Source organism: Rattus rattus, chromosome 3 (genome assembly GCF_011064425.1).
Source record: "Rattus rattus isolate New Zealand chromosome 3, Rrattus_CSIRO_v1, whole genome shotgun sequence".
NCBI lineage: Eukaryota > Metazoa > Chordata > Mammalia > Rodentia > Muridae > Rattus > Rattus rattus.
The window spans coordinates 218,361,473-218,426,063 of NC_046156.1; the positions used below are offsets into that span (position 1 = coordinate 218,361,473).

Consider the following 64,591-nt stretch of genomic DNA (forward strand, 5'->3'; position numbering starts at 1 on the left):
TGGAAGAATTGAAATTAGTAGTGCCCTGTCAGATATAATTCAAAATCTTGTTCCAGAGGTTTATATTGCTTCCTACAGAGGGAAAAGAGTTTCATCTTCTACTGTATAATCAGTGATAGCATTTGTGTATTGCAATGCTGGGTCCCAAGACAGTGGCACTTCTCTCACACTGCAAGAGGAAACACTCGAGTGTGAGGAAATTGCTCCTCCTCTCTCACAAGGTCACTTTTGACAGAAAATTCAAGGAAAACAAATTAGAGAATTATATACATATAAATGAAATTAATTTTCAACTCCAGCATTTATGCAGTGTATTAACAATCTCCAGCACATTTTTACCTAAATAGAAAATGGACTTCAGAAAGCCTGTCCCTTCATAGAGAGAGACTTTTCCATATTCAAACAGGCAGCAACAATACCAGGTACTGGTACAGCTAGGAGAGGACACAGCCGCACAGAGCCTGCACGCCACCTGTCTTCATTTTCAGTCAGCTTCGGGTCAGAAGGAAACTGTTAGATTCTCGGCAACATGCTAAAGTGGCAGCAGGTGCGTATCGGCCCAGCGTGCGTAGAAATGCAGACAAGAAAGAGCAGGGAGGAAATGATGGGAGGAGGCGACCAAAAACAGTCTCTTAGGCATGGGAAGCCTCCAGCAGGGAAGAAACAAGGGGAGATCCAAGTGGTATTGGGACTCACCCAGGATGACGTCTGAGATAACCCTGCTGTGAGGAGAAAATCACAAGAAAAATGGCACTAGAAATGCTCCTCACTCTCAAGAAAATCAGTCCCACACAGCCAGAATACAGCAAACACGCGGCGACTAGCAGCAAACCACTGAATCTGAGAACGGGAACTGCTGAAGGAATCAGAGAAAGAACTGAAGAGCTTGAAGGCTCGAGATCTCCCTTATGAACAACAATGCCAACCCAACCAGAGCTTTCTCTGGTGGACTAAGCCACTCACCTAAAGACTATACATGCACTGATCGACTCTGGACCCCACAGGCAGCAATGAATATCCTAGTAAGAGCACTCAGGTGGAAGGGGAAGCCCTGGGCTCGTGAAGACTGGACCCCCAGTGACTGGACTGTTGGGGGAGTGGGCAATGGGGGAGGGTTGGGAGGAACAACTGCTAGGGAAGGGGGAGATTTGCCTCGAAACCGAAAGGGAATACACTCAAATGTATATAAGAAACACTCAAGTTAACAGAAAAGAAAGACACACGTGTACCACGCATATTGAAACAGAGACCAGTCCTAAGCACATGTACTTACTAGCAACACTGTGTGTGTGTCTTTGTGTGTGTGTGTGTGTCCCTGTGTGTGTGTGTGTCCCTGTGTCTGTGTGTGTGCGTGCATGTGTGTGTGGTGTGTGTAAAACAATAAAGTTGTGAATCTGAGAGAGAGTTGGGGAGGGCACACGGGAGGAGCTGGAGGGAAGAGGGGTAGTAGAAATGTAAACAAAGAAAGCACAATAGGAAAATAGTCTACAGGTTAAAATAAGTTTGTGGTTAAGAAAGAGAAAAATAGCGGTTCACATGCCCTAGAAGTTATTTGACCAGAATGTACATCTCTAATGCCATGCATGGTCACTAACATGAGCTGCATACACGATCAAACCTCGCCAACCCCGGCCAGTGCAAGCTCCACTGAAGAATGCAGATCAGCCACTCCAGTGTAGGACGTTTGCCAGTAGCACCCATGGAAACTTTCCAGATGCCTCTCGAATCTTGATAACACATTATCTAGAGATGCTCAGCAAGGTAAGGTACTGTTGCTCTTCCAGAGAGCACAGGCTCATTTCCCAGCACCCACAATGTGGCTCACAGCCATCTGTAAGTCCAGTGCCCAGGGATGCAACACTTTTCTCACTCTGCAGGCACATGTGGTGCACGTACATCCCTCAGGCAAAACAGGCAGAGATCAATCTAATATGCTTAAAAAAGTAATTCATAATTTAATACTGCCTATGAGGAAATCTATTTAAGATACTTTTTTAAATGATTATGTATCTTTTATGTATTCTCTAGTCTACCCAACTTCAAATGTGATTTTTCTTTAAAAATCACTCATAATACTTTATCCACCAGGTATGAACACCCATTCCTACATATTAATTTTATCCACTACTGCCATGGCAGCGGTGTGCCAATTTACTGCTATGCTACCATTGCCTGAAAACAGTACCCTTGCTTATCTTGTCTCCTGTATCATAGGTATAGTGTGAGAGTGTGTGTGTGTGTGTGTGTGTGTGTGTGTGTGTGTCTTGATTATCTTACACATGTGGGCTATAGTTTAATTATTTTAGTATATTTTATATATAATTAGAATATATTATTACACAAACTCAAACCCATTTTGCTGATCCTTACATCCATTCATCTTTTACAAGTTATCTCTTACAAGAAAAGCGGGTATCAATCAACACATTGCTCCTGATTTGGTAGTGGCTGGAGGGAGGCTACATGGCGCGCACAGACAACCCTTTGAGGAATAGGTTTCCACTACACCCAGCCTCAGGCTACAACCCTGCCAAAATCACCAGGCTTATGAGGTCAGAGCTCTTACTCTGCAGTTTCTCTGGCCACACTACAGTGGTTTTGCATTGCCTTTTAAATCGTGTGTTTCCTTCCACAGTTGACAAAGAAACATAAGCACAGCGTACAGTTAGACAGTGAGACCAGCTGGCACAGCTTGACAAAACCTGGATGACATCATGCATTCTCGCTACCTGCTACTTGGTACCCGACTGCCCCTTTCAAGCCATCACTGAGGACACTCAGCCTGCCTTCTCCAACAGTAATAAGAATCACCATGAAAGGTACAAAAGTAGAACATGAATTTACTTATCATTTGCTAAAGAGTATAGTAAGTATTCTGAGATAAATTGACTTAACCTTTTAAAATGCTTTCTTTGAAGGACAATGGTGTTGAGGCTTTTCATCTAGCAAAAATACTCTTTTGCTGCTGTGAGTGCAAGCAGAGTTCCTCGGCTGGTCGAATTCCTGTCACTGGGTCTCACAGCCGAAGAAGAACACTCTGTTGTTGCTGTTGTTGTTGTTACAGTCGCTTGGTTTTGTTTGTTTGTTTTGTGGGGAGAGTTGCAACAATGTTTCTCTGTGCAGTGCCTCTTGGCTGTCCGACCTCACCTCAGGACCTTGAACTGCCAGAGATCTTCCTCCTGCCTCTCGCCTCTGCCTCAAGCTTAAAGATGTGTACCAACAGCGGCCCATAGCGTATACATGCCAACAAAACTAGGTAAGATTGATGAAGCAAAAATGCATGCTGAGACCGGATAGGATCTCTCCTGAGCAGACACATCCAGAGTCACAACCAGACAGAGGTCAATGCTAGCAGCAAACCAGCGAACTGAGAACAGTGACTTCTCTTTGCGAATTAGAAGAAAGGATTGAAAGAAGTTGCAACCCATAAGAACAACAATGCTAACCAACCAGAGCTCTAGGACTGAAACCACCTAGGCACTCAGGACGGATTCTGACCTAGGGCTCCAACTGCATATGTAGCAGAAACTAGCCTTGTTGGGGCACCAGTGAAGAAGCCCTCGGTCCGCTAAAGCTGGACCCCTCAGTGCAGGGGAATGCAGTAAGAGGGATGTATGGGGGAACACCCATATGGGGGAGAGGGGAGGGATAGGCTGGTGGATAGCAACTGAAGGAAATAACATTTGAAATGTATGGAAGAACATATCTAATAAAAATTTTTCAGATTTGTACTGTCGTGGATACTTAGAAGCAAGTTACACTAATTTTAACCTTGAAAACACTACACAAAACAATGGCTAAGTAGATAAGAGATGGTAGAAAGAAGCAAACAGGAAGTGTCAAGCTTTAAAGAAGACATATTTAAAAGGATTAAAAAGAAAATTCATCATATGAAAAGTCACAAAATAATTACATGCAAAAACCTGTTATCACAGGATGGTGATGTATGCGATTTGTTCCCAAGAGCTGCTAAGACTTAAATCCCAGACTCTTGGTGGTTCTTTCCAGTCTGCAACAGACCCAGCTCTGACCTTTTGTACCTATCACTGGCTAGGGCTGGTAAAATGGGTATATTAATATTAATTTGGTAGTGATTTCTTTTTCTTTTGGTGAAATGGTTTTCAGGATAAGTGTTGTTCATTTTCGTGTTTCTGTAAATGATTATGGCAATATGTGTTTTTCATTTTTGATAAATATTAAATGTTGAACCAAGGAGCTCCGAAGTTTGGGAAAATGCAGCTGATGCATTTTTCCAGGTATGAAAGGTGTGTTCCTGGTTTTTAGGAGCAAGACTATTGACTTTACATTGTCACCTGGGCATCTTTGTGTAATCTTTCATCAGGGTTGTATTCCGCTTGTTTTGTAAGATACTCCCTGTTTGGAGTGGATAAAGCACTCGTTGTTGCTGGTAGCCTGTTTCAATAATTAAACATTCCTCTCTAACTTTTGTATGCCATTTTTATCAGGCACTCTTACCACAGCTTCTTCTTTGCTGACCCGCCATTTCCCAGCAAACTACTGCTTCACGTGTATGATTTCTAGTGAGACAAGCTTGGGCTGGCTGCCTTTTCTCTCAAGCTTCAGAGAAAAGGAATGTCTCTGGTGCCTGTGCTGTAGGAAAGTTGATTCATGTGTAAATTATCATTTGGCCTTTTATTGAATGGGCCTGTGGAGAGTACACATGCAGATAAAAGGCTGTATAGGTCACAGCTCAGTGCATGCAGGTTTCTCCAGTGGCCATTACTCGGGACAGTGGTGGAAATCTGTCACCACAGATTATCAGACATGCTATGAAGGTTTATCATTATTTATTTGCAGTTTTCAGTGTAAACTCTTAACATGAGAAATGCTTCTGTGTTAATCCAGTACTGTGTGCCTGCTCCCTGCTTTCCTTGCTCACACTGCATTCTCAAAGCTGCCATGCTGTCTTGGCTTTCTGATGTCTGCAAGCATCCATCTCGTGGTTCCATCTCCAGTCTGCCTTCTCCTCCTTAGTCTTTTATCTTCTTTCTTCTTATATAATATTTCTTCAGATCTCGATTGTCCACATGAGACTTGGGTCCTCATCTTTGACTGACATATATTTATTAACCAAGATAGATATAAGTGCTGCTCAGAGTATGAGAAACAACTCCAGAGAAACCATGAGAGTGGAGATTGGGCATCATATATGCTATGAGTGTCTGTTCTCACTCAACTTGTTCTCTGTGTGGGAATCCACCATGTGCACTTCATTTTTCCCTTCACTAACTGAAAGAGAGTAAAGAGTGGCCTTACATTGTTCTAATGCATTATAGTAGTTCCTAGCTGATCGTAGCTAAATTCCAATTATTTCCTATATATGTGCATGAAATCTCCAAACATATTGGATAAAGCTCTCTTCAGATTCTGGTTCCTTTCCTAAGAAGGCTCTATAATAGCTGTACTAAGGGTAATATGTCTCCTTGTACAACTTTGTTTGTTTTATAGAAATCTTAAGGTTCATTTGTTATCATACTTGAGCTAATGCTATTCTTAAAAATATATCAAAACTAAGGAATATATTTGTGTCTTTGTTTTATTTAGAATATCTTTCATACAATCCTTTATTTTGATAAGTTTCACCTATATAACAGCAAAATTAATTTTTTGCTTTTAGATTTATTTATCTTTTATTTTCTATGTATACTGTCTTGCTTAATCGGTCTATGTATACCACATCCACTGCTGATGCTCAGAATGTCCAGTGGAGGGGTCAGATCCCCTGAACTGGTGTGTGCACATGACTCTGATACCACAAGTCCCCTGGAAGAGGCATGAGCTCCTGGGCCATCTTCAGCCCCCTTCCAAGAGCTTGTTGTTGTTTTATTTTGTTTTTCCTAATCAACAGTTTCCCTGCCTGCCCTGAACTCACTCTCAGACCAGGGCTGGCCTTTGAACTCAGACCCTTCTTACCTCTGCCACTGGGGTTAAAGTCTGGCAAATGAGTTTTAAACAAATGCAGTTAGTATGATAAAATTTACCTTCACTTAAATAATCCAGTAAAAACCAAACAATACTCTTTAACTATTAAAATGTCTAGAAACAAATACCTTCACTTGCACCAGAGATTAAATTCTCATTGTAATTTGTGATATACTGAAGAAAAAATACACCCTTCATTTAGCAAATATTTGCAATTACTATGAAAATGGCGTTGGTGTGGAAGGGTGTTCCTTGCCTGCGTTTCTCCCTTCCCACTCTAACGCCCCAGCTGCACAGTGGAAGCAATAGCTCCACCTGGTTTTTGTTTGTTTTGTTTGTATTTGTTTGTATTTGTTTTTATTATTATATATTTCTTTACTTTGTTTCAAAGGTTATTCCCCTTCCCAGTTTTCTGTCCATAAGAGCCCCCATTCCCTCCTCCCTCTCCCCATACGGGTATTCCCCCTACATCCCCCTATTTGAGACACATCTCCCCTGTGTAGTCCATACACACATATGAAAATAAATGTTCTTTTAACTTACCTTCTCAAGGATTATTTGTAGGAACACACCATAAAACAGTGTGGTAAAACATAAGAAATGACTTACCTCGCTGTGAGAGAGAGTTTGACAGACAGGCATGGTAACCATAGTTTGATGCCCTGAATCAATATGAAAAGCTACACATGGTGGTGTAGGCTTGTAATCTCAGCTTGGCGATGTCATGGTAGCATTTGTTTGTTTGTACTCCCAGCACTGGAGAGGCTAAGACAAATAGAATCCTGTTCTCTGGCCAGCTAAGCCTAGCCTCATCAGCAAACCTCAGGTCCAAATGAGAGACCCCTATCTCAAAATCAAAATATACTGCTGCTGTGAAATAACACCTGAGATTAACTTCTGACCTCCACTGTCAGGGACAGAGACACACACTACACATGCATGCAAGTGTACACACACACACACTCACACACACACACACACACACTCACACTCACACACACACACACACACACACTCACACTCACACACACACACACACACACCACACACACCCACTCACACACACGCACTACACACACACACACACACTCCACACACACACACACACTCCACACACACACCCTCACACACACACTCCACACACACACACACACACACACACACACCCACACACACACTCCACACACACAAACCACAAACACAACCACCACAAACACACAAAAACAAACCCACCACACACCACACACACACACCCACACACCACACACCTCACACACACACCTCCCACACACCCACCACACCCACACCCCACACCCACCCACACACACACACCCCACACATCCACCCCCAAACACCCCCCCATACACATACACACTCACCCACACACACACTCACACACACACACACTCACCTCCCTCACACACACACAATAACAGAGCAGGGAGAGAGGAAGAGAGTGAAGTTATCAAGGAACAGACATGCCACCATCATTTAGTGATCAGCACTAAAGAACTGGAGGGAAGAAGTCCAGTGGTGACAATGGGGGGTCACTATCTCAGGCTGCTTACATGGAAGATATGTGAAGGGGTTCCATTGCTCGAGCCACTGCTCTCATCGTCAATTCTGTTTATTGGCTTTTTTGTTTGTTGATATAATTGGTATCTTACTAAAGACATTTGAATTAGGTGTGTAGGTGTATTTGAATATATTTATCTGTAAGGTGTCTGGTATGTAACGTACAAATATAACATTTGAGTGTAAAAGTATCGCAGTTGTGCAATTTTCCTAAGAATGTATCCTATGCATCTGTGTTGAGATAAGCATGCTATAATTATGACAATTAAAAGACTTTAAAAAGGGTAACAGATTTGTTTTTTCTATGTAGTAATTTATTTACCTGGTAGCTGAACTCAATACAGTTACTCCTTTTTTTGATTACTTTCATTCAATATGGGATGACCTGTTTTAATTGAGACTTTCCCAAAAAGAATAGAAATTTTCAGAGCTAGCTCAACTCTTCGTTCTCATAATGAACATAAATTTATCCCTAAAGAAATTCTTTGCAACAAGTGCTAAAACTGGATTCTACATTGAACTTGTAATTGAAGACCTTTAGATTTCCCTAATACTGTTCTAATGTGAAATGTGCCTGTTATCAAGAGTGTAGTCATCATCTTGTGATTGGAAAAAGTCATAGAAAATTAATATTGTTCTACAAAAGGTAAAAAGCTCTTCTTGTTCGCTGAATACATCGCTGGCATCTTTTGCCTAAAGGTCTGTTTTCTCTTCCATGCACTCCTGGCTGGCACCTTCTCTGTCCTCATTCTCTTTCTGGTAGCAACTTTTGGCAAATGCATGGCTTCTGAGTGTTTTAATTCTAACTTCACTCATGATAATTCAGCTTCAATGCCACAAGAATTTCTTGGTTTCTTCCTCAAACTCTTGAGAATATAATTTATTTTCATAAGACCATATGTGGCAGGCCAGTGGATTAGCTATATCAGCTCAGTCCCTGTCCTAGATTTAATCAGCCATGAGTGAGGATGACCCCTTATTGTCCTGAAATATGTCTGGCAGTAGGGTAGCCTCCCAAGAAGGAGCAGATGGTGAGAAAGCATTGTGATTGACACTCTCTCAACATGCTCTCCGTGGTTCGGGGCTCCCAATTACTAACAAGACCATTATTTAAGTGTTATTTCCTCAAATACGTCCCAAACTCTACTCTGTGTGTGTTCCCAACATATGTCCCATTATACTCTAGGGCTCCATCACAAATGTATTATGTCTCTGTCTTGCTATCAAACCCTCCCCCATATTATTATAGCTGCTTTGTTGTCTCATAATCTCTTAAGCCTGTGACAACAGGAGCAGCATTTGCCCTAGTCATCCTTCTGTCCTCTGTGGTCTAATGTCAGGTTTATTATCAATATCCCATCATATATTAAGTCAGTTCTTATAGTCATTACTACTTTTTATTTTTATTAAACTGTGACTATCACTGTTAGTGATATTATAAGGATCTGTCACGCAGACCCCTCTCTCCAACCTGTCAATTGTTCTGCGCCCTTTGGTTTGTAATGTCTTCTTTATTCTCAGGGCCACCTTCTTACTGTCACTGGTTTCACTTTTCCCTATCTCGTCTCCCAGTCTGCTGCTATATCCTACATAACTCTCTAGAAAACGGCTCTTCATAGCTTTCTCTGTATAAAAAATAACTTGTTTCCCTCTTAGTGCTAAAGAAGAATTGAAACCCAAATTTTGTCTCCTTTATATCTTCTTCCTACCATCCTAATAGTGTCTACTAATAAATATACAGGGGCACTACTAAGTACAGGACTTAAAATAAAGATGTCTGACAGCAAGACATGACCTTGTTCCTCTGTACCACTTAAACATAAGACCTTTGTGTTCTTTTCCTTCATACATATTTATTGAAAATCTCCTATCTTCGATACCCGATGCAATGTATGTGGAATTACAAACAGGTAAAAGGAACTTGAGGTAGTTTGGAAAGAAAAGAAGTTTTTAGTATTAAGGAAATGAGAAGTTAAATTGGGGGGATTGCTTATATTTGGAGAAAAGAGCTAGACTCCATGCTCAGAATCAGGTCTTTCAGGACCATTATAACTTACAAACCCCTGTCATTGTGTTTTGCACATAAAAGAGCTCAAGAACTCCATACATTTATTGGCATGAATGAACGAACAGGGTAGTGATGATGAAGACTTCACAATACAAGTTCCAGCTTCTCCTTGGAGCTGTTAACTTTATTTGGCATCTTAGTTTTTTTCCTTTTCTAATGAATGAATGCCAGCAAGTCTTTTTCAATTTTTTCCATCTGAACAAGACTTAGATAATGTGTGCTTCTTTGGTACTAGCATCCCACAGACTCAGCTTCATGCTTCAGTGAGAAGATATTATGGTATTGCCAATGGAAACCACTTCACATTTGGGCAACATCATCATGTCTAAATGGCTCAGATTCAAGTTTCAGGATAGATACTGGTTCCTACACATTTTCTGTCAGAAAAACCACTTTGTAAGAGCCAAACAGTGGAATTCTTCCAAGTGTTAAGCACTATTAGAAGTACCATTAAAGTACTGCAGAATTTGAAAGATGATAACTTTTTTATGTTTTTAACATAGCATGTTCTGTGGTATTTCTATGAAATGTTAATCAGTTCTTGTTTCTGTTGTGGGCCTGAAGGCAATAGAAACTGACTATGACAGGCTTTAAAGATAACTCAAAGTAGGAACTTGTATAAACAATTTTGTTGATTTCTATAAAAGTGAGTATGTAGAACAATTCAAGTGTTACAATGCAAATTTCAGAAGACATTGTGGGGGTGAAAAGATGGCTCAGTAGTTAAGAGCACTGACTGTTCTTCCTGAAGTCCTAAGTTCAATTCCCAGCAACCACATAGTGGCTCACAACCATCTGTAATGGGATCCAATGCCCTCTTCTGGTGTGTCTGAAGACAGCAGGTGTACTCACACACATGAAATAAATCTTAAAAAAAAAAAAAGACAGTGGTAGTAGTGACTACACCTAGAATCCTCTCTCTATGGTCTTTTCTTTCTATTAAATTAGAAACTAGTTCAAGGTAAAAGTATTTAGCCATCACCATATAAAGAAAAACAATCACATTACATCATAAAATTTAACTCTGAGTTTCCTTATAGTCAAGACCAAAAAAAGAAAAAGAAAAAAAAAAAAAGAAAGGAAATGATGGCTGTCCAGCTTGACCTCATTCCAAAAGCAAAAGCATGCACACTTATCTGGAAAGCTCTATTGTGTATACTAAATGCCAAGAAAGTATCCCATGCTGTTTTCTCAGAAATAAGTTGTTATTTATTAAATTCTTTGCCTGATGCCTCGCTTCTCCATAAAACTACAAACGCCTTGAAGTCAGTAATCTCATCTTTTTTGTTAACCTCATACCTTCAGCTCTCTAGAGTAAATGTTTCTAGAAGAAAAAAGGAAAGCAAAATTACATGAATTATTTATTATCCAAGAAACAGAATCTAACACATTGGGAGATGTCTTTCACCAAAGCACTATAAAATAGTCAGCCTTCCTTACGTTGTTAGTGTTTTATATCAATGATCAGTAACAGCACACAGTATAACATTGGATTATGACTAAATTTTAGGATTCAGGGTATACTGGCTGGTTTTGTGTGTCAACTTGACACAAGCTGGAGTTATCACAGAAAAAGAAGCCACAGTTAAGGAAATGCATCCATGAGATCCAGCTGTAAGGCATTTTATCGATTAGTGATCAAAGGTGGGAGGACCCAGCCCATTGTGGGTGGTGCCATCGTTGGGCTGGTAGTGCTGGGTTCTATAAGAGAGCAAGCTGAGCAAGTCAGGGGAAGCAAGCCAGTAAGTAACATCCCTCCATGGCCTCTGCATCAGCTCCTGCTTCCTGACCTGCTTGATTTCCAGTTTTCACTTCCTTTGGAGATGAACAGAAATATAGAAGTCTGAGCTGAATAAACCCTATCCTCCCCAACTTGCTTCTTGGTCATGATGTTTTGTGCAGGAACCCTGACTAAAAACACAGGAGAGACTACACTGGTGTTTATCATAAGTCACTATTTAATGGAAGAACCTAAAAAATATGTAATGCATGTACTTTAATCTCAACTCTTCAATGTCTTTGTTACAGTATTTTTGGTGGGAAGTGAATGCATAAGAATAAGACTTCCAATGAGAACCTAAGTAAGCATCTCTTGAGCTTTTAGTAACAAGGGTCCTAGAAAAACTGAGAGTACAGTTGCTGTTGTGTCAGAAATAATAGAAGCCCAAATTTTTCTTTTTTTTTCTCCATCTTTATTAAATTGGGTATTTCTTATTTACATTTCGATTCTTCCCCGTTTCCAGGCCAACATCCGCCTAACTCCTCTCCCTCCCCTTCTATATGGGTGTTGCCCTCTCCATCCTCCCCTCATTACCACACTCCCCCAACAATCACATTCACTGGGGGTTCAGTCTTTGGCAGGACAAGGGCTTCCCCTTACACTGGGCCCTTACTAGGTTATTCATTGCTCCCTATGAGGTTGGAGCCCAGGGTGATTCAGTTCAGTACTTTGTGGCTGGCATTTGCCTATGTACTTGCCATATTCTGGCTGTGTCTCTCAGGAGAGCTCTACATCCATTTCCTGTCAGCCTGCACTTGTTTGCTTCATCCATCTTATCTAGTTTGGTGGCTGTATATGTATGGGCCACATGTGGGGCAGGCTCTGAATGGGTGTTCCTTCTGCCTCTGTTCTAAACGTTGCCTCCCTATTCCCTCCCAAGGGTATTCTTGTTCCCCTTTTAAAGAAGGAGTGAAGCATTCTCATTTTGGTCATCCTTCTTGAGTTTCATGTGTTCTGTGCATCTAGGGTAATTCGAGCATTTGGGCTAATAGCCACTTATCAATGAGTGCATACCATGTGTGTTTTTCTATGATTGGGTTACCTCACTCAGGATGACATTTTCCAGTTCCATCTATTCATTATGAATGAATTTCATAAAGTCATTGTTTTTGATAGCTGAGTAGTACTCCATTGTGTAAATGTACCACATTTTCTGTATCCATTCCTCTGTTGAAGGGCATCTGGGTCCTTTCCAGCTTCTGGCTATTATAAATAAGGCTGCTATGAACATAGTAGAGCATGTGTCTTTTTTATATGTTGGGGCATCTTTGGTTATATGCCCAGGAGAGGTATAGCTGGGTCCTCAGGTAGTGCAATGTCCAATTTTCTGAGGAACCTCAGACTGATTTCCAGTGGTTGTACCAGTCTGCAGTCCCTAAACAACAGAGGAGTGTTCCTCTTTCTCACATCCTCTCAGCATTTGCTGCCACCTGAGTTTGGATCTTAGCCATTCTCACTGGTGTGAGGTGAAATCTCAGGGTTGTTTTGATTTTGCATTTCCCTGATGACTAAAGATGTTGAACATTTCTTTAGGTGTTTCTCAGCCATTCGGCATTCCTCAGCTGTGAATTCTTTGTTTAGCTCTGAACCCCATTTTTTAATAGGGTTATTTGTCTCCCTGCGGTCTAACTTGGTGAGTTCTTTGTATATTTTGAATATAAGCCCTCTATCTGTTGTAGGATTGGTAAAGATCTTTTCCCAATGTGTTAGTTGCCGTTTTGTCCTAACAACAGTGTCCTTTGCCTTACAGAAGCTTTGTAGTTTTATGAGATCCCATTTGTCGATTCTTGATCTTAGAGCATAAGCCATTGGTGTTTTCTTCAGGAAATTTTCTCCAGTGCCCATGTGTTCGAGATTCTTCCCCACTTTTTCTTCTATTAGTTTGAGTGTATCTGTTTTGATGTGGAGGTCCTTGATCCACTTGGAGTTAAGCTTTGTACAGGGTGATAAGAATGGATCGATTTGCATTCTTCTACATTCTGACCTCCAGTTGAACCAACACTATTTGCTGAAAAGGGTATCTTTTTTCCATTGGATGGTTTTGACTCCTTTCTCAAAAATCAAGTGACCATAGGTGTGTGTGTTCATTTCTGGGTCTTCAATTCTATTCCACTGGTCTATCTACCTGTCTCTGTACCAATACCATACAGTTTTTATCACTATTGCTCTGTAATACTGCTTGAGTTCAGGGATAGTGATTCCCCCAGAAGTCCTTTTATTGTTGAGGATAGTTTTAGCTATCCTGGGTTTTTTGTTATTCCAGATGAATTTGCAAATTGTTCTGTCTAAATCTATGAAGAATTTGATTGGAATTTTGATGGGGATTGCATTAAATCTGTAGATCACTTTTGGTAAAATGGCCATTTTTACTATATTAATCCTGCCAATCCATGCACATGGGAGATCTTTCCATCTTCTGAGATCTTCAATTTCTTTCTTCAGAGACTTGAAGTTCTTATCATACAGATCTTTCACTTGCTTGGTTAAAGTCACACCAAGGTATTTTATATTATTTGGGACTGTTATGAAGGTTGTCATTTCCCTAATTTCTTTCTCAGCCTGTTTCTCTTTTGTGTAGAGGAAGGCTACTGATTTATTTGAGTTAATTTTATACCCAGCCACTTTGCTGAAGGTGTTTATCAGGTTTAGTAGTTCTCTGGTGGAACTTTTAGGATCACTGAAATGTACTATCATATCATCTGCAAATAGTGATACTTTGACTTCTTCCTTTCCAATCGCTATCCCTTTGATCTCCTTTTGTTCTCTGGTTGCTCTGGCTAGGACTTCAAGAACTATATTGAGTAAGTAGGGAGAGAGTGGGCAGCCTTGTCTAGTCCCTGATTTTAGTGGGATTTCTTCAAGTTTCTCTCCATTTAGTTTTATGTTAGCAACTGGTTTGCTGTATATGGCTTTTACTATATTTAGGTATGAGAAGCCCAATTTAAAATCCTGAGAAAAGCCATTTACTCTTCACAGAGAGAAAACTTTACAAAATTCCTGTCCAGTGTAAACAATAGCCACTAAAATATACTATTTAATATTTAATATTACTAAAATATACGAAAATAGTAAGTATCACCATAGAACAGTGCACATAAAAGCAAATTTAGCTACTGATGTTTTTAGGAGGAATTCGGACCAGAAAAAATGGACTTTGAACGTTGTCACATGGCTTCTACTGTTCCAAACAACATTGTATTTAAACTACAGGTGCAGATTTCTTTTAATGTCTCAATATTTTCTCTTTGGTGGCAAACTGTACGGCTTGCATGTCAAGTAAAACTTGTGATTTATCTTGCATTAAAGTCAAGTGCTCTGATGGAACTTTCTTCTCCTCTCCCTTGCTAATGTCTGCCCAATAGGCTGTTAGGTTGTTCTTTCCAAGTGAACTCTGTTTTCTCAGTTCTTGGACTGCCTCTCAGAGTCTTGGTATCTATAAAACATCAAGAAGGGTGCAGAAGACCCTTGGTTGTGCTCTGAGAAATACTGCACACTCAGTGGCACTGATACTCTATTCCTCTTACCTGAGATCTGTTGATAGTAGAGTGTTAACTTACCCCTGTACACAGTTCTCCAGGCTCTCTCAGACGTAGGGAAATCACACTCTTTGCAGAGGTTCATCTTCCATAGGTGCAGTTCACAGGCACTGAAACACAGTGTATGTGAGGCACCTAACCCCTGATGAGCAGCAAGGACAGCATGGAAAAGTTAAAAGTCATCGATGTCCCTGGATAAGCATATATCTTGGTGAGGTGTCATTAATGCCGAGGGGCTGCAGAAGTAGGTTCTTACCATTTGAGAGACCATGCAGGGGTGAAGCTGCATCTTGCCTAAGTCTCAAAACTCTGCCCACTTTTGTTGTGTCTGATGTCCATCTGTCATTTGTTTAGAGGAATGGAAAGAAAGATGTGAGCTGTTCTCTGTTTCCTTTGTAAATGTAGTAAATGTGATGAGATATTAAGAATCAAAATAATAAAGGAGTGCCCTATTTCTTCTTTTCACTACTTTTAAATAAAAATAGATAAATCCGAATAGTACATGAGTTTATAAAGTTATTCCTCTATGATAGAAATAGTTCTTTTTTTACTGAGGACCATATTAAAACAGAAAGTAGCATTAAATCCAGTTTTAACCAAATGTATTCTCTAAGTTATGTTGTCTATGTAACCAAAGGCTTTTCACAGTCATATTTGTATGATCATCTTACTGAAATGACGAGGTTGTTCAAGACAAGAGGCCCCTCAGTGGGTTAGAGCCAGAACATGCCTTATCTTGTCATTTTAGTATCTGGAACCTGACACATACATTTTTAAAGCATATAAATACCTAAGAAAAATAAAACATTTGAAGTACTTATCTCAAAACATGTCTGTTCCTAGTTTTCAATGAGGTCCAATGTTCATCGAGCTCCCACTACTTCATATTTTACCAGCCAGTCAACAAATGCTTGTTACATGCCTACTGTGGACAAATACGGGAAGACACAGCAGAAGCCCTAGCAAAGCCTCTACCTTAAAGAAGTAGAAATTCTAGAAGGAAGAAATTAACAGTAAGCATGAGGCAAAATGAAACCTATTACATAAATTTCCCAACAATAAATGACATCACATATTAGAAAGAGTGTTGACAAACACTTGGAAGAATAAGGAGACCATAAGTAAGTAGGACTGGAAAGCGTAGGGAATGGAGAGGTGGTTCTCCTTTGGCTAAGGACATGTTATGTGGACTCTCCACACTCTGTCTATGTTAAGGCTGTGTGCTTCTACTCCTGCTGTGGAACAGTATCACTGACTAAGATATTTCATCTGGGAGAAGAAAGACACTAAGCCACCAAAATGTCTTGCCCCTTCCCTTATGAATTACTGACCCTCTTTCTAAGGTGAAATTTCTCACCTATTTGCCAGTACCACTTATAGGCTATGGTATTTCTTTAGCCGTGGGGAGTGAATCAGATACTGTGCTAAAGAACATCACAAATGTCCACAGCATATGAAATAGAGAAAGCTTTAAGGTTATAAAGTCAAAGAACCCATAGTAAGACAGGGAAGGAGATAGATGGGATAGGCAGAGCTTAAAATTCTGTTGCTGAGGAATGGATAAAGAAAATGTGGTAAATTTACACAATGGAGTACTGCTCAGCTATTAAAAACAATGACTTCCTGAAATTCTTAGGCATATGGATGGAACTAGAAAATATCATCCTGAGTGAGGTAACCCAGTTACAAAAGAACACACATGGTATGTATTCACTGATAAGTAGATATTAGCCCAAAAGCTCAAATATACAAGATACAATTCACAGACCATACGAACCTCAAGAAGAGGGACAACCAAAGTATGGATGCTTCAGTCCTTCTTAAAAGGGGGACCAAAAATATTCATAGGAGCAGATATGGAGACAAAGTTTGGAGCAGAGACTGAAGGAATGACTATTAAGAGCCTGCCCTACCTGGAGATCCAGCCCATATTCACAGAGCCACCAAACCCAGACAGTATTGCTGATGTCAAGAAGGGAGTGATGACAGGAGCCTGATATAGCTGTCTCCTGAAAGGCTCTGCCAGAGCATGACAAATACAGAGGTGAATGCTCGCAACTAACCATTGAACTGAGAACAAGGTCCTCATTGGAGGAGTTAGAGAAAGGATTGAAGGAGCTGAAGGGGTTTGCAACCCCATAAGAACAACTATACCAACCAACCAGATCTCTCAGGGACTAAACTACTACCCAAAGAGTACACATGGACAGACCCATGGCTCTAGCTGCATATGTAGTGAATGATGGCCTTGTTGGGCACCAATGGGAGGAGAAGCCCTCGGTCCTGCCAATGCTGGATCCCCCAATGTAGGGGAATGTCAGGACAGGGAGGCAGAAGGGGGGTTGGTGAGGGGCAACACCCTCATAGGAAAAGGGGGAGGGAAGATGGGATGGGGGCAAGCTGGAGTAGCCCATTCTAATATCAAATAAAATCAATTTTCAACTAAAAGTCATCAAAAAAGATAAGGAAGGACACTTCATATTCATCAAAGGGAAAATCCACCAAGATGAACTCTCAATACTAAATATCTATACCCCAAATACAAGGGCACCTACATACGTAAAAGAAACCTTACTAAAGCTCAAAACACACATTGCACCTCACACAATAATAGTAGGAGATTTCAACACCCCACTCTCATCAATGGACAGATCATGGAAACAGAAATTAAACAGAGACGTAGACAGACTAAGAGAAGTCATGAACCAAATGGACTTAACAGATATTATAGAACATTCTATCCTAAAGCAAAAGGATATACCTTCTTCTCAGCTCCTCATGGTACTTTCTCCAAAATTGACCATATATCAGGACAGATCCACCGGAATACAAACGACTTGAGAGTCTAGATTAGATTCCTTTCTGTTACTGGCAGGTGTCATGTGTTTCAATCCTGAACAAAATACCAGTTTACAAGTCTAAATTCCAACATGGCAATAAAATACATTCTATTTTCCAAGTTGCCAATAATAAACATTTACATTTTAAAAAATATGGTTTTTTTTTTCTTTTTAAAAAGACACAGCATGCTTTAGACACAGAATATGGGGAAAAAATCACGTTGCAGGATCATCACCCAGTAGTATAAAATGGCCTTTTGTATTCAGGAATGCCTCCCGGGGGGGAGGGGGCACTAACATGATCTCCCTCAGGATGATGTATCTACTGTATCTAGTAAAAGCAGTGCCGTCTAACATCTGCTGCTTTAATTTCTTCTACACTCACCGCCACCACCTCCTCTTCCATACGGATGTCCATTACCTGTCCCGCCATAGTCCCCTCTTCCAGCATAATCTCCCCTCCCACCATAATCTCCCCTGCCTTAGAAACCTCCTCTGCTACCCCCTCCCCCACCACTTCCTCCCCACCCTCCTCCACCAACCCATCAACCTCTTCCTCGCCCACCCCCTCCTCTACCTCCACCCCTGCAACTCTTCCCTCTGCCTTCTTGTCTCTTCTGCCAGGAGGGCATTTCATGGGGAGGTGGTTCAATTTCGTTTGGCCGACCTCCCTTGTCTGGAACCCTTCCCATAGCACCTTATTAATGGCTTATGCCATCTTCTCCTGGCTGATACCACCGCTTGTCCTGATAATCTCAGACAGATCGTCACGGGCAGCAAGCAGATGTGTCCATGTGACTGTTGTCTCAGGGGACAAAGCATAATGCTTGGACTGGTAAATTCTTGCTATGTTGTATGTTTTTGCCTTTGCTCTATCGGACCATCCAAAGAACTACACTGTCACATTCAATGGTTTCAGTAACATCTGCCAGTAACACTCATGCACAGGAAAAAGAACCATTAATTCTTTCCAGCTTTTCTGCCTGTTCAGAACTTAAATCAACCTTTAGCATTGGTTTTCCCACGTGGCTTTTCTGGAGGTTAGAGAGACTATTTTTCACCTTCGATTCCACTTGGCTCAGCAGAAATGGAACATCTGAAGTGTCTGACCTGGGAACCCCGAGGGCATCATATACAGCTTGAACTTCCTTGCCAAATTTCACTTTTTTTATCTGAGAATTTTTATATTTCTTCTTCTGTAATATTTGTAAAGCTTGAAGTTCTGTACTTAAAAACAACAGAAGTTTCAAACAGTCATCCTTCGTGAGGCTCTTCAATGTCTCCTGATACGAGCACTGAGTATGGACAGGCCATCCCTTTTAAAAACCACTTATCTCAAACTGGAAGCACTCTAGGTCATCTCTCCCCGCTGAGGCGATGCTTTCTTCTGGGTTGCATAAGGACTTCATCTGGGAGCCTAGCCAAATGCAAAGCTCCAAAAACTCAGGTGAAGAAGGTCCGCCCTCTGCTGCCTTGGAGAGTGCCTGCTCCTCTAACAGTGCACCTTACACCCCAGGGCCTCCAGGGTCCAGAACGTCCCCCTCCAGGCTAGTTTCAGGTCTGAGCTCTGCATGTTTTTGTCTTATTGGTTGGCATATCTATGTTCTCTAGTAACCCTGGCCTAGCGGTCATCCATTCCCTTGATTTATTGTTATCATACAAGGTCCATCTTCAGCTGTGAAGGGCAGCTTTGCTGGGTACAATGATCTTGGTTGGCAGTTATGGACATTATTCTCTGCCCTCTGCTATTTGAAGTCCCTTCTGAGAAATCTGCTGTTTATCTAATGTACTTGACATTTCTCTCTTGCGGTTGTAATAGTCATTCTTTGTCATGTACTTTTTACAGCTTAACTATAGTAAGTCATGTGCGTGTATGGACATGTGTATATGAGGTTCTAAATGCTTCTTGTGACTCGATGTCTCTCTTCCCCAGACTGGAAGGATTCCTGCTATTATTTTGCTGGAGAGGTTTTCTATGCCCTCAACCTGCAGCTCTTCTCCCTCAGATATTGCAATAATTTGAATATTTGACTTTTCAGGGTATCCCAAAGCTCTTGCATTTTCTCCTTATGGCTTTTACTTTTGTTCTTTCTGTCTAACATTAACAGTTTATAAAAACCTTTCTTCCAGCTCCACTGTTTTCAAGCTTGATCTGACCTGTTTGTTACTGAGACTGCTGGGTAATTTTTCCATCTGACCCATGTGACTTCTTATTTCCTCTGTGACTCTATACAGTTAGTTCTCCTCCAGATACTGTCCTGCCTTCTGTAGTTCTTCTGTGAGGGTTTTGTTTGTTTTGTGTGTTTGTTTTACATTTTGTCTTTTGTTTCTATGTTGAGAATTGTTTGTTGGGGTTAGTATATTTTATAATATATGATGATCTCTCGATTATGTATCTTGGAAGGGATCATTCTTGGTGTGGGTCATAGCACAGATCATCCTGTGCTTTTCCTAATCTCACAGACCCCTAGCAGGGAGCTAAACTTAGAAAATGGTGAGCTGTGACCTGCCAGTCACCCAGATTTTTTTCATTTCCTTCTGGTGAGTCCTCCCCTGTCACAATCCCCATTATACTCTGCAGTCTTTATTCTAAATTCTATCACCATAGAACCACCATGTGGTTGCTGGGAATTGAACTCAGGACCTCTGGAAGAACAGTCAGTGCCCTTTTCTTCCATAGGGAGGTGTCATGAGTCTTTTGTTGTTGTTGTTGTTGTTGTTGTTGTTTGTTTTTGTTTGTTTGTTTGTTTGTTGCTCTTAACCACTGAGCCATCACTCCAGCCTTCTTTCTATGAAGAACTTTCCCTCTTGGTTTTCAGCTCTCCTCACACCCAAATCCAAATTCCATCCATAGAGACCTCGAGGCAGTGAAGCAGAGCCCACTGCTAGGGTAATAGGTATAATGCATGCGAAAATAGGCAAATTCTCTAGGAAAGGCTGACCCAGTGTAGAGCCTGCTCTCTAGGGCCAGCAAATAGCTGTATTTTATATTTGATTCATAATTTATCTTTCTATAAATGGGAAAGCTAAATGACTAACAAATGAAGAACTCTCAGTATGGAATCTTTTATTAAATGAATTTGTATTGAAACAGTTCATTTTTCCAATTATTAAAGTCATGTGTTTTCTCAATAAAAATTGAGGATATGTTTACGAGAAATGCCTGAAAGGACACGTGCCAAGTTTTCATGGCCAGTAGGATTTTTGGTAGCTTTGTGTTTGTTTTACTGGCTTGAGTTTTGTGCTTTCTTGCTTAAGAATATATAGCAGTTTAGTGCTTCCATTGTGTTTCTGAGTGACTGCTGTAGTTTTGATAGCTCTCTGTAGGGATTACATTTCACTACGTTTCATACTGTGAGTTCAGTAGCTTACTCTGTGAGATCCTCATGTAGAAAACAATACTCACTCTGACTTTAAGAAGAGAGAATTAAACTTTAGACAACTCACAGTTTAAAAGCATATCCAGAGATGCAAGCATATTGATAGAGGAGCCAGAAATAGATCTTAATCATTAAGCCGCTCAGTTCAGCTGTGTGCACTATTTCTCAGCCCTCAGCATAAGTATACAGAGTTAACTGTTCATTTTCTAATGAGTATGGGGAAATTACCATAGTTAAATATAAGTCTCAAATATTTTGGAAACTTTACCCACTGATTTCAATCTCCTGTATCAAACATCTTACTAAAACTCCTAGCAAGTACAAAATTTGCCTAGTTTTTACTACAGTTAACCCTCCAAGGACCACCATCAAAGAGCAGGAAAGCTCACACTGAGATAGCAAATGGTTTCCTTCTTTACTACTTGTCAGTTTCTTTATATGTAAGACACAGTCAACAAATGAGTATTTAGTATAGTTAGTTATTCACTGATACATATATATATATATATATATAAATTTAGCTAGGCATATTTTAATCATAGTCTTATTTTTTACTGTCTGCTAAAAATATCAGAAAACTTACTGATGAATTAATTTATTTGTATTCTCATTCTGAAATTTCACATTGACGTAAAAATATCATTTAAAAGATACAAAATAATGGGAAGAGAAAATGGGACTGGAAAAATGGGTCCAAGACAGGTAAAGATGGGATAAAAATGATTAAATTAGCATGCATAAATGTCTGTGTGTGTGTCTAGATGAATGTGGGGGTGGGGGTAGAGTCTGGATGTGTGTGTGTAAGTGTGTGGGTGTGGGTATGTTGGGGAGGGGTGTCACTGTTATTTTGTACAATTAATATGCTCTAACAAAAGTAGTCCCATAAACAGGAATTATCCTGAGTCACAGAGAAAACCTCACTTGGTTGACGCTTAAGTAGCATGCACAAATCTTGGATTTTGCCATCAATGTGGTAACATGAAGCCAGATCTGGCAGCACATTCCTAGAAACCCAGCACTTATTGGTGAGACAGGAAAATTAGAAGTTCAAAACCATGCTCAGCTCCATGGTGAGATGCAGCCTGACCTGAACTACATAAGACTCTCCAAAAACAAAGTAAAGCAAACGCTTCATAGACTGTAACAGGAAAATCCCAAGTTTGAGGCTAACCTGAGCTAAAGAATAAGGCCCTACCTCAAGCAAATACATAAGTAAAACAAAGTCTTAATAGAAATAGATAAAAATAGGATGTGTTGATATGACAGTGAATTACATTAACTTCTGCTAGTGATGTGTAATATGACAAAATAGGTAACAGTAGTTATTAAATCTTGTTAATTTTAAATTCTGTAGATATGTTTATTTTACATGAATGAGCATTTTGCACACCACTTGCATGCCTGGTGTCTAAAAGAGGGTGTTGGATCCCCTGGATCTGGAGTCTTCTTGTTAGGTGCTAGGAACTGAACTCAAGTCAACAACTGCTCCTAACCTCTGGGCTGTCTCCCCAGCCCCTAAAGCTTAGTGATTCTCAGTATGTAACCTTGAACCTAATTCTGTTCTGGAAAGTGGTTTAAGGACAGCTAGCCAAAGTGGCCTACAGGGTTCTATTTATTTTAATTATTTTATTTATTTACATTGCAAAAGTCCCTCTTCCCAGTCTCCCCTCGGAAAACTCCCCACCCTATCCCCCCTTCCCTTTGCCTCTGAGAGGGTGCTCCCCCACCCAGCCACCCACCACTCCTGTCTCACCCCTCTAGCATCCCCCTTCTCTGGATCATCAAGCCTCCACAGGAGCAAGTGCCTCCCCTCCCACTGATGCCAGACAAGGCAGTCAGTCCTCTGCTGCATCTGTGGTGAGATCCCTGGACAGGCCCATGTGATACTCTGGCTGGTGGTTTAGTCCCTGGGAGTTCTGAGGAGTCTGGTGAATTGATATTGTTATTCTTCCTATGGGTTTCAGACTGAGATGCTCTGTATCTGCACTCAATAGCTGCACTACGCACTCGGAAGAGAATGCCTTGTGGTTAGGAAATCCATTCTAAAGGGGATAGCATTCCAGCCCACTCTCAGCTAATTCTGTCCTATGTGTGCACACCTATAGAGATGCGGACACAGTGAAGGAGTGAAGAACACCTGTGACATGTTTTTGAAAATAAATGAATCTGGATAAATAATAACTGAAGCTAGTCTACAATTTTATAAGTGTAAAAGAATTTTTGTTATTAAACTTAGTTTTATGTTGATGTTACTATTGGTTTTTGGGGGTTTTTTTGTTTGTTTTTAGATTTTGTGCATATGAGTGTTTGTCTGCATGTGTGGATGTGCGCCATATAAATGCCTGGTGCCTAAGGAGGTCAGAAGAGGTCTTCAAAACTGGGATGGGGGCACTGAAAAGGGACTAACATTTGAAATATAAATACATAAAATATCCAATTAAAAAATCCATCTTTCTTTTGCCTACAAGAAACCCAGCTTTAAAGACAGGCAGGCCTACTTTAAAGTAAAAGGATGTAAAAACATATTCCAAGCAAAAGGGAACTGGAAGCAACTGACAGTTATCCTAATATCTGATAAAATAGACTTAAAACTAAAGCTAATCAGAGTAGACAGACACTTCAGTCTGATTAAGGGTCAGAGAATAATCACAATTCTATAAACATATATGTGCCAAACTTTAGAGTACTCAATTTCATAAAAAGCCTATTATTGGAATTGAATACACAGATGATTATCAACCCAGTAACAGCCAGTGATTTATACCCCACTATCTCCATTAGACAGGACATCTGGACAAAATATAAACAGAGAAGCATCAGAATTAAGTGACATCACACATCAAATTGAACCTAACAGATACCTGCAGAGCATTCCACCCAACACTAAATAAAACATTCTACTCATCAGCCCACATCAGGAAACATGAAAACAAACTTAGAATAAACAAAATAATTGTGTATCCTATCTGACTATAATGCAAGAAAACTTAAAATGGTCAACAGAGTAATCTACATGAGCTCACATAAACTAAACTACTCACTACTGAATGGTGAGTGAATCGAACGAACTAAATAACAATGCAAACAACACAACAAAATGCCTGGGACACAGAAAAAGCAGCCCAATAGGTTAATTTATAGTTCTGAGTGCTGACATTTAAAAAAATCACAAATAAATTAATGATGCAGTGCAAGGATTTGGGGAAACAAGAACAAATCAAGTCAGTAGATGGCAGGAAATAATAAAAATCAGAACAGAAATTAAGGAAATTCAAATAAACCTACACAATCAGTGAATCTAAGAGTTTGATAGAACTTTAGATAAGAGAATCAAGACTGACAGAACTTTAGAATTTTAGGCACGCACCACAATACCCAGCTTTTTACTTTACACAGTGTCATGTGGTCTCTGACAAATACCTTTTTTTTTAGCTAGAAGTGAACTTATTGAAGATTTGCTTGGGTGAATGTTCCCTGAGGAGTGAAAATAACTGTGTGCCACTTAGCCACGTAGGGCAGTAGTCCCCAGCCTTCTCTGCGATTTTGTGTTCTGAGTTTCAGCCACATATGATCCACAGTGGTCTAAAACACAGAAATCATTCACACATTTTCCATTGTACACCACTTTGAGTAGCCCGATGAAATCCTGCACCTCCCTGCCAAGACACATGAATCTCACCCCTGCCCACTCTGCCCATCCATGCTACACAGAGTATGCACACGATAGCCTCGCAGTCGCTGTGTAGGTATCAGGTCAACTCTTAAACCATTACAGGGCTCACAGCTCAGGCCGACCTCAGAGTAGTCTAATGCCACATCTCTCGCCATGTAAGCACCGACCTCACCTCACAGCACAACAAAGAGAAGCCACATCTCACGAAACACAATTTTTACTACAGTGTATTGTTAAAATTTTCTATTGTATTTGTTTTTATTATTACTCACGTCTAACTTACCAATTAAATTTTAACACGTGTGGTGGTTTGGATATAGTTTGAATATGTTCCCCAAAAGTGTATGTGTCAGAATCTTGGTCCCTATATGATGGATGTAGAAGGTGGTAGGATCTGTAAGAGGTGAGACCAGGTCGGAGGTTGTGATGTATAGTTTTAATTGTCATTTTAACACATTGTATTATCATCTGGGGAGGGCAGGTCGAGAGGAACTTGTCTAGATTTGGCTTCCTCATGGGCACGCCTGTGGGGGATTATCTTGATTATGTTGAATAACCCACTCCTTGGTTTAGGGCTTGGGGTTTACAAAGAAGGAGAAAGTGAACTGAGCAAAGCATCCATGCATTCATCTCACTCATCTGTTCTAAACTGTGGATAAAATGAGAGTGGTTGTTTCCAACTTCTGCTGTCTTGACTTCCCTGCAATGATGGACTGTAATCTGCAGTTATGAGCCAACTAAACCCTTTCTCCTTTTTAAAAAAAAAAAAACCCTCTGGGATTAGAACATGCGTATGAACTACCACAAGGGCACTGAGAGCTGGCCCTAGCCCTTTGCAAGAACCAGTGCTAAGGGACCGCTGAGTCATCTTTGCTTCTTCTAGCTCCGTGTGTGTGTGTGTGTGTGTGTGTGTGTGTGTGTGTGTGTGTCTGTAATGTACATAGGTATATACAGTGTACACACGTGTGTGGAAACCAAAGAGGATACCAGCTGTCCTCCTTCATGCCCTCTGCCTCTCCCTCCTCGAAGGCAGAGACTCACACTGCAGCCAGGCAAGAAGCCAGCAGCCCCACAGACTCCCTGCCCCTTCCCAGCTCAGCACTGGGCCACGGGCCTTTCCAGGAATATTTAGTTTGTCACAGGGTGCTAGGATTTGAAGTTCAATCCTTACATTTGCAGAATGGAAGCTCTTAACCTTAGAAGCATGTCAATTCTCTGGCTTTAGTTTTCAATGAAAATGGTACTATAATATAGTCTAGACTGGCCTGGAACTCACAATGTAGCCCATATTGGACTTTGCTCAAGGAGGCAAAGTTAGCCTCCTTGCACCTGAAGCTGCAGAACAGCATAATCACACCTGTCTAAACTTAGTATTTATGAAGTTTTCTCAGAATGTTCTGTGCTAAAATGCTTTTTATGTAGAAATTAAATATTAGAATTATAGCACTTGCTGGGTATTTTGGTACACACCTTTAATCCCAGTACTCAGGAGGCAAAGGCAGGTGGACCTCTCTGAGTTCAAGGCCAGCCTGGTCTACAAAGTTAGTTCCAGGACAGCAAGGCTACACAGTAAAAAGAATTATAGCACTTAACTAAATCTGCTTATTTTTTATTTTGTGCTTTTATTTTTGAGATTATAATAGTTCTCCTATGCCTTTCCTCTCTCCAAACCTTCCCTATATATCTCTTCCCTCTCCTTCAAATTCATGGCCTCTTGTTTTTTTATGCATGTGCATATTCATGTATATTCCTAAATAAAACCTGTTCAGCCCATATAATGTTAACCTGAATGTATGTTTTCATGACTGATCATTGGGCACTGGACAGCCAATAGGTGTGCTCTGCCCTGAAAAAGGCCTCCCACTCCCTGCTTTCCTTGGTCGCCTGAGTTGTTTGTGTAGGGTTGAGGCCTCCTGGGCTCTAGCCATGCACGTTGGCATCAGTGTCACCTTACTCAGCTCACATTTGGGAGGTCATGCTGGTGAGACTACAGCTGTAGCTTCTGACATTGCTAAAAGACAATGTTTTTTAAAGAGAAACTTAGAAACATTGGACCCACATCAGAGGAAAGCTTTCATTTTTGAACTTACTTTAAAAGATTAGATAGTTCATTGTTAAACTTAAATGTGGAAAATATTAAAAATTAAAAACAACTTTATTACAAATGAGACACTTTCAATTCAATTTTTATTCACAATAGAATTCCTCATAAAATGATCTACTTATGATGTGTTCCCCCAATATGAAACTGTACATAGGCATTTTGAAATATATAGCCTCTTGCTCTGGGGTCTCAAACTTCAACATATTAAAGATCTCTTCACGATCTCTAAGGGAACCTGTTTTTCTTTTGATGTGAGAGGCAATTAAAGGCACACCTGCCACTTGGCAAGCAGAGTGAAGGATGCAGCGCCCTCCTTTGTCGCCATGAGAAACAGTTTTAATTGCAAATGTTTCATTTGCCATCTAAGATCATCAGTGGCACTGCCAGTGGTAATTTTTGAAATTAAAGAGATATTAATTCTATATAATGGTTCATCTTCCTTGTCTTGCCATATAATTTGATAAGGTTTGTGCAAATGTAATATTGTAAACCATGTTGCTATGATGGTCTGAGATTGTTCAAAGAATGCAGTGTAGGAAAACAATTGACAGCCCACAGAACCCACCTGTTTTTCTTTGTATTATATTTTCTTATTTAAAACATTTTTAAGTTTAAATGTATTTGATCATAATCTCCCCATCCCTCAAGTCCTTCTACATCCTCACCCTCCCTAATCACCCAACGTTAAGTCCTTTGTCAAAGACAATCAAGCAAAAATCAAATACAACAAAACTCTCCAAAAAGCAAATTGTAACGAAAAATCTGTGGAGAGCATTATATTTGGTCAGTTGCTCCTGAATATAAGGGTGACATACCCACTGTTACTCCAGTGGAAAGAGTATAAACTCAGTTGTTAAACCTAGTTTATTCTATTCATTATTTAAATATAATACAGTAAGATAAAAACTACCACATTAAAGTTAGGACAAGTGAACACAAGGAAAAGAGCTGAAGAGAACTCATAAGAATCAGACACTTATTCAGACACTCAGAAACACCACGGAAACACGAAACTGGAAGCCATATTTTACATGCAGAGGGCCTGGGGCAGACCCAGGAAGACCCTTTTTCATGCTGCTTCAGTCTCTGAGTTCAAATGAGCTTGGCTCGTGTTGATTTGGAAGGGCTTGTTCTCTGTGTCCTCCGTCCTCTCCGCCTCTTACACTCAGTGTCTGCTTCCTTTTCTCTGTTCCCCGAGCTCTGATGGAGACATCCATTTAGGGCTGAGTGTTCCAAGGTCACTTGTATGTGCGTGTGTGTGTGTGTGTGTGTGTGTGTGTGTGTGTGCCTGCGCACCCTTGAAACCAAAAGAGAAAGTGAAATGCGGGCCACACTGTGCAGCACAGGAAATCTGATTCTCCTTTTAAGAAAATATTAACCTTCCTCCCTACAAGGACTCCCTTGTGCATCCCTCCTCCGTCTCCCCACTTGTCCAGTTTCCAAGCACATACCATGCTTAGGCCTTGGGCCTTCTGCAGTGGCTATTAAAGCATATTGGTATACACAAAAGTATCTATTATCCACTTTCTTTCCAAGGAATATACTTGCTAACTTTGTAGTATATGATTCTAACTGACCCAAAATTAAAACAGTAACTGTCCACAAGCATACCTACTCAGCCTTGCTCCTCTGCCAGTCCTCTGCACTTCACCCATTTCTTTTATTCCACTACAGTCTGTCAACATAAGTCACCTCATATGCGTTTCAGTAAAAGGCAGAAGTAAGAAACTACTGTGCAAAGGTAATTATTACTCTAGTCCTAATACAGTGTCCTTACATTATTATTAAATCACTATAGAGTTTTACCATGCCTTATCCCACCTCATCATAATTTGTAAATATTATATTTTTCTGGGAAACAAATTATGATATTCTTTAGGTTGGAACTCTTAAAGGGTTTTGGTCTTGATACTAAGGTTTTCCTTCATGTACAGCTTCCTTTAGAAAGGTTTTTAACAAGGCTGTATTTCTACTGATGGTTATAAATTTCGTCTAAGAACATTAAATGTTGATCAATGTAAAACATTTTCCTCCCATAAGCCAACATTTTTCTTATTTTCATGTGCAGATTAACCTTCTACCTTAGTCTTAAATGTAGATTTACAGATGTTCCTTTCAGTATGACTTTCGAAATTTACTCTGTGGCATAAAAGTAAAATAATAGATGTTATAAACCTATAGTGATACCCAAAAAGTACCTGAGAGTCTCTGAAAAATAATCTGTCTTTTGCTACTTTAATATGATTAAATATAAGTCTCACACTAATATTACATTACTTACAAAAAGAAGGACTTTCATAGCTAAGTGATAATTTTTTAAAGATTATACATGGACTGGAGAGATGGCTCACTGGTTCAGAGCTGGCTGTTCTTTCACAGGACACAGGTTCAATTCCCAGTACCAACATGATGGCTCACAAACTTCTATAACTAAAATTCCAGGTGATCTGAGATATTCTTCTGGACTCTGTGGGAGCTCTACACATATGTTACATAGACATACAAGGAAACACAACACCCATACACATAAAATAAACAAAGGAAAATCCCAGACAGTGGGGGCACCTGCCTATAATCCCAGCACTCAGAAGGCAGAGGCAGATGGATCTCTGAGTTGAAGGCCTGCTTGGTGAGTTCCAGGTGAGCCAAAGCTACACAGAGAAACCTGTCCACAGTAGTAGTAGTAGTAGTAGTAGTAGTAGTAGTAGTAGTAGTAGTAGTAGTAGTAGTAGAGGAGGAGGAGGAGGAGGAGGAGGAGGAGAGGAGGAGGAGGAGGAGGAGGAGGAGGAGGAGGAGGAGGAGGAGGAGGAGGAAGAAGGTAGAAAGTATTGGGTACAGCCAGTACATAAAACAAAAGGAATGGAAGCAACATGTTCTTGCCAAATTCTGTTTCACATTTAAGTTCATCTTAAGTTCATTTCTTAAGTATATTCATTTTCTATTACTGTGTATCAAACCCAAGATTATAAATGTTTACACATCTAGAAGTAAACTTAATACCAGAAAAAAGAAAACTTAATTTTATAAATTAAAAATTAATGAAAGGTGTTAGTGTAGGGGTCATCTGAAAAGTTTGAGAAGGCTTCTATTTGAAAAGTCCAGTTACAGTTATATCAGAAGACATCTCCATGTAAATGCTATATTTTTAACTGTAAACAATCTTTATGTTTCCTACCCATTGCTTAGTCATATCTGGTGGTATGCAGTTATATCAGCAAGCAGTCCTTAGTTAAAGTTTATATTCAGTTTAATTATTCATAAATTCTTCTTGTCCTCTGTAATATTACCTGATAAAAGTGTTCATAAGGTAGCCAACAGTAAAATTTGCTATTACATGATACATCTGTTAATATTTTAAGCTGCACCATATAAATAAGGTCTAAGTCTTTTAAGAAATCTTGTCATGTAAAAAGCAGTTACACTATAGTATTTAATTTTTCAAAGAACAGGGCCTGTGGTGCAGGCTTGTAATCCTTGCTTCTTGAGCGATTAAAACAAGAGGATCATAATAAGTTCACGACCTGCCTGACCTACAGAGTGAGTTAATGCAGCAAACCAGGTAGGCAACCATTCCATATTTTTGCATTGCTTTAAGCAGGATGAAAATAATCCCATATTAGATATGTAGCTGGCAATGGGGAAACCACTGTGGTCTTTCCTAAGGATACCTGCTTGACCCCTAGCCAGTAACAAACAGCTTTGTCTGACAGAGCTGCTCTTCCAAAACTATCATCCAGAACCAGCAAAAACCAGAACATGATGTGATAACTTGATGCAAGTTTTACAAATTCGTAACAATTGTACTGTCTAGCTATGATTATCAGTGTGTCTGAGTTTACTGTGTTTACAGTTTAAAGGCTTTTTAATTTAACTTTTTATTGGAAATAGATTCTTCTCTTATACAGTAAATGCTGACCACAATTTCCCCTCCCTCCAGTCCTCTCTCTTCCCCACCCCAACTCCCTTTTCCAGATTCACTCCCCTTCCATTTCCTTTAAAAAATGAGACAACAGCAAACATGACAAAACAAGATGCAATAACACAAGACAAATCTTGTCTTGGAGGCTGGACAAGGCAACCCAGTAGGAGGAAGAGTCCCGAGATCAGGCAAAAGAGTCAAAGACACACATGCTCCACTGTTAGGAGTCTCATAAGAGCACCAAGCTAACAAGCATAGCACATGTGCAGAGGACCTGATGCAGACCCATGCAGGCCCCAGACTTGCTGCCTCAGGCTCTGTGAGCCCATGTGAGCCTGCTCAGTTGATTTAATGGATCCTGTTCTCCTAGTGTCCTCCATGCCCTCTGACTCCTACAGTCTTTCCTCCCTAAAAACATTAAACTTTAAATTAAAAAATTTTGTTTATAATTTTTTCAACTGGAAAAAATAAAGCAACTAATCATCAGAAAGAAAAATCAAAGCTAAACTTAATTATACTATAGTTATGTAGAAAACTTGAAATCTGGAGACTTTTTTTTAAATCAGTGTTTTAAAAGACAGCTTTTTTTGTGTCCTGGAACTCTTTCTGCCTCTGTCTCCCAAGTGCTAATAAATATTATAGGTATATACCATCTGTCCTCCCTCCTTTTTTCCTTCCTTCCTCCTTCTCTTCTTTTCTTTCCTTTCCTTTCTTTCCTTTCTTTCCTTTCTTTCCTTCCTTTCTTCCTTTCTTTCTTCCTTTCTTTCTTCATTCATCCATTCACTGAGTTAGGATATGCCCAGAAACCACAGTGGGCATTATGAAGGCCAAAGGACAGCTTTCTGCTCTCTCCTCCCACATGTGGATTCTGAAGATCAAACTCAGGTCTTCCAGCTTCAGGAAGCATTCTTTCCCCTTCTCCCTTCTCCCCTCCCCTTCTCCTCACCCTGGAAGACTGGCCTTGAATTCCTGGTCTCGGTCAGTACTGCCTCAGTCTTCTGAGTAATTTAGATGACAGGCCTGAGCCACCATATCATACTTAGCAGGCCTTTTGTTTGGTTGATTGGTTGGTTGGGGTTTTGTTCAAGTGAGGTTCTAGATTCCCAAGGCCACCTTGTATTTGACTCTTCTACAAGAATGGAAAATTGACAGTCACATACACTCCTTGCCACGATACACCAGCCAAAATAAATCTCTCTAGGGTTAGAAAATAGAACAAGGGTATAAAAGGACAAAAAGGTGGGCATAGTACTTGGACTACTCTTACTGTGGTTAAGAAATCTTTGCCAGTGGTTTCTGGAACCTGGGGAAACTTAAAGAACCAGGCTAGATTGGTTGTACCAGTCTGCAGTCCCACCAACAATGGAGGAGTGTTCCTCTTTCTCCACATCCTCGCCAGCATCTGTTGTCACCTGAGTTTTTGATCTTAGCCATTCTGACTGGTGTCAGGTGGAATCTCAGGGTTGTTTTTATTTGCATTTCTCTGGTGACTAAGGAGGTTGAACATTTCTTTAGGTGCTTCTCAGCCATTCTATATTCCTTTGCTGAGAATTCTTTGCTTAGTTCTGTCCCCCATTTCTAAATGGGGTTATTTGATTCTCTAGAATCTAACTTCTTGAGTTCTTTGTATATATTGAATATTACCCCTCTATCTGATGTAGGATTGGTAAAGATCTTTTCCCAATCTGTTGGTTGGCATTTTGCCCTATTGACAGTGTCCTTTGCAGTTTTATGAGGTCCCACTAGTTGATTTTTGATCTTAGATTTTTGATTTTTGATCTTAGAGCATAAGTACTTCAACTGGTGGCCAACTGTGCCCATGGGATGCTGATGTTGCTCATACAGAATACAAGACTTGCAAACCCATTGAGGATTTTACCCAGATTTCAAAAGCCGCCGCAATATTATGGATAGACCTCCAGGTCTTAAGTGGGGTGAAAAAGCCAGACATAGAAAAAACATGGCATTCTCACTTCAGGGACTCTTTACAAAATCAAATAGAAGTCATATTTAGTGGCACACAACTTTAATCCCAGCACTCAGAAGCTGAACCCAGCCTAATCTAATTAGAGAGTTCCAGGCCAGGATATGTAGAGAGACCCTGTCCTAAAGAAAGTCAAACCTAGAGAAACGGAGAATAATGAGAATTAAGATGAGTGAGGAGGAACGGGAGAAGAAGAAAAGAGCTAATGTATGTGAGGGACCCAATGTAGTAAATATGAGCTAGAGCAAGTCTCCTACCTACCTACCTAGCGCACCTGCATAGCGTGAGCAGGGTAGCTAGTAAAAGGAAAAAAAGCATGTTCAATTAGTGATTTTGTGAAGAAAATGTTTTTAGCTGTTCTTATCATGAAAGAAAATAATTGTGTGAGGTACCTGTTAATTTGTTCTACTAGAATGACCATTTTACCATGTGTATATCTTCTCACACTGTAGACATTAATAAAATAAAATGTTTAACTGGTGCTTAAATCATTTTATCAGAAGAAAGTGGCAACAGAAAATTGAAAGTTTTGCCCATCCCTTTTAAAAATAAAAATTATTTTATGTACATAGGTAGTTTTTTATGTACATAGGTAGTTTTGCCTGTGCCTGTACACCACATGTGTGCAGTGCCAATAGAGGCCAGAAGAGGACATCGAATCCCTTGGAACTGGATGTACAAACGGTTGTGAGCTGCCACGTGGGTACTAAGAGCTCACCTGGGTCCTCTGGGAGAGCAGCCGATGCTCTTCATTGCTGAGCCATCTCTCCAGCCCCTTCTGCCTATTCTTAAAGGGAACTGATATATCTTTAGAGGCCAAGTCTTAGGTAACATAAGGAATCGGGCTTTAAACACAAAGACTGCAGGCCAAACATTGTGGTGCACACTTTAATCCCCGCCACTTGGAAGACAGAAGTGGGTGGATGTCCGTGAGTTCAAGGCCAGCCTGGTCTAACAGTGAGTTCCAGGACAGCCAGGATTACACAGAAGACCCTGTCTCAGAGTTGAAAAAGAACAAAAGAAAGGAAAGAACCATTTGTACGCTTGCTAATTAAAGTAATGAAAATACATCTGTTTTTATTGATTTTGTTGGGGACTAATTAGGAAGGTTTGCCCTGGGTTCAATGAGAGACCTGTAGCTATTAAAGGCCCTACTGTGCCTCAAGAATAAGTTTATTCCCCAGCATTATCTCCATGGATCTTTAACTACCCAGTGTCTCTAACTGTCCTCTTATGTCCCACCAGAGATATTTGGGAAACAAACAAACAAAAGGGCAGGCTCCCAGAAGCTGCAGATACCTGGGGTTTCCACATCCAGTGGTGTGCTGTCCATATTCTAGCCCATCTCTTCACTTAGGTCAAACCTGACATCTCACTGTTAGGGATGTTAGCAATGTGTTGGCTTAGTTGCAGTTGGCATTGCTATCACACAGTCCCTTTGACATTTTACTGTGCCTTCTGCTCCCTGTGTGGCTGTTCCACACTTGGATAACCACAGCCATCTTCCTGCCAGTGCCCAGTTCCCAAATAATGACTCCGGGACTTAATGATTGGTGAATAAATGCCTAAGCCATAAGCTTGGGCTTGTTCCCTAACTAGCTCATAACTTACATAACCCTTATTCTATTCTGTGCGTGCCACATGACCTGTTACTTCTCAGTTTCATACATCATCTTCTCAGAGTCCAGGTGGCAAATCTTTTTTGGTCTCTTTCTATGGTCTCTTCATACCTTCTCTTCCTGGCCTCTTCCTCTGGTCTCTCTGGGACCCCCTGACAGGAACTGGAAGTTTTGCCCTATTCTTTCCTGATAGCAAAGTAGCTTTATTAACCATTCAGAGATAATGGAAAACAATTTTTTGCATAACATTGAGACCCAAGATGCTTGACCATGCCATGGTCTGAACTATAACCAGATGTCTGGGCATAGACATCAGCATCACAGTTCACAAGACCAATCCCCAACACACTTGCACTGTGCACTCACAGGGCTTCCTTGGCAACCTTTCTCTGTTCAAATATAAGTTTGTATATTTTAGCTATATTTCTTTTAGAAACTCTGGCATTCATTTTCAGACAGATCTCAGTGGTTTTGTTTTAGGAGGCACAGTGCTCTGGTTTTCTCTGATTCTTTATAACATTCTAAAAATAACCGTTGGTCAGGTCATAAATTCATTAGGTAATCCCACTGGAGCTCACTAACACCTGTTGCACACTCCTGATTTTTATATATGAGACCCTTTCAAGAATTCCCTTACCTGTTATTATCAACATACCTGTATTGACAAGGTCTTCATCACTTCGTAATTGTGCATATTTCTTTTTCTTGTTAAAGATCAATTTTTAAAATCAAACCTCGTCATTTTGAAAATACCATAGACATGTTACCCTGTTAATATTAATGTATCTCATACACTCATATTTTCTTTTCCCTTTGTCATATACATATATATTCTTCTGCAAAGAATACTAAATAGAGGGACATGGTGAAACAAAACTATCATATTTAGAGGTGACTTTGCGAACAGTGATATTCCCTATTCTAACGAGAACCTAATATGTAAATTATACATGGAATGCTGAAATTATTCCATGACCATTTGGTCTTGGCCATGTAAGATAAGTGACTAGTAATAATTAAAACACTGAATCAAATCAAGAAATTTTTTTGAATTATGTTTTTTTGGTAAATGTCTCTCCACAATTATAATGTTCTTCAGTCTCTAGTCTCTATTCATTACTTAAAATTTACTAGTAAACCTCGTAATATCTGGCAAAAGTGTGTGTGTGTGTGTGTGTGTGTGGTCTTGGAACTGAATCGAGGGCATGTCCCGGAGGAAGACAGACTCACCCTATTTCAGCAGTCATTAATTGCCTGTAACTCCTCATCTCAGTTTTTATATTAGCCAAGAAAATGTTATATTATACTTCAATGTACCGGTGCTATGGTACACATATGGGGTCAGAAGACACTTTTCTGGGACCACCTCCCTCCTATTACCATGTGGGGATTGTTGGGCTCAGTGGCAAGTATTTTGAGGTGCTGAGCCATCTCGCCAGTTCAAAGGAGGGGGATTTTTATCAAGATATGCATTTACCACCAGCTCTTACTTTAGAAGGAATTCTGTGTTCCCTGCCCTAACTCAGTTAGCTGATGAAGGTAATTCAGCTAGCAGCCTGCTTTATTTACTAATTGTGCCTCTTCTGATAAAAGCATACAATCTAATGATTTCATCTTTATTTGCAAGGGTAGATGTTCAGAACAACTGCATGTACTCAATTCTTCCTTGTACAATGATCTTTTCAGACCAGGACTGCTTGAGCAGAGAGTTGTCGTAAGCTGAAACCAAAATAAAATTTGTAGTGATTTTATCATCAAGGACATTTGTTCATCCTTCAGAAAGATTGTCACTAGGGAAAGAGGGGGAGTTAAAATTGCTTGAGACCACTGACTCAAAGTCTCTCCCAAGTCGTAGACTGGATTGGTTTCCAAGGAGTAGAAGAATTGTGAGAGCAGCTCCCTGAGAATCTTACAAATTGATCCTCACCTGGTCCACACTGGCAGGTGTACCTCATCTTATGGGCTAATGGCAGGTGTGAGCAGGTTAGGAAGTGGGAAGGGAAGAGACAACTAACACTGGGAGGACACTCATTGCTTGGGAATAGCTGTTGCTATGTAGTGTGCATCTGAGGATGGTCATTCAAAAAGAACAAATACAAATTAACTATTCTGCTATCGGGAGTGCAATTAAATACTTGGTACTGAACTGATGCTGATCGTAGGCCCTACAGAAAGAAACTCTTCATAAACCTGCCCACGACAGGGCCTTCTAGAAATATTCATGACATTTATTTGAAATAGACATGTTTGAGGATGTCTAGAAATGTACACTCTTGTTTTAAGAATATAATTACATCCAAATTCAACGGAATTCATGATGGGCATCATTTGACTAACTCAGGAAAACAAAATATAATAATGGTATTAATATGTTTTGTGTATTTTAAAGAACTTGTAATTTTACACATATACTGGTGAAGTCCTACTTTTTTTCCCTAAGAATTGTTAAGAATTATCAGAATTCATTCAGGCCCTTTAGGACTTACCAGTAAAGCCTATACTCACAATTGCTTCCACTGAATAAATTGAATTTTGCCAGAAATACGTAAGCAAATAGAGAAATGACCTCATTTTTCAGTGTAGAAGTGCTATAGGAGGATGTGTCTCCAGAGGATGACTTCAATGTTGGAACTTAGTTCCAAGAACAGGTTCACATACCAGAGAGGAGGGGGTGAAGACATCATTGTAAAGGGCACCAGGGAAGAAATAACTTCTCCAGTATGGACAGCTCCCACAGCTAAGTCGCATGCACAAACTTGTAGCTTTCTGCTCTCTGGCCAAGCAAGTGCAGCCATAGCATCTTTATTGTTATATCTCCCAGATTGGGATACTGTCACAAAGCTGTTGCTAGGCAACAAATGTGGTTACCAGGTCTCAGCGAATAGCTGAAGGGGGAAGGCAAAGTGTTGCACCATTGTAGAGTAACCATAGCAATGACCTACTATTACAGACTAAAGAATTATCATTAACAATGTTAAAGTATCAGAGGCCCTGAATTCAGGGACTTACAAGCAGCATCTGCATGAAGTGCTTGCAGACGAGATTTCAACTGTTCCATAATTTCTATGAGGGAATATTTGTAATTACTTTATTTTAATTAAAAAATTGATTATGAATTGGTTAAATTACATGCGCTATCACAAATAGTTTTTTTCTTAAGCCCATGTTATTTCTTCATGTATTCCCATGCCTACATGCTACCTGCTGCCTTTGTCCAACTAAAGGTTCCATTTGATTTGAAAAATAGTGTATAATAATCAACCCAAACCACAGACAGAAACTGTAGTAAAATAACCTGGTAAATTGAAAATCTAACGTTTCTCTGAATTTCCTGACTGAATAGGAGGCCTAAATGTTCTTTCAGTGCTTCTGCTTTGAAACACTTTCTGTCTGGCTTTTCTAGATCTGTTCTAAAAATCTCTAAAGCATGTGGCCCGCCTAGGATACTTTCAAGGCCCCTGGTCTCCTTTTGAATCTTTCCTTTCATTAAATATCTCCAGTGATTTGGTCCCAGTGACCTCACTGAGGCAGTTGTGTCCAACATCAGAGGCTGGGACAGACCAGAAAAAGAATTATTCCCCCAATCTTCCTGGGAAGCCAAGACACCGAGGTGCTCGGAGTGGGTGTGGTGAAATCAGGATCCCGCACGCTGGGGAAACCAATCCCAGGCCTGGGGAGATGGGTGGTTTCTGGGCGGGAGAGGGAGTGGCCCTTCCCGCAGAGCTACTGGATTGGCCCTGAGGGCCTCGGGGCCCCGGGAACTCTGCACTGTACCTCCCGGCCAGGCAGGCGAGTTCAGGCTCCGCGAGGCGAAGCGAGGCGGGGCGAGGCGGGGCAGGGCGGGGCGAGGCCGGGGAAGGGGGCGATGGGGGAGAGGTGGGCAGGGGGAGAAGCGGGGAAAGGAGGCGCCGAGTCCCCCGACAAGCGGAATCCGTGCCTGTGAGCCGGAGGCGAGCTCGCCAGTGCACTCGCCCTGGAGGACGGGCTCCTCGCCTCTGGCCACACACCCGTGCGACCCCTCGTAACCCCGTGTGTGTTTCCGCAGGCACCGACCGTCACGAGCTCACTTCGTGGAAGAGCTTCCCGTCCATCTTCAAGTTCTTCGCGGAAGCCTCAGAGGCCAAGAGCAGCTCGCAGAAGCCGGCCCTGACGCGGCGCTCGCACCGGATCAAGCACGAGGAGCTGTGAGCGCGCAGCCGCCCGCCGCGCCCGCACGCTGCCCGCAGCCTCCCGGCCCCCATTAGATTGCTTTCTTCCTCCAGCGCAGGGTCGTGATGTGTCCGTCTAAATAGCGTTTTGCATTATTTCTAGATGAGTGCAACTGTCAAAGCAATATGGCTTCGGTGGCCGCGCTGCCAGTGCCTGAGCGGGCCTCGCGCTGCAGGGCCGGGAGCCGACCGAGGCAGACTGCGCCGGGTGCGCCAGGGCCAGGCGCTCCTAATTGCCAAGCTGATCCGCGGGGCGCGGCTGGCCGAGCGGCGTCTGCGCGGTCCTATCGCCCGCTGCAGCGCGGCCGCTGTTGCCCAGCCTCAATCGTGCCCATTTTTATTCCCCTTTAAACCAAGCAAGCTTTTATTCTAAACCTCAAACTTCAATTTTTAACCGGGTTTTTCCCTCGGGTCATCTTATGAGCCCCTGTCTTTTATACAAAGCCACACACCCAAGCACTAGAAATGCCAACTTTAAATTCAAAACATGATGGACTGTGTAGTTTGGAGAGTACAATTGTTCTCTCGTTGTAACGACTTATTTTCACTTCAAGACCCAAAGAAAAACTTTGCATAAAGTACCAAATCCGAATCCTCTTTTCTGCACAGTTGAATTCCAGTCTTTATATCTCTGATTTCAGGAGAGAATGTCCAAATGAGAAACATAAGTAGATCTTTTAGATGTAAGTATAAGCCCCCATTTTCAGTGAATTTCCAAGTTACTTATAAGAGCTGACCTTACTATTAAAATATATAACATGATGAATGACGTTGTAATTTAGATGATACACTTAAGGTTATGTGCTCCGGGGCAGAGCCGGGGTGGTAGGTGGTGATCCTTACTAACTGTACTCTAATCTTTCTTATAGTGTGTCCTTTCAGAAAATGACACTGCATACCTCTTCCTTCCAAAAGGCCAAGGAGGGTTAAAATGGTTGTTTCCCTCTACAGTAGGAAAAGAGAAGCGGTGTGAATGAGTTTCTCTTGTCCAAAATGTTTAGTGTTCTCTTCCTGTGATAGGGTTCTGCCCTGTAATTCCAACAGTTAGGTCCTTTAACCCAACACTGTTAACAACTGGCCAACACTGTGAAGTACAAAGGATAAAATGTGTTGACATTTTACTGGCTTTCAAATTAAAATATAAAGTATTGAATTTTTTAATTAGTGAAGATTGTATCAGGTGGATGAGATCGTGATTTAATACGTCCATCCTTTTAAAAATGAATTCAACAAGTAATGTGTCTGCCTTGTTTGAGACCATGAGACAGTATAATCAAAATGAGTCTGAGTTACTAACACCAGGGAAGGAAACCTGAGCTCAGGGGGAATATTGTCATATGAACTGATTTTAGCAGGTTTCAAACTGGTAACATTTCATTCTGTTTACGAATACATACATTCAGTAGTTCTGTAGTGACAGTAAAGTCCTCAGTGACCATGGCTGGGCATCTTCTGATATTCCTTAGGCAGAAACACCTTAGGAAAAATCAAAACAGCATTTTATACAGCTTCTTCCAAAAATGTCAAGCACATTGTACTGGCATAGTGACCCTTTGCATTTCTGATTTTAGAAGGATTGATGAACTCTGAAAATAATGATGTCTTCCCAGTGACTGGGCTTAAAAAATTGGTGTGTGTTGAGTATATCTTACCAAATGTTATAAACTGTCTGCTGTTCTCAGCATGTGAAAATTTTCATAAGAAACTGATTTTGCAACATTAAAGGGGGGAAACCTATGCAGTTTAAATTGGTAAACTTCTGCAGCTAAACTAAAGCCAAGTAACTGTGCTCGGCTCATGGACCAAATAGACATCTCCTGTTCCTCCCTTCCATCTCCTGTTCCTCCCTTCCAGGTTCCTCTCTGCAGCTCTGAAATCTTGTTTAGAAAAAAATCTCTGTTTCCTTGGGATGAGAACTTTATAATCACTGAATTATTGGCTTGGCATCTGTCTAGTAAAGAGCTATTTACAAGATTACATTTTGTAAATATCTGTTACTACTTGTGTGTCCCTGCTATAGCAACCCAGAAGGAGCCAGGCACAGCATCCCAGATCACCAGCTGATGAGTGACAAGTGATTCCTTACAATGTAGGATTTCTTGACCTGTTGAGTGGGTTGCTGTTGGTATATCTGTACTGATGGTATTCACCTCGGCTTTCTTTGGATAACAACAATCAGTTGGCAGTACCCTGCCTGCATGGAGGCCAGAGCTGTTCTGGTCTCTTCCTATTTTTATTTTCTTAAAGAGATTTTAGGCACCCAGTGGTAGAAAGTTAGGGTGTGAGCTTTTTTTTTTTTTTTTCTTTAATCTTATACTTAGTTCTTAAAGTAAATAGATGGAGAAAGACATAAATTGGAAATTCAAAAGAGTCTGATTCAGCGAGGCAGTTGCTTTGGAGCTTTTTAGGGTACATAACACACAGTCCTTTGGATGTTTGCTAGACGTCTACTTGTAATAATTGTCCTTTTCTCACATTACTGCCTTGTGCTTTCTGAAACGCATTTTTGTTTGTTTATACATCAAAAATAATAAAGTGCGGAGCCTCCTGTAATCTTGCTTACCATTTTAAAATAAAAATTTTCCAACAAAGCAACTGTGTATTCTTCCTCCTCGGTTCTTTTTGCACCAACTGCACAGAGGCTGTTAAAGCTGGCAGGAATGGTTGGGCCGGGTCCATCAGGATTATAAGCCTCAGCTACTTAGTATTACTGCTTCCACTGCTGTAAGGCCATCCTAACCAGTGGAGTCACTATTTGGCTCACATATATCTTAAAGATAACATTTTTACCACATACTTTCAGTATATAAATATCTTCTTAGCAAGGAAATGAAAAGGCTTGATTTCAAATGCTTTATAAAATAAGCATTACTGTACAGTTAATATAATTTCCAAAGGGAGCCTGGTAAGTTGCTCCCCAACTGCTGATGGGAAGATCTGGATAAAGTGTGTTCAGCCCAGAAGTAACTTGTTTACATTTATGCTCCAGCTATTGCTTCCTTGAGAGGTTTGGGTGACAGAGTGTGTTAACTAAATTAGCACTGCTAATAAACTAAATTTTTCTTCATGGTTTTCTGTATGGCCTGGAGTTCCAATACAAATGTGTGAATCTTACATGTTGTAATCATTGTTTAGATTGGCTAACTGATAGGTTCTTGTTGGAAGCTATACTCTGAATTCATTTAAGAAAGATTGCTATTAAGTAACTTTCAGAGTGTAAATTTTCACAGTAAATTTTTTTTTGCAAACTTTTCTCATGTCTTGTGGGGAGAGGCTTAAAAAACATGAGGCATTTATACATTTGAAATATGGGTGGCAAAAAGGGGATAATCGTGGAGAGTACTTATATAGTCTCTAGCATGATATTATAAAATAAAAGACTCTAAGACATATAAGACATATCCCTTTCAAAAAAACGTAATACTTTTTCTCCTTCCTTCCCTGTATAGAATGGCTGAAGAGGAGTCTCTTGAATTGTTCACCTTCCTTTATCTAATATTCTATTAATCTCCAAAAAGAAATAAAAGATAAGTTTGGGTCTGGGAAAGGGGTTTTTAATCAAAACTTCACAGAGCTTAAAGCTACACCGCCTACAGCATTAGCTTTGTAGGTGGTTTTAGATTTAAACCACTGCAGCTGCCATCACTGTACTCAGAGTGGACACCAACTGCAGTGCTGGGGGCGGGGCTACCATAAAGTGCGGTAAGAGAGCCCTGGAATAGAAGTAGTTATCAAAGCATTCCAGCATTTATCTTGAAATCTGCATATTTTAAGGAACAATGGTAGTTTTAAACCTCACACTTAGAAGGGATGGATGTTAATTTAATTGATTCATTTGGATCAATGTTTTTAAAGTTTCACATGACTGCTCTCTCATGAAGTGAAGCCTTTAGCAGTCAGTGGTTTGACATGAGACTTCTTGGATCTCCTCAGTGGGACCCTCCATAATATCTAAAACTAGGCAACAGCCTGTGATGTTAACTTTTGGACTGGGATATCGCAGTAGCTGATATAATGCAGAAATGATGTTCATTCCCAGCACAAAGGTGTTAAAGGAATAATAATGAAAAATAGAGCAAAAAGCTAAAGATTTGCTATTTAGGATTGATCAACTGGTCATCACAGAGTTGCCAGTATTTTCCCTATGAATGTAAAACTTAGAAAGAGATTTGACTTAATCCATGAAGTCTTTCAGGCAACTTTTCCTGACCCTTTGCCATGAGGTTTGTGGAAAACCTTTTACTATACTCTGTGTTGAACTTTGCTTAAACAGCTATGAAACATGTTTCTATCAAGAAATGTATGGAGGTGCAGCATCTGTCTCTCCAGACCATTTAGCTTACCCTTCTGTAGCTGTTACATTGGGCAATATGAGAAGTTGTCATAGGTAAAATGATGTCAAACTAACTTGCTCTGTGAGTAAAACCAAGAATCTGAAATGAAAACACCCAACACCCCAAGAATGATATGTCTCTTTAAAGTTTACAGTTTGAATAATGAACTCAGATAGAAAGTTGGCAGGAAAGCAAGCTATGGCACCGTCACACTACAAACCATTTTCACTTTTCTGTCCAATTTCAGAGTGCATGTGTTTGTGAGTATTTCACTAGATCAGTGACAGCTCTTTATTTGCATAATCATATGCTCTGGTCTGAAGAGAAAACTAACCCCCAAATTTCATGGGTCACCAGACTGCAACAATCAATGTTTTATCACGTATGCGAAGCAAAATCTAAGAAGCTATATGAAGTTTCTTGGGTAGTTTTTACTCCTCAGAAAATTAAAGAGTTTTCCTCTCCTGAATAGATTCAAAATCTTTCCAAGTTCTTTGTAACTGAATTCCGTTTGAAGGCAAAACTAGAGATTAGCATGTAGATCTGATTGTAAGCTCACTAACATTGCTTCAAAGTGGCTTAAGAAGAGCAGCATTTTCCTTCACTAAACCTTAAAATTCTTCATAGGATGAGGGGAAATACTGGTCAAATTATCATTTGCCAAAATGAAATCCATATTAATCACCATTGAATATAAATTCATTTCCTTAAAATACCTCAGGGTTTTTTTAAAAGACCAAATAGGAGAAATTGTGTGCATATATACATAGTTTTGTCCCACATACACAGCTTTTTACCAAGTACTTACGTCCACTGCTATTGATTTCAATGGAATTTCTAGACAACATATGCAAAATATATATGTCCATTCAGTGCCTGTAACATAGTAGTTGCTCTATATGTGCTAGTCTCCATGAAAGTTTGTAAATTTTTTATGAAATGGATTTTGCATGTTCAAAATATTCAAGGCTTTGCAATAAATATTTTCATCTGTAAATCTCTGCTGCTACATAGTACATACTTGAGTGTAAGGTTGGCTTTCTTTCATTAAAGAAAATTGATTTTAACTGCTAATGTCTTTAGTTTATAGGCACTTTGCCAATTTTGAAAACAAAAGAGCACATGCAGACTGTTGGGGGGCTTTTTATGGAGTTATTAAAATCCTGGAAAATTCAGTCTCTACCTAGTTTCTTAAACAGTACAAGGTAGAAAATGTACCTTTGTAAAAGCACTGATATGTGAACTTCATTTAAAGTTAGTTCACACAACTTGTTAGAATCAAGAAAAGGGAAGCACTTGGGGGTGGGAAAGAATGGCATAGTTTCAAAGTATTTTATTCTCTGAAGACTGAAAGGTCTTTAAAGTTGGGTGTCAGAAATTTTCTAAAATGTTGCTATTATTTCAGTGAAAAGCAAATCCCCCCAAGTTTTAAATTAAAGGTGAATTATGAATGAAAGCTATTTTTTGGTCTTCATCATCTGAGAAATCAAACCTCTGCTTGTCAAGAGCACTCCCCAGTGCTCTTGTCCCCTTTGTGTGAGTCCTACTGAGATGTTGCTCCCCTAGCTGCATAACCTCTGATGTCGTCCTCCCCGTGAGTTTCCGTCCAGACTGAAGGCCTTGGATTTCTCTAGGTAGAAACTCCTCAAAAGCAAATCTGTAAAAACCAATAAGTCCAAGTTGAGAATTTTATCCAAATAGAACTAAAGATTAGAGAACTGTGTTCTTCTGAGTCAAGTCAACAGCATTTCAATTTTAAGGGGAAAAACTCTTCCAAGAAAAACAATAGACAATATTTATACCTACCTGTTTTTTCCCCTATTTTACCTTTGTGAGAGCATTGCTTAAGTATCAGATGGTGCCCTCAGCTTTGCTCTGCCAATGGAGAAGAGTGTGTTCTTTCCCACTCAGTGCTACAGGAGACAAGACTTCCCCTTCTATCATAAACATTTGTGTTTCAAATACCACCTAGTTCTAACAATGTGAAAGTTTGATCTCTGGTGCAGCTCATCCTCTCATACCTCCTAATTATTTTTCAAAAGCTTTTCATCTTTTTAAAGTCATACTTAAATAAATGGGATTTTTTTTACATAAGCATGTATACATTCTGGACACGTTGGACTCTCAGAATGTGTCAGCTGAAGCAATATTCATGGTGTGTTGTGTTTTGTTGGTGTGTTCTCCCACCCTCAGTCCTTTTGCTTTGCTTCAGTAAATTACTTAATATCATCCCCTGGAATAACCAGCTCTAAAGATAACAGTAGCACAAAGTGACACAATTTGGCTTTCATGCAGTTTTGAGAGAAAACCATTAAAATTGCATTGATCTCACAAATATTGATCTACTGCTTGATATCAAATATCAAATGAGATGCTGTCAGTCTGCTGATCATTGTGTCAGCTGTCTGGATTCATGTCCTTGCCCTTCTTCACTGTACATAGATTCAAGGAGCTGGAGCTACATAAGATTTTCATGATTAAAATAATTAAGGTCCATTTTTTCCTGTTTCTCACAATTCTGGCTTGGCTAAACACAGTGCATGGTGTGTTTGTTATATCATGTATGTGCAATGCTTTTCAAGAACATGGTGCTTTTCTGGATACTTTATATTTCTGTTTACAGTGCTTATATTTCTATTTGCAGTTCTTATGTTATTATTGAAATTATTTCTGTCTGAATTTGCTTTCTTTCTAATCACCAGCCTTTAAAAAAAAAGATTGTTTTGCTTTTTAATAATGCAATTAAAAGCATTGCTTTACAACACAGAATGAATTATTATCCGATGGGGACATCATTTCTTTTATTCTTGTTGACAAGTATAGTATTTCACAAGAGTAGAATTCAAAGTAGTTAGGTAGGTGGAAAATATATCTTCCTCAATAAAATGTGATCTAGCAGGGTTAAGTCACCCTCTGCTCTTATTCCCTAGCACTCTGGAAATAGCAAATTATCCTATCCTTGGGTCTTTTTAGAGTCTCCAGTAATACTTTTTCTCTTTTCATTTCTCTTTATTTTGCACATCAGCAGTTGCCAATTATGAAGTTTGAAATGTGATATACTTTAAGGAGGAAAATACCCCACAACAACGAATGACCAGTTAACATTACTGTCTACCCTGTAATGACCCAGAAATAAACGTCGGACCCGCCTAGAATATTTTTATTGCGCTGCCACATTTGTATTTTCCAAATTTGCTAGAATGGAAATTTTCTAGTCCTGTGAGTTGGTGTCCCTTTTCACTTTTTACACCTCGGCTCAGTTTGGAGACACGAAAAGAAGCTACGTGAACGCACCGTGCTCTTCCCAGCACCATGGACAGCGCCCAGCTCCCCTTCCTTCCCCTTGGCCAGAACCCCAAAGTTCAGGCCTAGCGGGATTCCTCACTCCGACCACCTCCAAGCCATAGGATATTCTCTTTTGAAACCTCGGGATCTGAGCCCAAAACAACAGTGAGCCTAAAGACTATAGTTTGTGGGTGGAGAGTCTTGTTTGCTCCCTGCTTGGTGTTAATCGGAGCGTCCAGCATTGACTCTCCATTTGTCTCCGGAATTTGCATGTAGTCTTCGCCGAATGTAGCTCCACCCCACAGTCACTGCCTTGGTAAGAGTCTTTGCTTCCCCAACCCAAATTTCTTGGACCAACTTTTCATCACTACCACTCGTTAGCTGGCAAGATCTGTATCAACTCTGCTTTAAAGAGTCTCTGCTGGGACCACTTTATTCTCAGGCCTATAATTTCAGTCATGATTCGAAAGAAAGAGAGAGGGGGAGAGAAGAAAGAAAAAAAAAAGAAAAGAAAAGAAAAAGAAAAAGAAAAGAAAAGAAAAGAAAAGAAAAGAAAAGAAAAGAAAAAGAAAAGGTGCACACCCAGATCCACCAGCCCCTGATCCCACCACCCAGTTGGTGTCGGAAGCTGTCAGACTAACTCTAGAGCGCCTAGGCGCTGCTTAATCACCTCTCCGAGCAAGCGAAGCCGATCTGCAGCAGCTTTTGGCCGAACGGGCCGGCTAAACAGCCTGACAGCAACTTACTTGACAGCATCAAAGAGGGACACCTCTGGCTCGCACCCGCCACATTTTCTCATCTTCAAATCTCAGTCCTTTCAAGGGGTTTTCGATAAATCTCCTTGTTTGGCGTTTTATTTATTTTGTTTTGTTTCAATTATTGCGTTGAGCAAAGTGCAGTAATGGAAGACGACTTCCGTGTGGCATCTGGTTCTTTGCATAGTCTCCCTGGCAACCCCAGCCGCCACTCCTAAGTTTCACATCCAACACCTTTGCTGTGTTGATACTCTTGCCTTATTTTATTTGGCTTCGAATGAAATCTCTCCCCTCTCATGAGAACACAGTTCGTATCAATCCGCTCTCTGAATCAACATTGGGGTGTTCAAAGCAGGTGAAACTGTCAAAATCACGAATCTATTAAAGAGTGAATAAACACCGTCCCAAACCAACTTAATGCAAACTTTCCAAGTAAAAGTGATAAGAAAGTGAACCGGGTAAAACCCATGCAGTACCCTTGGCAAACGGATTTCAACACTGCTCTGTGTTACATGAAATATATGATACATTTCAGGAGAGAACTTTTCTTTACCCTACACAGCACTACGATAGAAATGCCAATGAGTTTCTCAGCTGAGCAGCAAGTTAGCTGCAAAACACCATTTTCTTCTTTTCATTCATACACAAATAATTGCTTAAATATTTCACTAGTGTGCCTTCCGATCTCTTCTCTCAGAGCTGCTGTAAGCAGGTTCCTCTCCCATTCAACACTGCTCACGTGAACTTTATTCTCTTCCCAATCTGCAAAGTCACTCCTTGGTTTGCTTCCCTCAAAGAGAATTTTCTCCTTAGTTTGACCATTAGTTCAGTCTCAAGAGTAATTGTGTGTAAATTCATGCTATTAGAGAAACTCACTCATGGGGGAAGTTATTTAAATTAGCAACTGGACCCTCTATGAAAACTGATGGAAACTCTTGGAGCTTAAGTACTTGCAGCTTGAGTGTGCAGGGCTACTAGGGGACCTGTTGAATCTTAGTGACTTGGGGACTCGTTTATTCTGAACTAGAGCCTCCCTGCATCTGATTCACAGCTCAGATAAATATTTATAGATGTTTATAAATTATTGGTCAGTGCAGTTTTTCTATGAATTGAATTTCTACATTGAAAATGTTTTATTCTAGCATTCTGGGGTTCTGAAGCAAAGGGGTCTCTGGTACAAGGAAATGCACAAAGTTGGAAACAAGAATTGGAGAGACTTGAGGTGACAGGGTAAATTCACTGAGTGGGTTTGATCTCAGTTTGAATGCTGGGGGATCTTTTTGATCCATGCAAGCTTTCCTTTTATTAAATTTTTTAGCATTAAAAAAAAACTGTGCTCCTGATTCAAATTTCTGGGTTATTTAAATAAGTGAGAACCTTCCAGACATACATATATATTTCAAGAAAATGGCTCAGTTTCTGTATTTAAAAACATTGAGAAAATAAATCAAGTCCCCATGAAAGAAACATCTGTATCAATGCTATCTGTATGTGTTTGGTGAAACTTTAAACTTTTCTAAACCTTCCTAACAATTCTAAAAGCATAGATGTCTGGGGGTTCTCCCCACTTTCTTTTTTAACTATTTAATCCCAGTATTGTCCCATGGTTTCTGATGACCTAACCATTTCTTGTCCCTCAAATCTTTTAAATTTTCTTCTACCTTGACTACTTGTTGATGTCAAATACACAGTCCTTAGAGAAATATATTGTACACATTACAGAAGAATAATGGTTCTTGGCTGAATTGGGGGAGGCCAGAATTAATAAGTTCTATTCTTGAAGATTCTTTGGGGAAGAGAAGTACACGTCGTCATAACTACCAAATGTCAATAGGTATTAATATTAATTAAAATGTGCTGGGAAGATCATGTGGAGGTAGAAGGAATGCAGTAGGTTCCAGAATCATGAAAGAAGTTGTCTGGGCTGCTACACACCTGAATTCTACCTCTGTAACTTGCCCACAGAGCTACCTCAGAGTCTGAGGTTAATTCTGAACTTTTTACTGGGCCCCTTACTGCTCAAACTGAACTTCAAATAATTCAGTTTGGGAGATAGCTGGGTGACTGTATGGAGATTACTTCTCTTGGAAAAAGCTCCATGATTTCAGCCTTTTCTGATACAGTTAAAGGCTTTGTCCTGTGCTGTGAAAAGGAAATCTTTTCATGAGTGAAACTTTCGAAGAACTTTAAACTCTGAAGTTGCATCAGTTTTTAAATGAGTGGGGATATTAGGAACTTAGATGAGCCATTAGGGTTATGCTTTTGATATTGAGCAATTCAATATTAGAGGGACAAAGAGAGTCAGTTTGCAATGTATCCAGCCTTTACAACTACATATGTTTCTGGAAAATAGCACCTGACTACATTCAACTTACGAGAGTCTAAACTAGTATTTCAGGAAGGCAACAAAATATATGAAGTCTTTCAGTAAATGGTTAGGAAAAAATTGTAAACACTTGAGTACCTAGTGGTCCTTGGAAGTCCAACATACTTAAATTTAAATTTTCAGGATCAACTCAACCTTGAAAACTGAGAGCCATTTGCTTAACTTAATCTGGAGCATATGTTTGCAACAGTAGCAGGTTTTGTGGTGTGTGGCTGGGGATGATCAAGTTGTAAATTTTCCTCTTTAGGTTTCAGCACCTGCTAATTTCAGCCTAAAGAGAGACTTTGCCCAATCTTCCCCAAATCAACCAAGATTTTATAAAAGCTTTCCAAGGCACTTAGCCCTAGATGTTATTAGCATCCCCAAAGGTAGAACATTTGTGTACCAATCAGTTCCCAATGCCCAAAACCAAGTTCAGCCTCCATTGTTAAAGGGTCTCATGTTTACACAGACGTGCCCTGCTTCCTCTTGTGAGCATTTCCTTAGCCATCATCATCTGCAGCTCTCTTTTGAAAGTGTAGCTGCACAGGGCCAGTGGGTGCTGTGAAATGACGTCTTCAGCTAACCGAGCAATATTCAGGTCCTTTTGGCTGATCTTCATTTTTCTATCAGAAACTTGGAACTATCTGTTTGTCTCTCTTTATATTTCAACACAAGTACCCCCCCAAAGTATTGTGGATATCTGAACAGTGGCTACTGGTTACATTCTAGAACTCACAAATCATTCCTCATTTATGACAGCTTTGTGGAGGTTTTTATTAAAAAATATTTTAGCATGTATCTGTAGGCCTTGTTTTTTTAACATTTAGGATTTAAATAAAACAGACTACATTGTACATTAACTGATGACACTCCATGATAGAAAATGGGGTAGTTCTGAAGGTCAGTTGTGGGAGTGCATAAGTTCCTGGACTCTGCCTGCTGATGAACATCAAGGATTTTAAGTATCTGGATTTACTGATTTACCTTCTTCCTGAAACCCTCTAAAAGCTTACTTGACGAAAACTTTAGGTGCTTTTTGAAATGTATCAAAACAAGTAATTGATCCACAAGTATGCCATAAATTCAGAGGCAGAATTTCCCTACATTTTATTATTATAAGATTAAGATGTACAGCTCCCACCTGCATGCTGCCTTAATACAAAAGAGAACAAGGATGACAAAAACAATGATAAAATAATTTAAAGCAGCAATAACATGGCCAGCACTGTGTTAATCAAACGCCCTGAACTAATTCAGAATGGTGCTAAAAAGCCACTTTAATTCTGAATTGGAAGGTCTTGAGACACCGAGCGCCATCTAGCAAGCAAAGTTAGAATCTAAGGGAGCCTGTGTCGGGAACACAAAACACCAGGAGACCAGAGGATGGGGAGAGAAATGGCAACTTGAAGATGTACCTGCTGTGATTTAGCCGTAAGTCCGGTCTCACCTGAGAGCAGCAGCATCTATGGGTTTCTGCTCTTTACCTCACTGGCCAACTCGGACTAACTAACTTCTGAGGTGAGGTGACCGGTTTCTGTCTCAAGCTAAAGCTAAAAGATAACTCCTCGTCGGATTGCTTATTGTCTTTAATTAGAATTGGCAGTCTCTCCATCCCTCTTTCTTGCATCCCCCAAATCAGACCAGTGTCAACTGTTTCGGCACCCTCCTGTCCAGAAAAAAAAAATGTGGCTAAAAGCCCCACCTTGAGCCGAAATGACTTCCAGGGCTTCAGCACAAAGGAGAGAGCATCCCTGGAAAACCTTGCAGAGCGGCAGAAGTCATTTTGAGTTTCTAAGGCTGCCCAGATGTCTCCTGACAAGCAATTTAAGATATCTCTGAGTGGCACACGACTCGGATTTACTTAACAAGCTACAAATGATCCTGCAAACTGAATGGTGCTATCTAAATATAAATAGTATAACTTTTATTTTTCTTCAGGCAAGCTGGTCTTTGCTATTTCCCTTCAGCTGAAGGGAAACCCAAGGTGGCTAGGGTGTTACACAGCCACCTCTGTTGGTTTGCAGCCCTAGGGCACGAAGCTACATTTTTCAGGTTTTAAGTTAGGAATGATGTTACTGAATCTGAATATTTTTTGAAAAGTGGGTTAACAGTACAACTTTAATAGAAAGCTTACAGGCAACTATATGAAGAAAGCAAAAAAGACTCTCCTGTGCTAGCTATAAGCAGGAACCCATTTTTTTTTTATTTTAAATCAGTAGCTTTCCATTCAATGGGCTAAAGAAGTTTACCTCAGCAGTATCTCTCCTGTAAAGAACTGATAAACCTTTTTGTGATTTCATTTCGCTTGAAATCTGCAAAAGATAAATAAGTAAATAAAACATCTAGCCTTAAACTCTTCCTATTTTCTGTTATTTGATATTTATCTATATAAACACACATTGCTTTATACTTTATCTAGGATGTGGCAATAGATCTTGGGTTTTCTGTTGTTCTCTCCCCCCACCCCCGACTCACCACATTTCCCACAATGTCCCGAGGTGAAGAGCTTTATAACAGGAAAAAATTACTTTAAGAAGACTAAAATATTAGAGTTTACCTTAATGCTACTTGAGTGCCAACTTTTATCTCAGTAAAAGCAGGTATAACATACAAAATAATGGTTGCCTTTATATTTTAATATGTTACTTGCTGTGTAAAACAGCCACGTCAAGAATAAAAGCATCAGACACAAATTATGCTAGATATATTATATCATTATAATATTTCTTCAGATGAAATTATTTACAGAAAAATATACAGCAACAACAACAAAAATAACCACAACCTATGCAGCAAACTAAACCAGTAAGCAGAGATGATTTCAGAACCAGGCTTAACAGTTCAGGAAGAGTCTACACCAGTGTTCAAAGCCTCCTCGTGCCTGGAAACATGTAAGATTTTGAGGATGGAGTATAGAGTCCATTCATAGTTCTCTGTTCTGTCTTCTCTACCTGCCTGAAGTTCAAGGAAAATGTCAGAAATGGCTTGCTTCCGGATAGCCACAAAAATGTGTGTGTGTGTGTGTGTGTGTGTGTGTGTGTGTGTGTGTGTGTGTGATGTTAAAGAGCACATTTCTCCCATCAAGATCTTCTTAAACATGGAAGCTTCTCCTAGACAGGGTACCCAGCTGTTTAATTTAACATTGATTTATTGCTTTTAAAAGTAAATTTACACACATGCCAGCAGCGCTCCATTTTGTTTCCCTAGACTCTGAGATTTATTTTCTACTTAGCGCTTGTCTGACAAAACAATGCCTTTAACTTTATTACACATCGATGAGGAAATCTGTCTTATTTTTGCTCAGATTTATTGCTGTGTTACTAGTGGGGACACTTGTGATCCAAAAAGGCTGAGGTCCAAAAATAAGTAGAAAATTAAGCAGAGTTGAACACAGAATGGTAGGAAAACAACAACAACAAAAACTAAGAATTTGGCCCAACATATACAACTTGCTGGGCAAGGTAGAAAGGAGGACCAAGGTCCCTGCTAAGCAAAATAACCAAGGAAGGAAAGAGATCACTATAATGGACAGACACTGTTTGAAGTGGGAGTCGTTGAATCTGAGCCCTGTGATGTCACTCGGTTGTTAGTTAAAATGTGTCTGAAATTATAGAGCAGGGAGCTTCGTCAGAGTGACTCCCACCCATGGCCACATTTCCTCTCTGAGAACTCCCAGCTATCACATGTGGGTGATGACTGAGCCCAAGGGAATTAGGTAGACTTTGAAGCAGCGTCTGTGGTATACTTCATCTACATTTGGGTTTTCTTTAGTCCCCAATAGAAAGGCCACTTTCTTCTTTTCACTGATAAACTGTCTTTGTGTCCTTCGATTCACATCCTTTAAAAACTTCTCCCATCAGCTCTAGAGCAAAAAGAGCAAAAAAACAACAACAAACAAATGTGAGTTCACATCTACTGTAAACGTTTTTATTTTCCCCTATAAAGCATGGTCTTTCAGTTGGAAAAAAGCGATGGGCTTAGTAATAGTATTTCTAAATGTGATGAAAGCAAGCTTTGAAGAAATCTTCCTGTAAGGAAAGGTTTACTTGTGCAACATGATTTCTCCCAGAGACATCTAATACCAATTTGCAGGCTTTCCGTTGAGAAAATGAGGATACTGTATCTTCTCTGTAAAAAGTCAAGATGTGTCCAGATTTGTTATTAGGATGAGGGAGAACTTTTAAGATGTTCCTTTTCTTTTCTCTCCAAAGAGCCTCTTTCAGGATCCTTGGGTGAGATCCTGACTCCTCTGCTGCTCCAGTCACTGAGTACACGAAAACATGCTAAAATGTTGGTTGCAGAAAAATTTTTTTTCCAACCCAAAAAGATTTAAAAAAAAAAAAAAAAAGTGAATGGCTTACATTACTGAAAACACATCAAGACATGTTCGGCCAGGCACGAAATAGAAAGAAAGAAAAATGAAAAAAAGAAAAATATCTACAAGGGGGAGAACTGTGAAACACTGAAAATTCTATTCATATCAGGGCGCGCCCCATCACTCCCTCCCCGGTTTGCCCTTTGAAAAGGGGTCCTGTCACTCAGAAAGAGTTGTTTTCTTCAACCACCAGCCGGCCCTGCTCGGCCTTGCAGCCCTGGCCCTCCCCGCGCCGCACAGTGTCTTCCAAGTGCTCGAGAGATGGGAGGTGCAGCTTCTCCTCGGCTGAGCCAGACAAGAACTTCTCACCCGGGTCCAGCCCTCGGCCCGCGGAGAGCCCGGCAGTTCTTTTTATGTCAAGAAGACACCAGGCACCCTGGCTGCCCGCCCCTCCCGGTTGCGGGACGGCGACGCTGCGCTCACTAGGCCTGTCACGTGGCCGCGCCCGAGCCCCCGCAGGGCCCTTTGTTAAGCACCTCGGTCCCCTTGCAGGGTCTTGGTCCGAGCCGCGAGACCCAGAGGGATGAACCAACTGGACAATCATGCACCCTTGGTTTTGCTTTGGCTAGTAACGAAGGCCCTGAAACACCTTGGGTGAGTGCCCCAAAGCACTTAACAAATCAAGATTCCCAGCCCCTCAGCGGAAGCTACTTGGGCCACCTCCAAAGTTTCGAACCAAAGGCACAAAGGGACTAGGGGCCCAGTGGAGGGAGAGCCTCTGAGCACGGGGCATAACCATTGGGCAGACTTCTCTCCGTTCCATTCCACCCTCAGGTCTCCCGCTGCAGTCCTGCACAAGGCTCAACGACTCAGTGGGTGGGAGTGTGTGTGTGTAAAGTGTGTGGTGTATGCACGTGTGTGCAACCAGGTAGAAATTTCAAAGGATATATCCGACACTTACAGAGTATGGGCCATGAGCAAATGGACTGCCGCTGAGACTTTAGGTGACTTACATGGGAGGAAAGAGAGGGTCAGGTCTGCTCTAAGTGGGACATCTGCAAAACATCCTAGCAGCTTATTCAGCAGCAGCAACAAAACCTAGCCATTTACTGTAGAAATAATAATAATAATAAATAAGAAGGCACTAATAATTATGGTTCCCACCCCTTCCCCCAAAGGCCAAATCCTAATGAAATAACTCAAAGTTAGGCCTCATTTCCTAATAGTGGAATTAGACGACAAAAAGAAGCCCACTAAACTGCCCAGACCTGCTTTCCTAAGGTCTGGGAACCTTGCTGAGGTAAACACAAGATACGCATGAGCTTCTATTGCACTGAGGCCATGAAGCTGGCTTTACATATAGTTCTGCCTGGATACACACTTCACTTACAGTAAATTCCTCTTTAAATAGTAAAATATGGAATGATCTTCAGAATTTAAATATGTCTAGGGTTAAGTAGTTTTTAAGACAGATTTGAAATGGCTTTTGTGGAGAAGCAACCTTTAAGCTCTAAAACTATTATAAATATGCTAATCACCTGGGTGTCAGTTTATCTCTCCATATTTCTTTCTAAAATGAGGAAAGCATTCATAAAAAGCTACTTGGCACACTTTATTTTTGGAAAGCAGATGTTAATTTTTTCACGTATCATTTTATGACCAAGTACATGTGTAACGTTGGAAGGCATCCAGCACGCCTCTTTTATTTGCTAAATGACTGTTAGTTGAAACTTATTATTCTCCGCCTAACCACGATATAGGTTATATCAATAAAGTAAACATCTGTGTTTTTTTAATCAGGGGAGGGGCATAAAGAGTTAGTTAAACGACAGAAGATGGGGGGGAAAAGCCCAGAGTTTGGGAAAGAAGACGCACCTGTGCTGTAGAAAATGGGATATTTATATTGTTCTGTGCAAAACAATGTCCCCCAATCGGGCACTGGGGGATATTTACATGGCGGGAGATAAAGTTGAAAGCCTTTCCCAGCGTGCCAAATGGGATTCTCCCTGAGGCCTTCTGCGTGGCAAGATAACAGGTACAGAGCGCTCCTGGCGGCTGGGGCCTTCTTCTGCCGCCCCGCCCTCCCCCTCCGCTTTCCCCCCCTCCAGGTCCCGCCCCAGGCCGACGGAGCTGGGAATTCCCAGGCACCGCGGAAATTTCAGCGGGGTTCCCAGCCGAGAAGTACGCTCCGGAAGCGTCCTTACTTGCCCTGAGTCGCTCGAGGACGCCGGCGCCCAGGATAAACCAGTGGCGTGATAATTAATGGAATACAATATTTATGGCCCAATGTATTGACTCTGAGGCAAGTACGCCGTGTAGACAGTCCGTGGGGGTCTGGCAAACATAATGACCGGAGTACTTATGTCTATCTGGTTTGCTCACTTAAACCCGAGGTATGTAACATCGTGATAAATATTAATATTCAACTCCACAGCCCCTCAGCACCGCCATCCTAAACTCTCCCTTCCCGAGTGCTGCCCTTTACAAAAAGGCCAGAGAGAAGGGCTTTAACATAAAATGCTGCAAATATGAAAAATAGGTCACCAATAAAATTGGTCTCAGCATGGAGTGTAATTGCAACAAAGTGCCGCCGAGTAAAACCGAGGAGTGAGCTGGCTGAGGCGGCACAGTCGCGAGCCATCTGGTGTGTATTAAAAGCGGCGCTGTAAATATTGCTGAGAGCTAATGCATTATCGGCTTCTATAAGTGCACGGGGCCCGTAAGCTTCCCATATGTTAGAACATGTAGATTGGGTGGGAGCAAGGAGAGGTGTTCAATCAGTCGCCTTCGGAAACATCGGGTTTTGCCACTTTTGGTGGAATTTTGGCTAAAACGTGTCAAGTGTACATCCCCATTATGTGCCCCTCCCCGCACCCCTTCCTCTTGTCGCAGCTCCTCTTTCTCATTTTCTCTAGCTTCTCTTCTGCTCCCATCTTCCAACCCCTCCTCCTCTTCCCCTACTCTCCAAGGGGATAGGGCAGGCATTGCTGACGTCACTTCACATCAGTAAAAGAAAGTAACTGTTTGGGGGGGGGAATCATGTGTTTTGCATCAGTGCTAAATTTTTGCCTTTTTAATCGAAATGAGCCGCCCAGCATGGGTACTTCTTCTGTTCTGAAGCTAGTAACCGCCACCGCTCCCTTTTGTGGGGTGGTCGAGAAGGTGGGGAGCTGAATAGTCCTGTGCAGGAGTCTAGTGGCAAAAACCAGGGGAAATGAGATTCAAAGAGCACAACTTCTAGGGAGGATTCCGCACCACAACGTCCAAGCAACCTCTACAAGGCGACTAGAGGACTCCTGGCTACAAGGCAGTTTTGGTTTGCACCCCGGAACTTCCTTTCTCTGGACCGTTCCTCCATAATCCCACCCCCCACACACTGAATTGCCACACGCAGCACAGCTAATAATGTCCCCGTCACATTACTTTTCTGAGGAAAACAGCTCGAGTCTTCTCTTTCCTGATGATACCCCGTATTTAAGCGTTTACTATAATTACACTCTCGTCTCTTCTGAGCTCCCCCACCCCATATTAGTCAGCTACAAGTTTTTGCTTTTTTTTTTTTCTTTCTCAAATCCACTGATAGGAACTGACTCTATGTGATCCCATAGAGATCACCTTCTCCCAGTTGGCCTGGTCTCTCTCAATATTCCTACTTCTTGTCATCCACCCCTTCCCTTTCCTCTTCCCTTACCCGTCTCACCTGTACACTCAGAACAAACCCGAGACTTCAGTGTGCCGTGACAATCCAGGCTCAGTCAGCAAATAAATACAATTCTTACTTTCTTTGGTTTTGGCTGCGGGCTGCATTCCCCTCCAGCGGTGGCCTCCTGTAATTATAGGAGCTATATTTCTTCCCTGGGAGACATTCGAGGGGATTTTTAGTTGGAAGTTTGTTTCTGCTGAGTTACTTTGGATCCTGGACCAGTGAGTGAGTGGCCAGGACCAAGAGGCTCTGTGAAGTGCAGATTGAGACATATCCAGTTTCTTCTAACAGAATCACTTCATGTGGGAGGTTGGACACAAAGTTTGCACTCGTGACTAGCATTCCAGTGAGAGACGTGCATATTTTAAAACAACAAAGCAGGCTAGAAAGAAGGCCCAGGGGAGGAGGAGGGAGCTGGAAGAAGTTACTAAGTGACAAACATCTGTCAACATGGGATAATTTGTATACTCCAGTGCAAAGCTATCTGGCCTGCTCTGTGAAGTTCAAGGAACAGAATGTGGGATGATAAGGTAGATTCATATTTGTCTGTGGGAGACCTAATTTAAAAAAAAAAAACTCACCCATAAGTAAAAGGACAGTTAAAACTGCAAAAGTGAGTTTAATTTTACAATTATGTTTTCCTGAGTTAATGAGAAGTTAAAGTCTATGGGACTGTTGAAAAATGTACTTTACCTTAAAACAATAGGGAAGGAATATGAACTAATAAGCAGGGTGCCTAGGATACCAAACGGAGCAGAAGAAAGGAGAGAAACAAAGCTCAAGCGGCCCATGTGCTGGGTCCCAGCAAACTCTAAAGCTCTGGTTCCCCAGTGTACGGGAGCCAAACACGTCCATCCCTCTCCTGGTCAACAAGGAGGAAGGGCAAAGCATTTCCAGGAGGATTATCTCTTTCTTTTAAACTTGGACTTTCCATAAGCGTGTTACACAATGAGAGAGAAAAGCAACAACAAAAATAAAGTTATTAAAAGCAGGCTGAAAAATGATGCAAAATGCTGGTAGGCCTCTCTCTCTCTCTCTCTCTCTCTCTCTCTCTCTCTCTCTCTCTCTCCACACACACACACACACACACACACACACACACACACACACACACACACACACACACACACACCCCGACTCTCTTAACAAACACATAAGAAGTTCAGGCTCCAGCTTCTACCGAGAAATCTTTTTCTCTTCCCCCTTGCAGATCTGAAGACAAAAGGAGACCGGGCCTGGTGGTGAGAGGGCTATCTCTGTTAGTTGCCAGCACAGGTCCATGGGTTAGGAATGCTAATAAGCCTCTTGGCCAGCTCAAGACTTGGTTCTTGCTTTCTCACACACTGATGCTCACACACACTGGGGTCCTGCAAGCTGGCTGACAGGCACGCAGACAGAGCATCCTGCCCGACCTCTGTCTCTCTCGCCTTTTTCCTCTGAGCCCAGAGATCGATCGCTGACCCCACCATTAGGCCAAAGCTTTATTTATCTGGCTGTGCAATGATATTATCAGCCTTAAATGTTATATACAGCAAATGTCTTCCTAAATCAACACAATAGCTTAGCTTGCAGAGACTGGCTTGGCCTGTCTTAAAGAAACCCCTTAGAAACACTCTCTCTCTCTCTCTCTCTCTCTCTCTCTCTCTCTCTCTCTCTCTCTCTCTCACACACACACACACACACACACACACACATTCTTCTCTTCTTCACAATTGGGGGTATTTTATAGTTTAGACTTGGGGATTTGATCCCTTGCTTTCAGCTGGTTAGATGAGGCCTTAACAATTTGGAAGATGTATAGACAACATTATTTAGCTATCACTGAGATTCCCATCAGGGGTTCTCTTGTCAGCAGGATCCAACTGCCTAGATCCACTCTATTCTGCATGATCCGGATTTCTCAAATTCAGACAGAAGTGAAAGCAAGGGGTGGGGATTCTGATGTGCAACCTTCCACCGTGTTAATTGTTTTCTTTCCTCTCAATTACATTCATAAACCTATTTTCTGCATTGCATGTTATTTCTTTGTGCTTCAAAATTGAAACCATGTGCAGTCTTTTCCCCTCAACACACACAATAAATGCATTGCCCCCTCCCCCCCCAACCCATCACACTACTATTTACATCTTGGTTACTCTGCGATCGGCCCCAGAAGGAGAAATTGGCCAATTGGAACCAGGTGAGGCTTTTTCAAAGTATCTCTCAAATCCAAATCTCTAGCCCCGATCTGCAGAAAAGACTCCACGTTTTACTCCCTATCCTCCACCTACCTCTGTCCCTTGCTCAGGTTGCTGAAGCTTTCATGGAGAGAGTTAGCAGGAGAAGAAAAGAAAGGCTACCCGGCAACTTTGGGTCTGATCCACCCACCGCCCACTCCACCCCTTGCTCTTCAAGCTTTTGGGGTCAGAAGCAGTCACCGTTGCTATTCTCTGGTCCAAAATCTTGGACCCAGCGGAACCTGAGTCCGGAGCCGCTGCTCCCTGGGGAAAGGGTCTTCCCAAGCAAAGTCCGACGACAAACAAACAAACAAACTCCGAAGGGGGAGGGGAAGTTAGAAAATGGATTTCCTGACAAGAAGAGATAATAAATGAGAGGCGCTTTCAGATAGATATCTCAGACGTGAAATTGCACCCAGCTGGTTGTGTAAGCAAACAAATAGTTTCATGTTAGGAACTCTCAACTTGTGGCTTGATGAATAGGAAACGACAGAGGTAAATGGGTCTTTAACTCATTTAGGAATACGACTCTTTGGCTTCCCAAGTAAAAAAGCCCAGTGACGCCACAGACCCTGAACAGTCAGTCCCTTTAACAAGAGTTTTATTGGTTCCCACTTCTGTCCCCTTCCCCCCCTTCACATGCTTCTTACGGTCTTCTATTTACAGGACAATCAGGTAATTTGTTCTAAGGGACCGGAGAGCTCACCAAATATGAGGCAGACAGTAGGAAATATAAGGGCTGCCTACACAAGAACATTTTCCAAACTACACTTTTTTTTTTTTTTTGCACTACCCTAAAGAGCTTGTGTTGCAGCTCTCCAGTGTTCCTAGCAAGGCTGGTCAGTGAAGTCTCAGGACCCTACTAAGACCTCAAACCTCTACTAAGGAGGGCAGCGTTCGAGAAGAGCAAGGTGAATAGGAAAGGACTCACGTCTCTGTTTCTGGGTTTTCTTTCACCCAGCCTGGTCCTAAGTTTGAAATGGTTTAGGAAGAATGGAGTGTGTCAAAGATCATATCTTCTCATTCTGCCTTGTCCTATGCTCTGTGAAGGCACAGCTTTGTCCCCTAGGGATTTCTCGGAAAGTAACTTTCAAATATTTCAGCTAAGATAGTTTAAACCTACCTCAAAGTCACTGAAGTTCTTCACTGCCCAGCCATGTGTTTGGATTAAAAAGGAGCATTGCACCTTCCTAAGCCGTGGTAATTTAGAGAAAGAATTCACTTTACAAGGGTTGCCTCTGTTTCCACTGATTCTGGGGAATCCGTGGTTTCCCACACTCCGTTAACTAGTCTCCATTTCCCCAATTTTTGAAACTAGAAGCTGGTACGCCTCCAGAATGACCTCCAGACTCACACCCTGCTGCGTTGGCTCCCCCTGGCGCCTAGCACAAAAGTAGCTCAATACGGTGTGGCCTCTAGCTGGCCACTCAGGCAGAAAAGGTCCCCACCTTCTCCACCTAAGTCTCCTGTGTCAGGTCCGGGACCATAAGAAATTACCTGAACCCGAGAAAGCACAAGATGATCGCAACTTAGATAGTCCGGCTACTACTGTAGCCTGTTCTCAGCACCGAAGGCCCTGAAGTCTTTGGCCTGATCCCTTATATACCCACCAAGGCCAGCCAGGAAACCTAGGACACTTTCCCTAGGGTGCTTCCTGGTTATTGCTAGGATTCCTCACAGCTTAGGGGCCGCAGTCTTGGTTCCTCAACATTTCCTCAGAGAGATCGGATTTGAGTGTGAGTGGGTGTGGTTTCTGTGCCCTGACCTGACCTCTGGGTCTCTAGGAGTCCTAGTCTATCTTAGAAAGGAGATCTAGACTTTTGGTTCCAGAAACACAAGTTTTCCTGGGTGCATATTGCAGGTAGGTCGGGGATGGGGGAAGATACTGCCCAGAATCTCCAAACAGGCCAGTGGGCACACAGGTATCCTTGACTCCTCTTTCACACTCAGCTCTGGGTTTCCCAGCTGCTGGAAGTGCCCTGGAGAGAGGTCTGCTTATCTTTCCACATTTGGATTGGCTGGGAAATTGGGCACAGGATTACAAAAGTCGTTGAAATTCTCAGATCACAAGCACTCTCCAGAGCCCAGGCAGCAAAAGTCATATCACCCCTCACATCATGGAAACCTGAGGAAGTAAGTGCCTTGTACCTCTTGGACACATGCTGTCCACCTTTCTCTGCACTGGGTGCTTTGTGCTTGGGCCTCCATATTGAAATTAATTGGAACATACATTTCAGAACTATGAAAAAAATGTTTATCTGTTTTCATCAGAGGGATCACATTGTAATGAATATATTTTCCTCTCATTTCCAGAAGGCAGGAAAGATCGGTGAACTCTCCTGGCAGCTCCGCTCCCCTCCCCCTTAGCGTCTTAGCTGCAGCCCACCCTTGAACCCACACTCTGCCACTGGCCAGTACAAGAGAGTTCCCAATACTTCCTAGGAGGCCACTGCATTAAACATGACTACCTCTCCGTCCCCTCTGCCTGGGTCTCTGGACTGTAGGAAAGTGAATTAAGGCTCAGTCTCCGTAGGCGTGCAGTTTAGCTAGTCCCCTAGTGACCCAGTTTGAAGACCATGGACCTACCGCAGCATCCCACCCCATAGATGCTGAGCTGTGCTCTAAATGTGAAGTATGTGGGGCGTGCTTAAGAGTTTTGGGAACCTGGAAACTTTCAGACAGCGTAGAGAAAGCACAAGATTATGGATGGCTAAAAGTGAGCTCTTCCCTCATCTAAGTCTGTCTAGGACCAGGGACTGGGGTGTGTGTGTGTGTGTGTGTGTGTGTGTGTGTGTGTGTGTGTGTGTGTGAGAGAGAGAGAGAGAGAGGGGGGGGTGGTGGTGGTGAGGGGTGTTATTTTTAAAGATCTGGCTTTATTAGTATGTTAAGGAAGAGCTCCCTTGGCAGTATGTGTTTTCACAGCTCTGGCTCCGATTCCATAAAACATTCATACTCTGAAAGCTGTCACAGAGCTTGCCCCTCACCTCAATGCATGCCCGGTTAGATGCCTCTAGGAGAGGTATCCAGCTTCCAATGGCCCCTAGGACCCATTTGGCACTTGTGGAAGAACCCAGTCCAGCTGGGCTTCCTGACACCTAGTCCTAGTGTCTGAGTTCAGCTTCTAAGTACCATAAGTGTGTTTTGGGAGGTGCTTCTGTTCATCCACCCCCCCTCCCAACTGGAGAGCTCCAGATCCTACTGGGAAGCCCCCTGACAAGAGCCTGAAAGAGAGGCAAACTAACCACAGGTGGGCAGAACTCCAGGAACACATAAGAGAAGCAAAGTCAAAATTCATGGTGTTGATGCCTCAGTCCTTGCCGAGAGGCAGGGAGAAGCAAGACCTAGAGCTGATAGTCCAGTCAATCCAGACTCAACAGCTTTGAGTAGCCCTCCTCACCCCCTCCCCAAAGCCTGCCATGAAACTTTTGCAAACCAAGCTTAGAAACTTTCCCACAGTCTAGGTGAGCTGACACTGAGTCACTGAAGGCCTATGTGCCTAGAAATTGTGCCTCAAATGCAATCCAGCCTCCCCTGGCCTCTGATACAGAGCTGTCATCAGAGAGAAATTAAAAAGATTTCTGTCTGCCACCAAGGCCGAGCCTTTCCCTCTTACCCCATCACACTCACACAGCCTGGTCTTTTCTTCAGCTTTACAAAAGAGATACAGTGACTGGCCTAAGAAACAGATGCAACCGAATTAGTCTGAACCTTAAAAGTCTCCTCTCCCTTTCAACAAGCCAGATTCTAACAATACTCAATTATCCACAAATTATCCAGGAGCTTCTCTTGCTCCTGGGTATAGGTCAAGCAACCAGACACATGGGTTTTGCTAAATTCTTTTATTTTTGTTTAAATTTTCACTTCAATTTTAATTCTTGAAGAACAGCCTCGACAACATATATCGCACTCATTATAAGAAGCAAAGGGTTATATCAAAAATTATTAGTATAGAATCACAGGAAATCTGGTTTGGAACCAGAAAAAAATACAAAACAGATATAGATACATAGACACAGGACAAATATTTTATAATTATTTGGAAAATGTTATTTCCCCCTAATTCTTGTTCATTTTTGTTTATGCGCATACGATGTTTAAATTTTACAAAAATGAAAATAAAGACTAGTATTTTACAAAATGAATAACAATGTTCAGTGTGTGTTTCTACATAGGATTCAGTCCACTTCCATATGAGTAGTTTTCTGTACAGAATATATCCACATCCATCCACAGTAAATTCTGGAAGGTCCATCAGAGTCCTTCTATTTTATTACATTTCTCATGGTCCTCTCCTCCAAATCTTTTTTTCCATTTTCTCATCAGACAGGAGGTTCTTTTTCTTTCCATTCCAATGTACTTACAGATCAGATCCTAAATGAGTCTCTTTCTCTCCTGGTTTGCAGCTCAGCTTGCATTCCTGCAGAGTGGGCTGCTCCTGTCCCCAGCCCTCCTCCCCTCTGCCTGGCCTGCCATCATACCAGCATCCCCAAAGGCTTTTGAGTCCTTGGTCAGGGTGAGTCCTCTTAGTCTCTAGGGAGTTAGGGGGTGCAGGGGCAGGTGGGAAACACCCAAGGTCTAGGAGCACTGGATGGACATGTAAGGCCAGTTGAAACTGCTCCCTGACAACAACATGTCTCGGATGAGAGTTTCGATGGGGGTTTTACCTACCAAACGGACGAAGAAGAGCTGCTCTATGACAGAAGAGGACACTGTGCGAAGAGAGGGCAATCGCAGCAGCAGTTTGCCAAAGCGGCTGGGCTGGTTGGGGTACTGGCTCCTCACATATTCCTCCAGTGCACACTGCGATTTCTCCTGCAGGCTTTCGATGTGTGCAGCATCCGACAGGCCACAAGCATCTGTCAGAGCAGCCACAGGAGGGAGAGACAGGGAAAGGGACAGACCGTTAGGTGAGTGAGCAGTAAAGGCATACAAACCATTAATGTGTTGAGGAAAAAAGGAAGAGGAAGTAGAAGAAAAGGAAAGGAA

General features: G+C 41.3%; 1 protein-coding gene and 1 pseudogene across 2 annotated transcripts in view; both read right to left on the bottom strand.

Annotated features, from left to right (window-relative positions):
* Positions 1 to 18,107: 18,107 nt before the first annotated feature.
* LOC116896091 lies at positions 18,108 to 35,097 on the bottom strand (annotated as a pseudogene).
* A 28,332-nt stretch (positions 35,098 to 63,429) lies between these two features.
* Positions 63,430 to 64,591, bottom strand: part of Nr2f1 (nuclear receptor subfamily 2 group F member 1) — a 9,164-nt gene continuing 8,002 nt past the window's right edge. For both annotated transcript variants that reach the window (XM_032899103.1, XM_032899102.1), the window contains exon 3: positions 63,430 to 64,461. In XM_032899103.1, coding sequence (XP_032754994.1) covers positions 64,181 to 64,461 — 281 coding nt within the window. In that variant the 3' untranslated portion in view covers positions 63,430 to 64,180. The remainder of the gene's footprint in view (positions 64,462 to 64,591) is intronic.